Genomic DNA, 71,564 nt, shown 5'->3' with positions numbered 1-71,564 from the left:
GCATAGGCTGATCACAACAAGCAAGCATCCAGATCACACAAAAATAATTAAGAAATCATTGATACAACATTTATTTGTCACTGCTGACATCACAATTTATCCGGGGGCACTCCAAGAAACACACCGAGTATAATATGTCATTTACTGCAGGCCTATCTTACCTACAGTGCAAATGCATCCATCCATTTTCATCCACTTTATCTGGGGCCGGGTTGCAGGGACACTCCTCCTGGGGGACCCCAAGGCATTCCCAGGCCAGATGAGATATGTAAACCCTCCAGTATGTTCTGGGTCTGCCCCGGGCCTCCTACAAGTGGGACGTGCCTGGAACACCTCGAACAGGAGGCGCCCAGGAGGATCCTGATCAGATGCCCGAATCACCTCAGCTGACCCCTTTTAGCACGAAGGAGCAGCGGCTCTACTCCGAGCTCCTTACCCTATCTCATGACCATAGGTGAGGGTTGGGACTTAGATGGACCAGTAAATCAAAAGCTTTGCCTTCAGGCTCAGCTCCCTCTTCACCAAACCACCGATCTGTCTCACCCTCCATTCTACCCTCACTCGTGAAGAAGACCCAGAGATGCTTGAACTCCCTCGCTTGAGGCAGTAACTCTCTCCCAACCCAGAGGCGGCAATCCACCAGTTTCACACTCGGCTACAAACCGCTCCAGTGCATGCTGGAGGTCACGTTGCGATGAAGCCAACAGAACCACATCATCTGCGAAAAGCAGAGATGCAATTCTTAGCTTCCCAAACCGCACCCCTTCCTCCCCCTGGCTGCGCCTCTAGAGTCTGTTCATGAATATGCAAATGTACTATGAAACTATTACAAATATAATACAATAGTAATACAATTGAGTTTATTGCAAAAGTATTCATGGGAAAGTGCAGGAGTGTCAGCTTTGGTTTTGCATATAATGTCCATCCTGTATGTATCATTACAAAGTGGCTCACTCACCTAAACTTTGCTAATTTGGCTAGCAAAGTCAGTGTAAATACACTCACCTTTATATGTGTTCTTAGATTTGTGTTTGCCATCTCTGCAGTACTCTCACCTTGCATAGCTCACAGTAAAAACGTAGGTTCTGTTGGTGGAGTGGAGCAAGTCGGTGTCATGTTGTATTTGCTGAAGTATGGCCATGGTGATTCTTCCTCAGGCTGACATTCAGGAGGTTTATCCATGATGACGCTGTCGCTGTGTGAGCACTGAGTAAAGCCCATCCTTTTGCACATGCACCACACAAAGGTGTTTTGCTTGGGCTTGTTGTCACAGTGGTCAGGGTGAAAGAAGAGGGGATGGGGCTGGTCAAAGGGGGTTCAGTTACAGTGGAGAAGCAATGGTAAAATAAAAACAAAAATCAGGGCTTTCCTTTTATGGCCCAAAATTGATTGTAGTGTCAGTAGTTGAATGCAGTTGAAATACCAACAAGCCACCCCAAAATGTAGTTAAATTACAAATTCACTTACATGTCTCTCACTACTCCCCAACAATGTGTGAACTGTAGCCTCAGTTTCCTGTTGTTAGCTGACAGGAGTGGCACCTGGTGTGGTCTTCTGCTGCTGTAGCCCATCTGCTTCAAGGTTGGACGTGTTGTTGGTTCAGAGATGGTCTTCTGCAGACCTTGGTTGTAACCAGTGGTTATTTGAGTTACTGTTGCCTTTCTATCATCTTGAACCAGTCTCCTCTGACCTCTGGCATCACTGGATATTGTCTCTTTTTGGGACCATCCTCTGTAAACACTAGAGATGGTTGTGTGTGAAAATCCCAGTAGATCACACTCAGCCCATCTGGGACCAACAAACACGCCACATTCAAAGTCACTTAAATCACCTTTCTTCCTCATTCTGATGCTCAGTTTGAACTTCAGCAGGTCGTCGTGACCATGTCTACATGCCTAAATGCATTGAGTTGCTGCCACGTGATTGGCTGAGTGGCTATTTGCATTAACGAGCAGTGGAACAGGTGTATCTAATAAAGTGGAAGAGCGTATATCTTCCTACACTTAACAGAGCCCAGCCCCTCCCTGCTAAGAGGACGTAATTAGGCAAACCTGTTTGCACTATGCTTGATTGAGCTGCTGAGCAGCTGATCTACTCCAACATCCCAGGCAGAATAACAACAAAGAAAAACATCACACACACACACACAACACACACACACTTACAGCAGGGTGAACACCTTTCCACAGATCGTAATCCTATGAACCCATTATACAAACTAAACAAGCTTGTGTCATTTATACAGCTGATTGATAATGCATCAAATAAACTGAAACGTTGGACTGAAATTAATAATTAAGCAGATACAGAAACACTGTTGATGTCAGGGAACAGAGCAGAGTGAAAAAGACAGGAAAACCTTTTGACACCGGCACAAATCCACACTAAAGACACAAAAACAAACAGATAAAGATAACTTTGCCCCACAGTCTCAGTCTAAGTATGCAGTATATAGTTGCAGATCTCCTCAAGGAAAGCATAAACACCTTGTGAAAATATGATGTTTCCAGTTTACAGCAGCAGTTAAACAGGAATTCAGAGATTCATTTATTTGTCTGTAAAAAAAGAGGTAAGAAATCAGGACTTCAGATCACGATGGCTGGCTGCCTTTGCTCCTTGGCTGTATCACTGCGTGCATGATGAATATCCAATCAGCACAGTCAATTTGCTGAGTCATGCTCGGGTTGCTTTCAAATACCCTGCGGGTCCGGGGGAATAATTAAGGAACAGAGTTTCCTGTCCCGTCGAGGGTTTATCCACCTATTTGTTTATTTCTTTGCCTCAGTTAATGGGGGACCTGGCAGTGAAGTACACTACTGTAACTTTTATTTTATTTCAATATATTTCACATCTGCTTTTCATTTGTTTGGAAATGTCTCAAAAAATACATCCCCAAAAGCCTTGTTTGCCGTAATTGAAAGTAATAATTGTCAAATGTGTTTTGTTTAAGAGAAACAGAGGGGGATGTGGTGCGGAAAAAAACTAACACTCAGCCTTGATCATGTGGCTGTATGAAACAAAACTCCCCCACAGAGCTCACCTAATTAAGTAAAACCAAAGATGGATGTTTTAATCTCCAGAAACTACACACTAAGACAATGTTTCGACTTTCTACCGCGCTCCACCTCTACTCTCCTAATGTTATTCACTCTTTTGCATTTCAGTGATACTGCTGTGTTCTCCGAGTTTGCTGATGCATAGAAATAAGTGCACTTTAAAGTTTTCGCGAGTTGAAAAAGCAAGGCGCCACGCCTGTCGGAAATGGTTCAATTACCAGCTCTAATAGTGGAATGGAAAGGGGACAAGAATGCTTGTATTTCTTCTTGGACCCATTTTTATGTAATCTTTTGCCATTTCGCACACACTCTCGCTCTCTCCCTGCATTTCATTGTGCTCTGCAGTTTAGTGCCGTAGCATTAGCAATTCTAATGGAATGGAGCGCTGTTCTTAGTTTGATCGGCTGGGAGTGATACGAGAGGGGGTTTTTTTTACAGAGAGGGAGCAAGTATCAAAGGCACGGGGACAAGATGATAGCAGAACAGGATGATAACACTATCTTATCTGCAACAGGCGACAAGGAATATAGTCGATGTAGATGCAAGGAAAAGTGAATCGCATGAAAAATTCATCGCAGCCAGGTAAAACTGAGTTCAAGTGTTTTGGTCTCTTTCCTGGCGGATGCTTGGAAAGTTTTTAATCTCAGCTCTCGTCTTGCATGATTTGGGGATGATATTAACTGACCCAATATTTAAGGTCCTGTGTGTTAGATTTGATAATTCGGTGCCTGGTAAAAAACCTCCCGAACAATGAACACTGAAGGAATTCTTTCGGGTGTATGTGATCTGCAGAACTCACCGCTCGACGCCACTAAATCCCCTGAAATCTTACCCACTGGACCTTTAAGGCTGCACTTGGAGTGATCTTTTATACTGTATTGTTGCTCCTTTGGCTGGTTTACCACACAAACGACACAAAGCTGGATGTCAGCAGCGTTGCATAATCCAGAGTTCATGAGACACGCAGCCTCTTTCTCTGGTTACAGCTGTTACTAGGATGCCATCTGGGTTATCGCACTGTGAAGGAAGGTGCAGACAGGTGTGTGTGTACATGCTTACATGAATAGCTGCTTGTGTGTCCAGGTCCACTATTGTATCTGTCAGTGCGTGTGTGTGTGTGTGTGAGTGCCTTCTCTGCCTGTCCTGTCCGCTCCGGCCCAGCAGCTGCCACCCCAGGCCAGATAGGATGACATGACCTTCCCTGGTAATGAAAAGGCACTGACAAATCACTGTCTGCTTCTCATAGGGATAGAAGAGGAGGAGGGATGCTGACACCATCTCCTCTCTGCGTTTTTATTACTATTTTTTTCCTCGTGAGCGTGTCTACATTTGCGTCCAAAAACTGTGGCACTCGTCGGGGGTCTGGCATCGCACAAACGCCGCTGTTTATGGCCGAGGAGATGATGAGATCTGCTTCGCCCTCTCTGTCTGCACTGGGCTCCCTGCCTCTTTTTTTCCCAGCCCAAATTGGCCTTGGTTGGGGAGAGGGATTGTCTTGGCAAAGATTTGAAAAGGATATGCCTGGTTGCGCACCACTTGTTTCAGCAATCTATTAAGCACAACGTGGAGAGGAGAGAAAGTGTCCCCCCCTTTTTTTTTTTTACTTGCAGTGTTTTTCTCCAGAACATGAACTGAGCTGCATTTAAAACCTTAAGCTGGAGCCTTATCGTATTTTTCTTTATTTCAGGGAGTAGTGGAAGACTAGGGGACAGAGGTGTGTGTGTATGACTCACCTGTTATGGCTGGTACTGTTGTGGTCTCAGGCTCACACCCACACCAGCCCCTCTGTGCTTCCTCCTGCAAGCTGTTCCCTGAACTCGCACAGGAAAATGCTTTTTCTGTGTTTCTCCTTCTCGTTGTCTTCGTTTTAGTCGACTACTACTTCTCCTCACACACATTTCTTGTTCAACTCTCTGTGGCTCTGACACGCGTTCACACAGCCACTTGACATTGATTGCCAGGCTGACTGGGTCATGTTTTATATTCCACGTCGTAGTGAGTTGGCAGTGCGTCTCCTGGTCTGAGCCTGACTCCCTTTGGTGGCAGCATGACTGGTGCTGCTGGCTACACACACACAGAAAAGACTGTGTGTTTGTGTGTGTGTGTGTGTGTGTGTGTGTGTGTGTTCGCTATACTGTAGTAGGAATGATTTGCACAGCTTAAAATCATATTTGTTAACAAACACTTCCAGCAGAAGAGAAAATTATCTCTTTGTCAATTTTGTCGATGCGGCCCCGGAAGAAGACGGCTTACAGAGAACAAAGTCAAATTTTAATTTGTTAATCAAATTTCAATTAACCTCCGGAGGTAAACTGAGTTGAAACGTATTGACGCGCAGCAGCTCCTCGCAGCCAGCTGTATCAGTCGGCACCATATATGCTATAGGTTAGAGTTGATAACGCTGTTGTGTTAGCTTTTGCACCTCCTGAAATATTAATCACAGGCCACTTCCTCCTTGTTCGGTGCATGATCAGCAGCCTGCCAGCCACTTTATCCTCAACCTACCTCGCCGTGCACATCTCCAAACAGCATCCTAATATATTATTAATGGTCTCACAGTTGCACAGAACGGCCCTCCACCCACAAGTATCCATTACTCCCTCTCAGTGCAGTTAACCAATATGAACTGCAGAACAAATTGGTCCAATTAATTAAAATTAAGGTGGAGAGGGAGAGAGCAGGGGAAAGAGGGGAGACGGCAGACAGTCCAAAAAAGATGAGACAGCGTAGATCACTCTGGAATGAGGTTGTTTATTCGGGGGTGATTTTCCATCACATCTGAGGCTATTGTGCATCTTAGGCATGGATGGATTATTGAACGAGCTGACAGGCCCGGGAGCCCAAAGCGTCACGGGCCTTCACCTGCGAAATGTCACTTAAATTAACACATCGCAACCAGAAAGAGACTCAAAATGATCACAAGAAGATACAAAAGGTGCAAAACAACCACAAAATGACCAGTAAAAGACTCAGAGTTGCCCCAAAAAGACACAAAAAAGAGGCAAAACCACCACAAAGTCTGTGTCTTGCCTCTGTAAGAGATGGTGTGGCCTTTTGCATATCTGTGCCCATTCTCTCATCATCCTCCCATGAACTAAGGCTTTATATTTTTGTATTATCTGAGAACCACCCACGTCAGAAAAGATAATTTTGCATAAATGAAGAATGCCAGGATTATTCTTGTAATCCTCATTTGTATATACAGATTTCAGCATGGACAGTAGCTAAGCAACAGTTGTGCCATAAATATATTGCTGAAGAAAACAGGACATATTGTTTTGACGTAAGGTCCAGTTAAGTGAAGCAGATCCTGCTAAAATTAAGTGCTCCACTGACTCTCCATCCTTTTTTCCCCACACAGGAAGCGGCCTGACAATGACTTTTATCCCTCGAGCACAGACGTTCCCCAGCTTTCTGTCTGATGAGCAGGAGGAGAGCCAGCACCAGGAAGAGGCGCCGTCGCCCTCTAGTGGCTGTGAATCCAGTTGCAGCCTGAGACCCCTTCAATGACAGAGAGTTGCTCCACCAAAACTGGACACTTTACCCACCACTGTAGAGAGGATGTAGAAATATGTATAGTGACATGTGTAATATATCATTTCCTGTCGAAACTATAGTGTCAACTGTAGAGCGAGTGGCGCACGGAAAGGATCCTGAAGAGGAGCTTTTTCTGTGTGAGTTGTGTGACAGCAGCAGTAGCTTCAAAGATCACACCAAAAATCCTGTAAGTGTAGTTTTAAAGTGTTTTATGTTGTCGTTTTACTGTTGAAGCCAGCAGGACCCCCCTCTTTTTTCTTTCTTTTTTTTTTTTTTAAAATCATTGCACTACAAGAAGTTCGAGGTACAAACACACCAAGGCCCACTGTAAAACAATGCTAAAAAAGCTTTTTGTTCTGAAGTTGATGAAATCACACGCGGCTCGTTCCAACATTGTGCAGCCTCAGCAACCATTTCAAGAGAAACGCCACCATTTTTGACACATAACCCTCCCACACTTACTGTACTTCGCTCCCTCTCCAGAATGTGAAATTGATCAATGCCTTACACAGGAGCAGCTTGACTTTGATGGCAGTGATGAATCAGCTAAAGCCTTTAATCGGTTACAACCAGCAAAGGGAAAAAGTCATTCAGAAGTGTAATTCAGTGATACAGGAGTGGACCGTCATGTCAGAAATGATCGAATGCAACCTTCTCACAGCCTCTACTTTAAACTGCCAACCCTACATTACACTAGCAGGGCTATTTGAGTTTAATAGCTCCCCAGCTCCTCTCCAGCCTCACATACAGTATCTGGTTCGTTAGCAAAAAGGAGGGAAGCGAGATGTTGGTGATCTGATGGGGCGACTTATGCAAGATGTAGATAGGCCTTTTTCACAGAGGACATTTTGACTTGTCACAGTGGGAAGTGCAGTGTAATTAATGAAATTAATGATGGCCAGCTGCTTTGATTTCAGGTTCCTGGTGTCCTACATGTTGGCTCACTCACGCTGGAGCACTTGAACACAACAGAGCCAGCGTTAGCATGAATACAGGTCGAACTGTTTGCTGTCACAAAGTCCTATTGTGGCAAAACATCTTGGTAATTTTTGCCGTGCTGGTATGTTATGTTCATATGAGATTTAAATTTACAGAAATTTTAGCATTAATGTTTCACTGAGAAAATCTATGCTCAGTGAAATACACACAAAAAGGCATTAAAAGAATAGTTTGGCATTTTGGGAAATTGCTTTCTTGCCAAGATTGAGATGAGAAAACCAAACCACTCTTATGTTTGTATGTTAAATATGTGGCAACAGATATCAGCTGCTTAGCTTAGCTCAGCTAACTTAGCTTATTATAAAGACTGCTAGCCTGGCTCTGTCTAAAGCTAACAAAGTCCATCCACCTGCACCTGTAAAACCACAACTTGTTTTTACACTTAGGTTTTTGTACGGACAAATGAGATACATGTTAGTGTGCTTAGGAGGTGCTGGTAGGTGGATTTCTGGGCTAGCTGTTTTTGTGCTAAGCTAACTACAGCCCCTTTCCAACCACACAACACTTGCTAACATCTGGCTTTTTTGTTTGATGGTAAAGGTTATAATTGGCAGTTACTCTTGGTCAAATGACTGCAGTAGTCACGGGTACTTGTCAGCCCCAGCCGATCGGCTTTTAGCTTTTCATGCTAAGTTTTGCCCCTTTGCCAGCAATGCAATGATAGGCCGCCACAAAATACCGTCTTTCTCCATTCAAGCAGCGGCCAAACATTGTTCCAAATTTAGTCTGCACCGACATTTTAACTGGCCTCCATGCTGCTTTCTACTGTTTACCCAGTAAACATTAGCTATGTTTCCATCCAAAAGTGATTCGAATCATTGGGAAATGCGCATTAAAAGAAATACGAATCCTGTGTGTTTCCATTAAATGTACGGACTTTGGTGAGAACTACGAACTCATTCGAGTTTTCCGCAGAACCGGAAACAAAACAAGTCTCGCATTCTTCTTCTTCTACGTTTTCTGGCGGTTGGCAACCAGCTTGTAAATGCATTACCGCCTTCCCGACCCGGAGAGTGGATATCACCATGCGCTACGTCAGACTTAATTCGAACATAACTGTTTCCATCCCCCGTTTTGCGAATCAGCATTTTTTTCAATCTTCTCATTTAAGTGTATTTCCCAGTGTCCAAAGAGACCTATCTTATATTGTTTTCCATCCACAAGCAACAGAAACTACAAAGAAATATCCACAACAAACAAAACCCATCAAATATTTTCAGTGAATGCTTTCTGTAGCATGTGCGTGACATTTGTCACTGAGTTCATGACCGCTGTGACGATAATGCTCTCTGCATTGTCCTCCTCAAGTAAGAAGTGCCTTCCGACACAGATCGCAGAGTGTGAGACCTAACCAAAGCGTTGTCTTTGGGCTTTGAGTTTACCATTGTGGGCAGAGTTCAGCTCTGTATCTTCAAAACATTTTGAGAAGTCTTAAGTTCCTCTTAAATACTGTCGACCCAGCTGTGAAATGTCATACCTGAAACATGAGACCTAACCAGAGCTCTTTTAGAAAGCTGAGAATGACACTTGTTGCCTGTTGGTGGCTTTCAGCAGACACGTATTCATCTCTCTAAATGGTTGTGGTCAAAGTGTTTGTGCTTTTTGTTACATGATTTTTTTTTAAAGAAAGGCATGAATCCAGAAATTCCAGCGACAACTCTGAAATTGATTCCAGTGACAATCAGTCTGGGGCAGCAAAGCAGTCCTTTAAAGTCAAACTTAATTACTTTATTTTTTAAGTGTTTTAATTGTTGAAAGAGTCCTGTTGAACTGGAGGTACAAGTACAAACACTTATTTTGTGTTGAAGTTTTGCAGTCAGTCACTTTATTTTGTATGTTGTATTTAAAAGATCTCAGCCTTCACATTAATTTGAGCCTCAAAGTGCCCATCTACAAATGTGTCTGCATCACAGAGCCCATAGTAACAGATAGTTGTCGACATATCTGGCCACATTTCTGCCCTAGTTGTCCTGAGTCTTAGTTCAAGTGTGGTTAATAAATGTATGTATAATAGTTCCACTACATCTGGAGCGTTAGAGCAGTACTAACTGAGACGACTGGACAGAGTTCTAGTTGACTGTGTTTATCATTTGCAAGTTTTGTTGTTTATTGTAGCCATGCACCTATTTGTAGGTTTGACGTGTCGTCATGATTTCTGTTATTGTTACTACAGTATATGATTGTGTTTTTGTCAGCCATGTTTTGTATTCTGTTACTGTCAGGTTATATGTTAATAGCACTTTGAATACATTGAGTGTAGGACTACAGTTTTCACTAAATGTACATATGTAATGTTTTTGATGATAAAAAAGGTAATAAATTGAATGTTCTATCATGTATCGACATATTTTGTTATCCAAACAGGAGTGTTGAATTAAGGTAAGTAACATTCAATTGAAGGATTGTTCGACATTTACATAAGAAGACTGACGCCCGCAGCCAGCTTAGCTTCAGCACAGAGTCTAGAAATGGAGGAGAAATAGCTAGGCTGGCTCTTTTCAAAGGTAATGTAGTCTACCTACCAGCACCAATATAGTAATGTTCCAAAATCATATGTAAAATGACAATCATAGGGTGTATAAAATAAGTAAGGGCTGAAAAGTAAAGCCAATGCATTCTTCCTAATGGCCAGCAGGGGGCGACTCCTATTTCTCTCGATTTCTTTCCTCAATAAACATTTTCCTAATGACTTTAGGGTCCTAAATGCTAGCTTTTAGTCTTCTACAATACAACATGATGTTAATTTTGTAGATTATAGTCCCATTTAGAGTTAACAATAAAGCACAGCATGCCTATGGGAGGCGGCATGGTGGGCAGTGGTTAGCATCGTCACCTCACAGTAAGTGGGTTCCTGTTTCGAGCTCTGGGGTGAGGGAGCCCTTCTGTGTGGAGTTTGCATGTTCTTTCCTTCAGCGTGGGTTTTCTCCAGGTACTCCAGCTTCCTCCCACAGTCCAAAGACATGCAGGTTAATTGATGACTCTAAATTGAGTGTGAATGGTTGTCTGTCTCTATGTGTCAGCCCAGTGATAGTCTGGTGACCTGTCCAGGGTGTACCCCACCTCTCGCCTAATGCCAGCTGGGATAGGCTCCAGCCCCCCCATGACCCCCAACAGGATAAGCAGGTACTGAAAATAAACAAATTAAAAAATGCTTTTGGGCGTGGCTACCTTTTGATCGGAGTTGCAACTACATCAATATAGGCCTATAACCCTGAACTCGTATTTGGGTGCTGTCCGTGTACTTATCTTTGACCAAGAACTTTGACCCTTTCAAGAATGTTTTCAGTTCATAAAAGTTAATTGTAAGGTTTTGGTTGCCTAAAACTTGTGTGCATAGTTTCCATGGCTTTTCAGCTTCAGATCTATAATAATAACTAGATACTGGACCCCAAGATGGCACCTATTAAATCCAGTAGAATTGCTTGCTTGGTGCATACGGCATTCCAGGTTTACATCGGCGGTATGGAGCCCCCTCTGAATATGTGCAGTAGTGTTCCTCCAATTGGCCTCACCCACAAGTTCCTGCTCAGTTTACAGACCTTACTTTGTGTTTACCTGTTGTACATGTTTGAAGTTCAGTGTGTCCTGTCAACAGTTTTACAGTGGTGGTCTATGGAGAAGCGAGACTGAGCTGTGTTTATCAGTCAGATCCTCCATCTCGTACAAATATGGTCACTTGTGGCTCCAAGAAAACAAGATGGCAGCGGCCAAAATGCTAAACTCAAGGCTTCAAAACAGTACTCCACAAACCAATGGATGACGACATGGTGGCTATGTCCACTTCTTTTAGGAAGTCTATGATGACAGTTAGTGGTGTTATGGAGGATTGTTTCTTGGCCTGGCACAGGAACTTCCTGTAGTCCCTACTGTTACCATGGAGACCTCACAGGAGGATTCTAGGAAGTTGCATTTAGTCCATAAAATCTGCCAAACCCTCCATAAAATCACTAATTGACGCTTTTACACTTTGTACAGATTAATCAAACGACTTATAACATGTTAATTAGTGAGCCTCGATGTTGCTGTTGCTCGGACAGAGCTGGCTACCTGTTTCCAGTCTTTGTGCTAAGCTAAGCTAACCGACTGCTAGCAGTAGCTTCATATTTACAGGTGAGTGGTATCAATCTTTCTCGTTTGACTCTCGGCAAGAAAGCAAATTTTCCAAAATGTTGAATTTCTACCTGCACAAACACAAAGGGTCTTCCATCTCACACAAAACACTTTGGTTTCCCAGAAAATAGTTTGTAGTCTTTGGTGCAATGATTCTTTCTCTTTCCATTTATCACACTCCCCCATCACAGGAAATCACTGCGGCAATGGCTATGACATTGTTTTATTTGTATCACAGTGAGTCATTTACAGTCACACACATCAGTTTCAGTATTGCTGGTCGCACACACAGCATCACAAGTACCACAGTCAAATGTACAGTTGCAGCTTCTACTGTTTTGCCAGGAACAGCGAGATGAGAGAATGAAGGCAAAAACGTGTGATTCCAAACTACATTGTCCATTTATGTTCCACATTTCTAGTTTGTCCACATTTGTCTTGTTTTCTAGCAGAATAGCCTGCATATCCATTACTGCCTCAGCCACTGCCTCCATTTCTATGGAGATAAATGAATCACATTAAACATAAACAACACACTGCTTCAGGGTACGACCATAAAACTTAAATATTGACTCACAGACGCATATAGCAAGCAGGCAATCTTAGAAATCATAAAAAAAATAATAAATACAACTTGGAAAACTTGTGACAGCTTATCAAAAAAATGACTTTGTGTTTTTAATTACGTAAAACGCAGGGAAAAAAAAAAAGAACAAACACATTCATCAATAAACAGTGGAATGATAAAGTGTAAGGAGCTATAAACAGCAGCACAGGATTATCTAATTAGAGTTTAGCTTTCATAATAAGAGCGCACTGTAACTAGAATGCAGCCATCCCAGACAGAGAGCCCTTTGGGGAAAGCAACAGTCTCAAGTGATGGTACAGTGCTGAGTGACTGCTTTTCTCTTCCGTTAGATGATTAGACACCATTGTCAAGCTTTGAATGGAAACCAGGAGGGATGAAAGTAAAAGGAGAGCAATTACACAGGCTTTTGTCAATCGTTTTACTCGGGGGTTAGGGAAGTGAAAAGAATGATTATACAGGCTTTTGTCTGCTCTTTCTGCATGACGGTTACTGTCAAATATTGTTTTGCCGAAAAACAAATATTTCCTCAACAGTAATTATGAAGTACATACTACATTTAATTAGTGGGAGCAGGGTTGGACACAAACAAACCCGTCAGCTCTGTGAGACTTACATGAGCACCGGCTTGTTAACTCCTTTCAAACCACAGTGTGAATATTAATCAGTGTCAGTGTGATCCCTGCATCTTATTTGAAAGAAAAAATCAAATAATTATAATCAGTGCTTGTCAATATATGCTTATTTTTGCTCATATATACAAACAGCAGCTTCAGAAAATATTCAGACAATTTTTGCTAATTTATTAAAAATCAAAGACTGAAATCTCTATATCTCTACATTCAGATCGTTTGCAGCAGCACTCCAAATTGGGGTCAGGTGCATCTTGTTTGCTTTAATTATGCTTCAGATGTGTCTAGAACTTGACTGTAGTCCACCTGTGGCAAATTGAATTGATTGGACACACATCATGTGGTTTAGAAAAGAACACACCTCTGTATATAAGGTCTCATAATTTACACTACATGCCAGGACAAAAAGCAAGCCATGAAGTCCAAGGAACTCTCTGTTGACCTCCACGATACAACTGTGGCGAGGCATCAAACAGGGCAAGAGTATCACAACCATTTCTAAAGCTCCAAGTGTTCTCAGGAGCACAGCAGCCTCAATAATTGACGCATCGCTAAGTCCCGCCCTTGGACACAGACTGGCCAATCATAACGTAGCACCGGGCCAGCTCAGCAACACAGCTGTGCTCCATGGACTCTAATGCAATCGTTACAGATTTCCTTCATTTCAGGCTGGTTTGCTTGCTCCGGCAGCTTGTCATACCATCATAAAGGGGCGGGGCTTAGCGAAAGGTTAACTGTAAAATGGAAGATGTTTGGAAGCACTAGGACTCCTAGAGCTGGTCAGCTGGCCAAACTGAGGAGCCCAAGATGAGCTTTGGTCACGGATATGACCATGAGCCCAACAGTTACTCCAATACCCCATTTCCACCAACAGGAGATGGGCTCCATTCCAGTTTGCGCACCTTATTATGAAACGTTGAGAGCATTTTGACTGAAAAATAAACTAGTTTGGAACCTGATAAGTTGGTTCCCAGCTGAAGCCAAAAAATAGCAGGTTTTCCTTGACCTGAAGAGCAAACTTTGACAAAATCAGGGGGCGTGTCACATTCTACAGGTTGGACAGAGAAGATGGAGATGGTAACAATGGAGAAGTCAAGTTAGAAATTGTCTTCTTATCATCAGTAGTTGGTCCAGCAGAGCAAAAGCTTGCATGTAATCAATGTGATCCACTGTCTTGCTACTACTGTTGACTTTCCCTGTGCATTGTGCAACGTCCTCCACTGATGACGCATCCAGAATTATAATGGCTTCACTCAAAACTGGTGGAAACGGGGCTGGTTCTGTAGCTAACAAAAAGGTTCCAGGAACCCTGACATAACCAGTTCAAGAACTAGAGCTGATTTGATGGAGAAGTGGTATTAGAGAGCTTTGGGCGTATTCTGCAGAGATGGAAGAACGTGTTGGAAGGAAGACCATCTCAGTGTCATCTATCAGGCCAGATGGAGGCCAGTCTTGAGTCAAAGGCATATGACGTTGCTTGGAGTTTGCCAAACATCATTTAAAGGACTCTGAGAGCATGAGGAAATGATTCTCTGGTGTGGTGAGACACAAATTAAACTCTCTGGGCAGAACTCCAAGCACTTTGTCTGGCGAACTCCAGACACTGCTCATCACCTGGCTAATACCATCCCTATGATCAAGCATGGTGGTGGTAACATCGTAAAATGGGGGGAAGGATAAATGCATCCAAATACAGAGAGGTCCTTGAAGAAACCCTGCTTCAGAGCGCAGCTAAGGCGACAGTTCACCTTTCAGCATGACAATGACCCCAAGCATTGGGACGAGTCTGCGACTGTCCTTGAGTGGCCCAGCCAATAAACCCCATAGAACATCTGTGGAGAAACCTGAAGAAGGCAGTTCACTCATGCTGTCCATCCAATCTCATGAACCTTAAGAGGAGCTGCCAGGAAGAATGGGATACACTTCCCAAATCGAGGTGTGCAAAGCTCATAGAGACTTCCACAAGGTACTGAATTAAGGGTCTGAATACTTATTTAAATAAGAGATCTCAGTTTTTGTTCTTTAATAATTTACAAAAGTTTCTAAAAACATGATTTCACTTTGTCATTATGGATTGTAGGCGGCCTGAATACTCTCTGACACCACCGTATATGCATCTGCTTTGTCTGTAAAAAAAAAAAAAAAAAAAAAAATCCCCACTGACATTATGCAGTACGTCACATTTTCATATGCTCATTTATCATGACGCTGGCGTTTGGTTTTGTGTGATCGTACAGTCTGTAGGTTGGCATAGACCGGGCAATTTTTTATCTGCCTGGACTTCTTTGCCATCCTGGGACACACAGAGATGTTCTCATAGAGGTTTGGCTGTGAATATGAGGTAGATTTGATTAGTATATGAAGTGTTAGACAAGGACAGTGTGACAGATGATAAAGTAATGACTGAGCTGGGCAGAAAGTGAGAAGATGTCCATCTGAATGGACTGAAATATGCTTTTTATGATGATATAAAATTAGCTCATTACATTAAACAGATTTTATTACATCAAATAAGTGACAAATTCCTTTTAATTTAGTTATATTGAGTAGAACTGAATGTCCTTTTCGGAAATAAGAATATAACGTCACTTTAAAGAAGTGTTGCAATTACAATTTATAGGATACATTATTATATTTTCATTCAATTTAATATGTTTGGCGACATCTTGACAAGCTGTTCTTATACGTTACCAAAAAGCCATCACACTGCCAGTTATTGTAAAGCAGCATTAGTTACGTCAGCAAGCATAAATACAGGGTATCAGGTTATATGATGACAGGATGTGCTGTATCAAATAATATTAATTGTTAGTATTAATAAAGTTGAACAGGTTTATAATTAAGTGCATGTCTAACAAGAAGGTATGGGAGAGCTTTAAAAGTGTCAAGTGCAAACACAAGCGTAGATATGATGACTAATGTGAGGCTCACCTGTCTCTGAGATGGGTGCAGTTTGACTCTGTACTCCTCTCTCCTGCTCTTCTTCCTGTGGTGATTATAGGGACAACAAGTAAGCAAATAACAGTGGAGGTGCAACAAAGGAACATGTCACACTCTCCTGATAATTTCTTAACGGATAACAGGTACTACAAAGCTGGTTATCTAGTTCAGTCAGCTCTGGGTTTTCCTATACAGCCACGAGTGCGTTCATGTGAAAGAGGCGGGGGTGTTAATGGAGAGCGACATCATGAGAACCATGAATGAAGTAGGCTGCTTCATATCGTATGTGATGAAACGATACCAAAAGTGCCCAGGACTGCGAGACAGTAAAATGGCGTGGGATGTAAACGATGCTCTGTAATCTTAAAACGGAAAATCTAGAGACATTGAAAGCACCATCCAAAAACTCACTGTCAGCTTTCTAGTTGGATGATGATGAATATGTCAGGTGTAAAGTAACACCAGACTGTTTCTGCTACTGAAGTAAAGGGTGTTACAGTAGCCTAGTTAATGGCTGATGAGGTCCATCTGACTGAAAAGTTGCATTTATGATAACAGGAGTTGATAAACAGTGTGTGGATTATTTTACCAATAAAATATTATTAGTTTTAGTTTTATCCTTAGTTTTATCCTAGTTCTCATCACACAGGTGTCTCATGTTATTTTGAGCTGCAGTGATGGAATCAGAGTGTAAAAGTCAGCGATCACTGCCAACTGAAATAAACTTTGCGTAAGTTAAAATCCTGCTACAATCATGTGTCTAGTGTTGTAAACGATCTCTCCGTTTGTTAGAAGCTCTGTTTTAAAACCAGTGGAAATAGATCCCTGGAACAACAACATATAGGCTCCTCTCTTTTGTCCATGGATACTTTTTTCTTCAGTGATCTGATTGGTCAGAGGTCGGGATGCTGACAGCCTGTGATCTGATGATGAGGTTAGCTGTTCAGCATTAGTTGCTATGGTGATTTATCCTGGTAAAAGGAGAACCAGCTTAACAGTGCTGAAAACCCAGAGTTAACCCTGAAGTTACCTCACTAACTCAGAATCCTGCTTCGTAATACAGGTCTCAGGTGAGTCACGTTGAGATCAACTATCTCTTTAACAAGGGGAACCTTGGAGGAGTGTTTGCACAGGTTTGTACAGTGATTCAAGGTCCCCAGAGGATGAATCCTAATATCTTTGCTGAGTTTTTTCTCGTGCAGTGTTTCCAAACCCCCACAAGGGATCGCAAGATAAAAAAAAAGATGTGTACAGGACAGAAAAGTAGGGAAAAACTATATTAACACAATCATTTCTGTTATTCAGACATCCCTTTAATTTTGGGTTTTTCTTTTGAAACTGTAATTTTGATCTCTTTTGGCGTATTTAAACTCTTTGAGTAAAACAAGACAAACAAACTTCTCCTTGGTTGCGGGGGTTGAAATCTGTGAACATACTACTGGCTTCATTTTAAGGGGTCACGGTTTTGGAACCACTATCTGGTTCACTTTCTGTTTTGTTAGTGAAATGTCTCAACATCTACTGGATGAATTGCCATCAGACTTGGTACAGATATCGTAATGACTTTGGCAATTCCCCCACTTTTCATCTGGCACCATAACTGGGTCAAAGCTTGACTTCCTTTATAAAGAAATACTTGCAAAACTAATCACATTCCCGTCAGCCTCAGCTGTCCTTTGCATCTGGTGCTAATTAGCACATATTAACATACTCACTTGCTAAACTAAGACGGTGAACATGGTAAACATTAACTGCTTGCTAAACATCAGCATGTTAGCATGCTGACGTTAGCATTTAATTTAAAGCAGAGAGCTAGCATGGCTGTTGACTCTTGTTAAATCACTTAATTAAATGCTATTTGATAATGTCACTTAGCTCTTTGTTTCAAACTGAAAATATCCGAGCACTTTATGTCAATTAGCTCTAGAGTATGTTTGCTAAAGATATAACACACTGTGGGATCTTACCTGTGCTTCATGACTACTATGATAATGACAATGAGCAGAGTAAGTGCAGCAGCTCCAGCCCCGATGTAAATATACATCATGTACAGAGACAGGCTGATTCCACCTGAAAATGAGAGAAGAAGAGCACTCTGAAGGAACAGGTTTTCCATTTAACACAATAACAGGTTAAAAGGTGCAGCTTGATTTGTGGTAAATGACCTCAACATTTCAGAGTTATATGTGCTTATGACTCATAGACACACCACAATAATGCATATACACAGTGTGCAGACACACACACACACACACATCTCCCAGTATCGAGAGACACTTCACAGGATGTTGTGGTTTTAGCAGGTGTGAGTTTGTTTGAGTCTGCTGTGTTGTGTTAGATTAACATTCTTTTAATGTATTCATTATGTTTAATCAACTACTCTTTGAGACGTATTCACATCCATAAATCATTTTAAGTTTAAGATAGTATTTATCATCCAGCTTTCAGGTTGTATAATATTGAATATGTATGTTAACTACTGAGCGTTGCCTGTCTTTGTACCTGGAGGGGGCACAGTAAGCAGCACAGTGGTGGTCTGCACCCCTGCATCTGTGCTGAAGGTACAGCGATAGAAACCACCGTCTTCCGGCACCACACCTGTCAGGTGCAGACTGACATCCAGGCTGTCGGCGCAGCTCACCCTGCCCCTGTCGCTGTAGTCCTCGCCCACCAGGCCCCCTTCCACCTTCTTACACACTCCGATGATGCCCCAGGGCTGGCCGTGCGGCATCTTCTCCAAAATGACCTGGTAGACGGTGCCATTGTGCTCGTGGTTACAGCTGATGGTGAGGTTGTTGTCCTGCTCCGCTGACAGCTCTGTGTCCGTCTTGATTACCTCTGGAGTGGGGGCTTCTGTGCTGTTGTCTTCTTCTGGGGGCTCGTCTGTGAACACAGGAAGATGGAGGGCTTACAGGAAATAGCTCATCACAGAGAGAATGAAAATTAAATGTGTGATGGAAGTGACACAATCTATAAAAAGTTCCAACATAATTTTTTTTTAGTCATTCAGCGGGGGCGTTGTAATTTAATATAACTCAAAATTTCCACCTCAGTATTTTCTGCCATGTCATTTACCTAAATCTTCCACCTGAATGTTCCTTGTCCAGGGGCCCTGTGGGAAGGTCTGCACAGAACAGTGGTAAACCCCGATATCCTGGTGAGTGACGTTCCTCATGGAAATACTTCCATCCATAGGCGTGGTCCTCAGGAACTCTATCCTCTCACGGTAATGGTGAGAAAAGGCCACTCCGTACTCTGGATGGAAAACAGCTACCGGATCCTTGTCTGGTACTTTGGTCCAGGACACCATGCTGAGGTTGCCGTCCCAGGGGCACAAGCAGTCGAGGATCATCCCTTCCTCCAGACGGACTGTGGCAGCCTCCATCTCCTGGACAGCAACTGGATAAAGCACATTTCTCTGCTCATTAAATTTATCAGTCTTGACAGAATCTAGAAATCATGACGTCTATATAGATGCATAAATGAAACCAGTAATCCAACTGCACGGGAATAACCAGTTCGTAGGGCATGTACTTTAGATGTATCAGTTCAGAGTCATAAACTTCTAAGAAATGTTGCTTACATCTCTGCAACACAGCAAAAAAAGGCCATGTTTCCCCCCCTAAATCTCCTCTAGTTGAAGATTAACACAGCCATTCACAGCTTGGAGGCCATCCCTCAGTTAATGGTAATTAGGCTAATTTGAGCCAGTACACATAAACACAACTGACAATAGTTGGTGATCAAGCTTCCAAGTTTTCAAAGCCTCTTATCCGAGCTGAATGACAACTGATTTCAAGTCCAGTGATGCCCCTGAGAGAGCTCTGGAAGGTTTAGAATAATAATGTCTCGCCAAACTTACAATAACAAGCTTTTCCACCATCTCCCCGGCCAGTTTAAAGCAAAAGAAATTGTGGGATAAAGCACTGATTAGATTACACACAGATGAAACTACATTAAAAATATCTACACTGAGTTGTTTAGAATACTCTGAGACAACAGTGAATGACACTTTGAACAGTCAAAAAAAAGTGTTGTCATGTGAAATATTGCCATTGATAAAAACAATCTACTGTAAAATATAAAAAGATATACAAACTCCATACCTTTAAGAAAAGGAAGAAAGATGAGTACCACGAAGTACCAGTGGTCCTTTTGTACAGCTTCCATCTTGCCCCACCGAGGGAGAATGAAAGCTGCATTGATGAGACGAGTGGAGAGGCACCCGAGCTGCACTTCCTGCTAGCTCTCTGGCTACAGAGAAACACTTGAGCTAACAGTGGGCTACCATGAAGTGTGCCCCAGAAGCTCATTCCACACAGAGGGGCACTTTATCCCTCGGGCTGGGAATGGGAGGCAAGCTTATGGCATAATGTGGCACAGTGAGATCCATCCTCAAGTTTTCTAAATTGTACCAACTTTGCCCTCGGATATCTGGAAGTCGGAAAACTATACATGGTTTTTTACTTTCACTCTCTATACAACAGCAACAACTTAAATTAGGACTCTTTAAAGGAATACTTCACCCACAAAATGATCATTTGTAGATCAATTACTCATCCTATGTTATCTTGAATTCATGAGGGAAACTTTGGTTTTCTCACATTCCTCCGTGTTAAACGCAGAATCAAACAAAGACAAATATTCTTAATGAACTGAACTAAATGGGGTCCACATTTAACAACAGCAAAACTATATCAAAACATCTGTTTACAAACTCTCACACAACTTGTGCAGTATAATCAGCATCCTAAACATCCCCAACACACACAACTTGTGCAGTATAATCAGCATCCTAAACATCCCCAACACATGTATTGTCTATAAAACTTTTTAAAACTTCTCCACGAGTGAATCAAGCACGTTTTTTAACTCTGCTCGTGCCATCCATTGAACACAGTTCAAACTCACGTGCTCGCCCAGGTGTGCTACTCATCCATGCCTAAGAATGTTTATGTTAAAGTGTTTTACATAGTATGGTTTCAGCAACACCAAAAAAAGTGCACGTGATGTGGGATGTGTGGGAAGTGCTGATCATACTACTGGATAAATGAGACATGGATTATATTGCAGGAGTTGTGTGAGTTTGAAAACAGATGTTGCTGTTGTTGAATGCGGCCCCACAACTTCATTTTATCAAGAATTTCTTCAGTTTTTGGATTCTTGGTTCACCGTTTTTACAAAGTCAAAGTAACACATGATCAGTGGACGTAACTGATGTACAGAAATGTACATTTTAGGCATTTCAAGACATAAGTTGATGATGAAAGGATGTACATTTTGAATTGAAATAAAATTTGGTTTGTGAGAAGGTTTTTGAGGATTTCTAAAGATGGCAATGTCGTAAAATTCTTCACACCCATTTCATGGATTGCACTGAATTTTTGTAGAGACATTCATGGTTCCCAGAAGATGAATCCTACTGACTGATTCCCTGACTTTTCCTCTAGCGTTACCATGATGTTCACATTTGTGGTATTTATTGAAATCTCATGTTATAGATTGCCAGTAAATTTGGTAGACTTTCATGGTCCACAGATGATAATTTACAAAAAAATTCTGTGAACTCTCAGGTAGCATCATCGGGACAATAATTCTGTTTATCCATTGTCACAAACTGGCTCAGTGTATGTGACAAGTAGGGAGTCAACACAAAAGATTTACTTAAAACGAGGAGAATTTATTAAGCTAAAATTAACTTAAATAACCGATGTAGGTAGACATAGTAAACGTTACACCTGCTGAACATCGACATACTAGAATTTGTTGGCGATGAGTTTAAAGCAGAGCTGCTGACACGGCTGTAGACTCAGAGTCTTGCTGTTTCCCGTAAACACATGGTTTTCAGTGTCTGTGGAAAAACTGTGTCAGAGTTCTGTTGGTTATCACCGACTAAACCAAGGTGGTATGATGTGAACAACAGCAGAACACCACCACGACCGCAATAACTGTGTTTAAAGCCACAGCTGGAATACTTCCTGAAGACATCACCTTGTATGTTTGTATACCAGTGTGAACACTTTGTCACAGTGAAATCAGACGAGTCACTCAAATCTGCCACTCGACACTTTAATATCAAAATTATTAATATTTGATAGAACATGATACAAAACAATATAAATACAATCAGTTATTTAGCAGCTGGGAGAGGTTTTCAAGGCACTTCAACAGATAGGCATTCACAGGATCCTGCTTGTTCTCCGCATCTGTGGTCGAAAGAAAAAAGTAGTCGTAAACAACAGGACACGTGAAACCTTGTGTCCACATTCAGCATCACAGCAGGTACTGATACATCATCAAAGTGAATAAATGCATACCCTTCTTAGAGATGGTGCGTGCCTCCTCGATTCTCAATCGAACAGAGGGACACTTCAAAGTGGTCTTAGCCTTTGAGGGGAAATTAGAGAGACAGATTAGGATGAGTTGATGAGGCTGAAACCGAGAGAGTTCTTTTTTTCGGTTTGTAATCAGGAGATTAAAAAGAAAAGGCTGGTCATTTCTTCTACATGTGAGAGGACAATGAAGACTAGACAGAGTGAAGCGACCTCAGGATTTAATTTGACATATATCACCAATAAACTCTAATACTAACAAGTAAAATAAAGTTTAAGTGCTTGGATGTATGTGTGTGTTTGTGGATGTGTACCCTCTGATTGTTATGGAGCAACGCCCAAAGTGCAGACGCTCCCATAGAGCGGGTTTCCATCACTTTACTGTTCAAGCAGCACAGCAGCACCTTCATGGCTTTGTCTGGAACAAAGGTGTGCAGATAATCATGACCATTAATCGGCTGGGGATTTTTTTTAAAAGGACTCTAGCTAACAAAACACAGATCTGAGCATACAGAGATCTGTTGACCTGGAAAACAACATACTGATATTTTAAGGAGCAAATAGCTGATGAACTAAACACGAGTCACCACACTGATATTATCTGGGTCATTTCCTGATGCCGCACAGCTTCACTAGTGTCGCATTTTTACTTATTCACATGGAAATCTAACAATGGCAGTGTGGTCATATAAATCATTTCCTGTAAGATGATCGATTGATTGAGATCATACTGCACGCACACATAGGCAGGAAATGCAATCTTTCCACAGGAAACAAAAATCATGTTACACAACAGGTTCCACCCACCTGGTCCTGCAGCTCCCACCTACAGCTTGCACTGCAAGTGGGGGGGATACGTTCGTCTTATAGTCTTCTCTCTGACTTCCTCCTACTCTCCTAAATTTAAATAAATGCTTAACTATTCATTTAATATCAAATGCTATGATCTTTTAGGTTGAGCAATCAGAATAATCAAGATGATAAAAGTAACATTTAGTATATGATAAGACTGCCTACCAAGAAAATGAGAGACAATTTGTCTGGACTAGCAGAAATACGGCCTCACACTTGCTGCATCTTAACTCCCACTGTGGTCTGTCGTTCTCACAGAAGCAAAATGAAAGGCGAGATTCATCTTCAGAGTTTTACCACACTTAATGACTTAAATTGTGGATGGATGAATGGTTGATTTATCCAAAACAAACAAATCTGCTTTTTGTACTTTGCAGTTTACACTTTGATATCCCTGCGTGAGATAAATATATTCATCCCCTGCTTTCCTTTCATACCGTTGGCAATGATGTGTGGCTTGTTGGCAGGGCAGAAGCAGAGGTTGTGAAGGGTGAGGAGTGCGTGGCGCCGATGCAGTGCCAGGTCTGCCAGCAGCTCCAGGACTCCGGTCACCCTAAGGATACTCTGCTGGCCGTCCTCCGTGGATGAGAGGCTAACCAGCAGCCTCAGCCACAGGCCCAGTAGGCTCCCGACACCTCCACAGCCTGCGGACGTGGCCTTAACACCACCCGCCTTGGGTATTGGCACTGACAGGAAGGCTTGTAGGAAATTATTCTGAAAAGCAAGCGGAGTTTTAATGTCATGTGAGCAGATCATTAAGAGCTGCTCCCTAGTTTATAACATATTTCCCCAGCCAGCATCATGGAAGTGTGAGGGCGAGATTTTAGACAGGCTAAGTGTGAGAGAAGCGCATGTTTATTTATAGCAAGCGCCAAGCTTTTTTTTTTATATTCTGTAACACTGCATATCAAGTTAAAATTAAATTTATTCAAATTTGTTTTTCACAGCAAGTTACAATGAACTAAAGATAACTGTTGAACTCATCAATAAGTTATGCTCCATTTAGGGAAAAACTGGTGCTCTTCATTCTTTGATTCTCACTCTTACAAAACAAATCAAGTTTTTGACTTTGTTATCAGAAACTGTACCTTTTGTAGGAGGCCTCTGCAGTCACGGGACATGGCGAGGTTAGCCAACAGACAGAAGGCTAGCTTCTGAACAGGGCTGTTATCTGGGGCAACCCCCGAGGCCAGCTTCATGACAGAGTGCATCAGAGAGCTACCAGGGGTGGCTTTAGATCCTGGTGTGACAGCGGGGCCACCGCCACAAACACAACTGCACGCTGAAAGAAGAAAACAACCACAAGTACTTCTGTGATTAATCTTTTTTTAATGAGATCAAAATTTAAGATAAAGATTGTGAATACTGTGGGCATCACTTCTCTCATATACAGGTCATGCCATGCACTGTAAAGCGTGTGTAGGCAGGAGCAGATTATTTACAGTGGTTAAAAGCACAGCAGATCGAGGCTGGAGGTCATTTTAAAGGAATAATTTACCATTTTCCAATGGGCACTCTGTGTCTTTAATGGTAAGAGCAGCAATCAATGCATGAAGGCCACTAGCATGCCCTCTGTCCCTGAGGCAGCCTGTGAGGAGTGCTGCTGATTGACATGGCTGTGCTGACATAAAAAACAACTATTCAATCCTCCTCGACTGAGGGCAGCGGTCACATCCAGTGCGGTGGATTGTGTTGTAGCAAACATGACTTCCAACCTTGTAATTTAACATTTAAATGTTTATATGGGGGCAAATGCTTCTTAGTGAAAAATGTGCAAACACAATATTGCATTAAGCCACTTTTATGACCCAGAAAAATCTGATACAAACACTGTAACACTCAGCAAAATGCTCTCTCCCTCTTCTTCTTGGCACTGGCTGCTTCTTACTGTTTATCTTGCAGCCAGCTAGCTAAAATAAAGACTGACCTGTCAGGCTGCACGGCTGTCTGCTCACCGTACCAAAACATCTCTGCATGGCTGCATGCACAGCTTGTTTGCTGTAAAAGCTGTCTAAGCAAATGACAAAAATGATGAAGACGAGTGGAACTCTTGTACACAGAGAATTAACTTCACCTTAGTGGGAACAATACAGATGCTCAGAGAGAGCAGTCGCAGCCAACAGACACTACGTCATCGTAAAACAGCGTTTGGAATAGAATTCTGAAGCAATTAAGTGTCACATGGAGAATTAGATGGATTTAGCCATGAATGTTTTATATCTTTAAACTGACTTTTAATCTTCATTCACCATGAAAGCACTCTGACTGATGATAAAAAAGCATGCCCCTACTCTGGGAGGAAAGGAAATAATTTAGCCTGCGGCTATGGCCACAATTTATTTACAATTTAGGCCATTCAGAAATGTAAACACAAATATATATCACACAAATAAGTGAAGCAAATAAAAATATCTGTCTTTCCGCACCACATTCGCATCAGTATAACTGACATGGCTAATTGCTGCAGCTGTAGATCACATACAGAAATTAACAAGCTTAAGACAGAGAGCACTGACAAGGCATCGTGTGACACTGATTGATGTTGCTTAATGAAGGACATGACAGCTTGTTGGTTATGCTAATCCTGCAATGAAAACATACAGCAACAGGCGTATGCTGATGTTAGCCCGAGGTTATCTCGATACCTGTCAAGAAAGCTCGTCTATCACAGAATTGACGAGGGAGGTCTTCTTTATAATGGATCTACTCCACTGATGTGAGTCAAAGGCGTTCCCACAGCTGCTACAAATCTCCATTTTTTTATGATCATTCCATAGAAGTGTTGTTTTTTTTTAGTTTCTGTCTGTGGGAGTTTTGGGGCTGCTACAAAAATATCTGTGAAAATATGTGTGGCACAGATGAAAACAACAATCTGACTTGAACTAGCAGTGCAAACAAAGCCTTGGATGAAGGAGGTAGACTGGAGATGAAACATTCAGTAGAAATGTGGCAGTCTCAGGAGAAGAAATGGTAGCCTGAGGGTGGATGGTGTAATACTAAGCCTGGCTGCATGCAGCCTGAACACAACCTGCTGTTCAGTTAACCTTTAGGGAAATACTGTGCCTGACTTCACTGATTTGTGGTGCTTCACAGCTTGAGCTTATGAGGGGTCTAAAGCGAGTGAGTTTAGATCAGAGCACATGCACCCACTGAGGAACCGGTGCCAATCAAACAAAGACACAGACACACACACACACACACACACAGAAACGTTCATAAGCGCTGCACATGAAACTTCCTTTCCTCCACTGATGAAACTGATTTCCACTGCACAACTACATCACACACACAAACAGATCAAAGGGACCACGAGCCGTTTATCAAAGTAAAATTTCCTCACTGTTTCCTCCCCATGAATCTTGCCTTTCCTCTGCTCAAAAAGCCTTTTTCTACACGCCTTTCTGATTTCCACATACACAGCCCTTACATTTGCATGATGGAATACCAATATCGCAGGCAACACAGAGACGCTCTGTGCTTCCCCACATCATCTCCAACTGGTCTGAAACCCGCTGCCATACATACAGTGAGACAACCATGCAGCCTGATCCCCAGATCCTGACACTGTGCCCATTGTGACTGGCAGGCGAGCAGGCGCTGGTCTTATACAGTGAGACACAATGTTGTTCAGCGGTCACTGGAGAGGACAATGGAACTCTTAGTGTGAAGTGTGTGTGACTCAGTCAGATTGCTAACCACAGACAGAGGCGATGGGCAGGCACGGGCCAGGCACAGTGCCTACACAAACACATAAGACATGCAGACAGACAAAACACACACACACGCAAACAGACCTGTGGTGCAGTTGGCCGTATAGACACACAGGAGCTCCAGAACCGCCTCCATAGTGTGGTCGTCCAATAAGAACCAAGGCCAAAGAGCATAGAGTGCCAGTGTGAGGCGAGCATCTGTGGCTACAACCTACACACAGAAATACAAATGGATTACACACACACATGCACTTGCATTTATAAAAGCCCACATACAGGCATGTGCATGATTACAGATGCACACAACATACATTAGAGAAACCCTGATTTATACAACAGCACAAACACAGATGGCAGTAATCAACATAAAATGCTTCAATGTTGTGGTAAGTGTGCAGCAGGAACACGTGGAGAGGAGAATAATGGCGGGGTAAACACTGCAGCAGAGCCTCCCTGGCTATTTAGTCCAAGGTAACCACCAGTGACTGAAAGGCCACTTAGAAAATGAAAAACCAGCTAATATGCTCCATAAGTAATGCCATTACAGGGTTTAAGAAGCTAAACTTGCCGGGATGTTAGCAGGGCCGTGCACATTTAGGTGAATCTCATTTACAGGCACAGCATTGGTACTCTGAGGTTCCATTAAAAACCAATTAGCAGCGGGGAATTAAAAAGCAGACACAGAGGCTCACTTTGCATTCATCGTTGCGGTAAAGAGCACTCCGCAGGATATCCACCGTCAGCTTGACTTCCTTTAAATGGCCTTCTTCCTGATAATATAGAAAAACAAAACAAAGATATGTTTAAATGTTCACGTTGAAAACACTGCCCCATAACAGCACGGGGACTGACTGCTGAGAACTACCTGAGATATTCATAATATTTATCCAAAAACTCATTCGTGTTGGATTCAGACTGTTTTTATATCCAGTGGAAAAAAAACACAGACGGCACAGAAACACCATGACTGGAAATTTCCAGCTGGTCTCTGCTCACCTTTTTGCGGTGGGAGGCTTTGCCGGGCCGGACGGACTCCAGGTGGAGCTGGGAGTGAGTCTGCTTCATTTGCTCCACACAGCTGTCAATTAGACCAGCTGGGGAAAAAACAGATAGAGTTCAGAGTGGAGCATATTGTTAACATCACATTAAATCCAGAGTTATAATATCACATCGACCATAACTGACAAAATATAGCTCTCAATGATGTCTAAAAAAAAGTCTAATTGAAATCCAAATCTCCTCTTCAAGAGTGCCTTGGCCAAGATGGCAGCATAACCAGGGTTACAACAATAAATACAAACAGACAATTACAGCTTACACACACTACAAATGAGTGAACACAATATTCAGTTAATTTGCAATTACGATGTGCAAAAATTTTAATTTAGAAGCAATCACGATGACTATGAGTACTCTTTTTTCAATCCTTTAAAATCGACTCACAGGTCCAGTGTGTAGGATTTAGTGGCATCTAGTGGTGAGGTTGCAGATTGCACCCCACTGGCACTGCTCCTATGTGCTAAGTGTGTAGGACATTGGTAGACGCAAGAATGCGAATGGCCCTATCTAGAGCCAGTGTTTGGTTTATCAATTCTGGGCTACTGAAGGAACAAAATGGCGGACTCCATTGGAGATGACCCGCTCTGTATGTAGACATAAACGGCTCATTCTAAGGCAACAAAAACAATGATTATCATTTTCAGGTGATTATAAACTAATGAAAACATAGTTATGAATACTATGTACCAATTCTGCCAAACTTATTTTAGTTCATGGGCCACATAAAGACCTTCTCAATTGAGCCAGACCAGTAAAACCATTGTATAATAACTTACAAATATCACCACCTACAAAATGTTCCCCTTCTTTTGTTGTAAAGAAGCACAAGTACATTCTGAACATATCCATTTACAACCAGATGTCTTGAGAAAAATAAGTGCAATTTTAACGACATGTCTGAGTTAGTCAGTCCCCTACATGTGCATTTTTACATATATTTCCACCCGTGTGTAGAAATGCTGGCTTCAACACACTAAACTAAAGGGGAAGCTACGAACGCTGCTGATTGACTACAATGTTCACCATCTCTGAATATGACCACAATAAGTATTTATTGTTTTTTCAGAGAGCTGTATTCTGGTCAGGGTGGAGAAGCCTCTGAAGCTGCAAATTACATGAAGGCTACTAACTGTTTATCTTGCTCCTGAAACCTGGCACCTCTTAGCCTTCACAAGTGCATCAATATTAGGAATGCAGAGTCATCCACTAGGCCAGACTGGACCTTTTGGCGGGCCATATGTTTGACACCCCTACCCAAATCCTAGACACTAGACATTTAAAACCTTTTTTGGCTAGATCCATTCTTATCCTGTGGACCAACATCTGTAGAGCATAGTGAGAGCAAGGGCAATACATAAAGAGGCGTACGCTACTTCCCACCGAAGTTGTGATCTATAAAAACAGACTTGATGGGAGAAGCTTTGACCCATGCTTACCAACATTTAGAGATGGGAAATTGGCGACGCAGATGGTGAGGTAGAAGCCTGATAGCCTGTAGAAACTGTTGAATATTTTTTAGGGATGCACCGATACAATATCTGGATCGAATATTGGCCCCGATATCATCAAAATAGATGAATCGGGTATCGGAAAAATGCAACCTATACCTGAGGCGATCCTTTCCCTTTAAATCTATTGCGACGCGAGCTACGTCATTGAGAGAAGAAGAGAATCTGCTGTGTGTATTTCACACTATTTAAACTGCTGTTATTTTTGGTAAAAATAAATAGTTCATCATTGGATTAATCTGTTTCATCTTGTTTCATTTTATCTTAGGAAAGAACTGTGTAGTCATCAATGCCTGATGCCTCTAGTCTTTTCTGTTCTACATGTAAAGGTATATAGCTTTTTTAGGTCAACCATGGTATCGGATCGGTCTCGGGTATCGGCTGATATTCAAAGCCACAGCATTGGGATCAGTAAAAACTGAAAAAGCTGTATCAGTGCATCTCTATTTTTTTGGGCAAATGTTTGGCCTTTGCCCATACGTATATTTCTAGTATGGATCCTATGCATTGTTTTATAAATGAGACCCATGATCACTGTTATTGAAGTAACAGTAGTTGTTTTACAAAATACATACAGAGTGATGAAGCCACATGTGTCTTATGGGGACCAGCAGACAAAAAGCTAGTGACCCATTTTATATTTTCAAAACAGTAACTAACAGGTGGCAGCCCTGCTCTAGCCTGAGGTTTGGGGAATTACCTTTGGCTGCGTGGCTTTGAGCTGTGGGACTGCAGGCTAGCAGTGTCATCAGAGCTCTGGCTGTCAGCTTCCTCAAAGGGTCCTGAAGGGTCCTCTTATCAAAACTCTGCCATCGACAGTCAAAGAGGGACACAGTGATCGCTCCATTCAAACTTTTTGAGTTCTTTAAGCTTTGCCGTGAGCACATACATTACAGTATATAAAAAGTAATCAAGTTCAGTCGATTCTAATTCCCACTGTGCACCAGGGTCTAGACAGACAACTAGCCCCCATCACCTCCACGTACCTGCAGCAACAGCTCACACAGCTGGCCGGCTGAGGGACCGTTCACAATGTCAGACAAAGCAGCAGCATATTTAGAGCTGGAGGTTGTGACCTCTGCACCCAGACACTTTGCCTCCTCTGTGAAAACTGTACTGAGGAACTGCAGAGCCACTGTGTGGAGACGAGGGTCTGCGAACTTCTCGTCCACACACACTGATAATGTTCCTGCGGGGGGAAATAAAAAGCGTGAGCTGGCCTTTTAATGAATGACACAGCAAAACATACTGAATCACGGCGAGAGACAAAATGGCAAACCCATTGTTTAAATCCCCTGACAGATATTTGTCCATGACTGAGGCAGTACGCACTGATGGAGAACACACTAATCATCTGAATGTGTATGCCTACACCCAGATACCATAAACAAGTACACAAAGACATAAATACAAGCACAAAGGCTCAGCGTTCATCTTTTACTGGACTCATCACATTCCCCTGCTGCACCATTAATCACAAAGGAAGATGAGTAGGAGGAGTAGAGGTGCTATAAGGACAGGATGCAATTATCTCATCCCAGCATCTGCTCAGGGAAGTTAATACTCACAGTAATGATGCAATGAATGTGTTAATATGATAGAATTTCTCTCCTTTTTTTGGGTACCAGAAAGAAAGCTGCACAATTATACCTAAAATGATAATCCTGGTTATTTAGTGAGTTACTGCAATCAGCATAATTACCCTAATGATGATTATCAGTCTTTGTGATTTGAGGAGAAAAATTATTTTACAGCCTGATTTCATCATGTATCAAGATCTTGAGTCTTAAACCACAGTGGGCTGCTCAAATTAAATGAAAAGTGTTTCCAAAAATGACAACAATCTGTTCTTATAATTTGTGAGAAACGATCCACAATAGATGATTATAATTGAATTCTGGAACCTAAACCAGAATAATTAATTTTGTCTCCTTCACTCACTCAGTGTAACACACACACACACACACACACAGAGCGGAGAATCTGTGTACCTGCAAATGTCCGCCAGCGTCTCCCCAGCGCAGCAGAGACAGATGGGTACGCTGCTGAGCTGTCCCTTCTCACCAGAGTAGCCAGGAGCATAAACACGTCTGCCCAGCACACACAAACCGCGTCCCGGGTACCTGCATCTGAAGAGGGAAAGAGTGAGTCACAGATTTAATGACACAGGACAGCCACAAAGCCACACACGGATCACACTGTAGAACATACTGCAGGGAGAGGTGGATATATGTATGAATAGGAGCTGCATTTGTTTTTTTAGATCCATAATGGTGACATACACACAGTGGATCATGGAAAACATTTTGAGAAGTGTTTGGACAACTACATTCGGAAATCAAGACTTCAGTTTGGATTGAGCATGAGATGCTGACCTAATTCTCTGATGTCCAACATGAGTACTGCCACCAGAGCACTCAACAGCTGTTTCAGGAAGTCCATCTGCCCAATCAGCTCCTGGCTCACCGTGACGCATGACTGCAGCAGTTTGCAAAAGCTGGACAGGAACCGAAGCAGGGTGACAAACTAGAGACACGCGCACACACACAGGAAGACGTTTTAACCAATTAACCACACGTGCATGCAAACACACTGCACACATTTATTGAGCAGCTAAGCTTAGAGAAAATATGATAATGCACGTAGTTATTCTATTTTAAAAGCTAATTTTCCAAGCTGCAAAAACAACGGCATGCTTTGAGTCAAAGCTTGTTGAGTATTCCACCCACATCGAAATCTGCAGGTGCCCTCAGACAACCTAGCGCTGCACTGAAACAGTGTACTGTACCAACCCACGTTTCTTTCTGGTAAATCATAATAACAAAAAAGTTGAAAAACTCTTCAGAACTGTCTATCACAGTGTTCCTCACCTGGATCTTGATGTCTTCTCTCTCTCCTGGTAGGACGTTGGGTGTCTTCAGCTCAGTCAGACATTTCTCAATGGGCCCAATATCCACCAGACTGAGGAGGAAGAGAAAGATGATGGAAGATGTGTGTGTTTGTAAGGAACTAGCTGGAGGGTATTAGGGCTAGACTTAACATTAAGTCTCTACTGGATAAAATACACACATATTTATTTATATTATCTTTAATCATTATGAAAAATGACAAAAATATGTTACCAGAGCTGAAAGTGTTTATTTTATTCTATTTTTATTATTTTTTTTATTTTTTAATAACTGCAAAACTCATGCTGAGATCACAACAACACCATTTTGATGTATTCATGATTAACACATTGGAGGGGAGTGTGTGTTCGTGCGGTCCGAGCATGTGGCCTCTTACCTGGCCAGTGCCTGGAGGAGCTGGTTGTGTCGGATGGCAGTGAGGGTGAAGTCTGGCAGGATGGCCAGCAGGTTAGTCAGCAGGCCACAGTGGGCCGTCATGAGGTCGGGAGTTACCATGACGACAGGCTCCGCGGCAGAGGGCTCGCCCTGTCGGGAGTCTTGGGAGGTCACCGAGTCGCTGGTGTCCGTGTCACTCTGGCCTGTGGGACACAGCAACAGACAGCTAATAGAGACGCGTCCCCCCAGTAGAGTTCACACACTGTGTCTGTGACTGGAGATACTGTGACCACATAATCAAAGCAGTGTTCTACTTTTTAATTGTATTTATAAGACAGAAATATAAATACACAAATGTGGGGTTTTTGTTTATATTCATCACTGACCACAATGAGGTTCACTGCTTCTGAAGGAAAACAATGAGGAGGATTACATGGTGTGAAGAACCGTGATGTTTTTCTGTTACTGTGAATGCACGTGTGCACACAGACACACACTCTGTTCCTCTCTGCTGTACCTTGAGCCGTCAGTCTGCTGGCAGGGGTATCATCTGTGATGTTCAGCAGGGAGGGACTCTTAGGGGTGTGTGGCCCTGAACCTCTCACCTGTAATGGACAACATGAAGAAGATGTGAGGACTTTATCCCGCAAATGACCATGTAAATGTTTGTTTAGAAACTCTTACACAACTCGTGCAGTATAATCCGAGTCTCATTTATCCAGTCGTATGCTCAGTATTTCCAAAACAGACAGTTTCCAACAGCTAACTGAACTTAGAGTAAAACGTATCCATGCTCCATTGACAAAAACAGTAATTTTACCGTGCTGAAGATGACAGCTGTTGGTCTACTGCTGCCTCTATCAATTAGTTGTTTGCGTTATTGTGTGACTTTGCTGTTTGTTCAGATTCACCAAAGTCCCACAATGACACAAACATACGATCATCAAGGCACTGGGAGACCAGCAGCTCCCGTGTTCAGCCAGGTAAAATTACCACTTTTCTTAATGGAGTCTGGCTCTGAAGAGAGCACAGAGAAGTTTTACTTTATAGTCAGTTCCTTGTCATAAAGGGCTGTCTGTTTGAGAAGTACTGAGCATACAACTGGATAAATGAAACTTGAACGAGTTGTGTAAGAGTTTGCAAATGGATGTTTTAATACAAGTTTGCGGCTGTTAAACGTGGACCCCTATGACTTCAATTCATCAGGAATTTTCTCTGGTTTTCTCGCATGCCTCTACGGTGAACGAAGAATCCAAAAACACATTTTACTCATGAATTCAATGTCACCCAGGGTGAGTAATTTATATATAAATGGTTACTGGAAGGTGAAGTATTTCTTTAATGTTAGTGTAAGTGCATGTTTGAAGGTACGAGGGCATTGCTGACCATGGTGCTAGACGTTGAGAGGGAGCTGGAAGGTCTGCTGGAGTCGACAGTGGGCGCTGGTGGGTCGCATCTCCAAAACCACAGAGAATTCTCAGAATCTAGACGAACATACAAACATAATGACCTATCAGCCTTTACTGGAAAAACAATTGATAAATGATGACCCTGAAAATAAAACCTACCCAGTGAACTGCTTTCCTGAGGACTGGGCCCACTGGTAGCAGCAAGACGAGGCTGCAGGTGGAAAGTGTACCTGCCTTGGTAACATTTGGAGGCAGAGAGAGCCACGTGTTGGAAGTACTGACAGTGGTAAAGCAGAGCCTGGAGCGCTGGGAGACCCACCAAAGACACACCGGACACCTCATCGTGGACACACGGGTGCTGGAAGACGCAGAGAAAGAAATGAGGGCACCTCAAACTATTATATAACTTTCAGTGACAAGTTACTGATGAGATCAGGGTGAAAGGAACAGAGGTGAGACAAAGAGCTAAATACAGAGAGGATGAAATCCAGCTGGGCTTAACTTTGTCTGAGCCTTTGTCACCAGACCTATATTTTCACCATTCAATTTAAAACTGAAATGTACTTTGGTGACTTCAGATGTGACAGTGATTTTCTAAAAGCCCCTGCATGAACACTGCCAAGTCTTTAAGTTTGTACATTTTGAAGACTTGTGCAATGCCTATTCAAAACATACCTGTTCAGAATGAGCTGGGTTATAAGAGCTAAGACGAACATTTTATGGGCTTGATGAAGTCAAAGTCCGGCAATTTCTGGGAACAAAAACACTCATTTCCAAAGTTACATCGCTGATGCTTTAAATATTTGAATTTGTCTCTTCTTCCTCATCTGTTTTTGAATGTACTGTAAGAGCGACGGAAAGTGAGCTGTACCCTGCATGCTACGCAGAAATGTAACAGTTAATACGGGTCCCCTCTCATCACACTTCCCAGCGTGTAGTGTAGTGTCCGGGAGTAGTAATGCACCACTTATAAATATGTCCCGCTCATCTCAAGAGCTCGCATTCGACACTGGACGTCCTTGGGTCCTCAGCAATACACCCACCAAGTGAAGTCCATCGGATAAACACTTGACGTCTTGATAAACTTCTTTCTGGTGATTACAACTAAATCACACTGAGTAAACAACAAGCCTCGCTTTTAAAAGATAAGAATAAATATTCATCTTTTTTCTCCTCTGACATACAGCTTCCTTCTCATGTAATAACATGCCAGATTAAGATGTTGTTAATGTTTTGGCAGAACTTCGTTATTATGGATGTGAATGCTGGAGGCCTGCACTCCAGCAGAGCTTCAATCCTAGCAACACCCCTGGTCTGAACCCTGCAGGGCTCAACAAGAGGGGAGGGAGGAACAGAGAGGGGACAGAAACAGAGAGAAACTGAAAGAGAAGGGAGAGGAAAAAAACAGTTCACGGTTTATAAAAGCTTTTTAACTGGTTGGCAGAGCTGCTGACCTGCCAGTGGGAGTCCTTGGCCTCCTCTGCGTTGGCAGGCATGGGCATCACCAGCAAGTTATGCAGGATAAACGCAGCCTGGACACAGAAAAAAAAAAAAAAAGAGAGGGACGTGCACACACTGGGTCAAGTTAGACTGCATCAGCAACAGTGCCATCTGCCTGTGTTTGGCTGGTAATACATAAAGGTCCAGTCACATTTTCTGACCATAGATAAAATACAGTGAATTTTGCTTTTCTCTTATTAGTTCTGATAGGTGTGTTGAAATTATGGCACACAGCAACAACAGTAGGTTTGTGTCAATCATGTCTGTAAATATTTACACACTCTGCTGTTCTATATTTTGGCCCAGGACTCCTCAGAGGAAGTTATTTATTTCCTCCGTGTAGCAACAGGGAGAAAACATTTCTGGGTTGCACAGGCAGTAGAGCAGAGTCGCAGCTCTAACGTCGTACCTCTCTGCGGACCATGCTGCTCTCCTGCTGATCCAGGAGGATGTTGAGCAACGTGCCCCACAGACCTCCGCTGATGTTCTGACAGCTGGCACACAGAGCCTGGCACCCGCTGGGCACCGAGGACAGAGCTGCGCCTAAACCCAAACTGGCAAACCTCACCTGACATGAGAGGGGGGAGACACAAATTTGAATGGATGTGTGAGGAAAGAAAGAGGCCTAGGGAAAGAAAGAGGGTGTACAAACCTCCACAGAATAACAGTAATGAATCTCCAAAAAACGTAAATGGTGTTCATGTTAGGAGAAATGTGAATTTGGCCGTGCTGGTTATTCATAACACTAGACTGGCATTTAAATTGATGATGGCAAAGACAGAATCTACCTTGTCAAGGGAGCGTCTTAGACTGACTTGTGTGAGAACTTATTTTTGGAGACAGACAGAGAATTTGGTATGACTAGCTGTCATGTGCTTCTTTTTGTCTGCGAGTTCTTGTGCAACTCTTATGGGTTTCATTTGTCCCAAAAGTCAAGCATCATGAAACTTCATTTTTCTGACAGAAAGAGTTTATGAAGTTGAGCTGAAGAATGAATAGTGAACAGCTGAATATTAAAACTGGAGTGGCACATACTGTATATAGTTTACACATATTAAAGTGCAATCATGACTTGCGGAGAAACTGTTCGTACCTCTTGATCGCGGTCGACCCACAGCGGGATGAGCCAGGCCAAACCGAGCTGAGAGGCACTCGCCTCCTCAGCAGCTGCCTCGTTGCCCAAAGACCACTGGGATATGAAGTCCTGACGCAGGCAAAATAGAAAGGAAAACATTGTTCCGGTTACGTTACAAAATGTTTTAGTACTTTGTAGTCTGTTGTCTGGCTGGAGAAAGGTCTGGAAACACCAATTATCTTTCTGCTATAGGGGAAAAATGCTCCTGCTTGTTTTTGTTTCTTTAATCTGATCATAGTCATCTTGAGCGACACTTGGCCCAGGATGCAGCGACAGTGCTCTTGCAAAGTAGTGTCAGAGGTGAACTTGTTTTGGTTGAACATTTGCACATGGGGAGGGGAGCAAAGTCACTAAAATCGCCTCGCAAACATCACAAAAAACATTCCTATGTTACTGTGTGATTCAACTTAAGTGATGGGAAAGAGAAACGTAATTTGATAATCAGTGTCCTGCAGGTGATGCGTGACTATTGTTGACACTTGCCTTGTCCTTGTTCTCAACCATCATCTCATGGGACAGGTGAAGCAAGCAGATGACAGCATTCTTGGTCACACCTTTCCCCATGAAAGACATGGAGTTTCCTCCCCACTCTACATAAAACGAGGAGATCACCTGTGGAGAGGACACAGATCATGAGGGGATTCTAATCTTGCAAAGACGTAGCTTCCATACAGAACTGCACATTATTTGGGTTTGGTACAGTCAGTGGCGTTATTGCACATCGCTCCCTGTTTCTGGGAATCTGGGAAAGGAGACCTAACAAAGAGCACTTGTTTCTGAGGAAGCGATTACTGTATGCTTGTCATGCAACCTGCTGCATCCAAAGGAAAGCTAAATACAGCTGAGACTAATTATTTTGCTTTGATGTGCCATCAGGATGTGGGACTGCTCTGAAGAGCAGACGAAGACAGAGAAGCCCAAGGCCTGCTGAGCTTTAGGGCCCGACAGTGCCAGGAGTATCAGGTGAGAGGTGGGTCAGAGGGTTGAGCAGACAGGGGTGAAATGGTCAGGTATCTGATTGTTATCATTGAGATGAAGGCAGCCACCAGAGATCTTGACTGAAAAGGATATTAACCTTCAATCTTTATGCAATCTTAATTCACACCCATTAAAACAATCCAAATGAACAAGGATATGTATTGTGTAAACAGGATGGTCTATTCCACCGAGGTCTTTATTCCCAATCAAAAATAAAAGTCTGGACACCTCTGTGCTGAGGACTGCTGTGCAAGCTGGTCTACATCATGTTACGCTATTGTTTTATGGACTGTTGAACAACCGAACAGATGGAAAAGGCAAGGTTGATTAATCTCATCAGCATCTTCACAGTGTGGCATATCTAATCAATGAGATTTTTTACCTATTGCAAGTCATGTCCCGTAACCACATTTTGCTTAATTTTAATTAATTCCTCAGAAAGTACTATGCTTTTCCTTTTATTCATTTCTGTAGGCAGTCTCAGCTCTGATGAGAGGGTGGGAGGTTTGCATATGCCCGTGTAACACGTGAACATATGCACACATACTATGAAGACACATGTCAAACACACACACACTCACACACACACACCTCTAATAGCCCACTGAGATACTTGGAGCAGAGCAAGATGGGCTCCAGGTCAGAGCAGTGGGAGCTCCAGCCAGGCTGGGCAGTCAGGCTGACCATGCCCTGCAGTGTCCTCTCCAGGCTGGGAAGGCCATAGAAACGCGGGGCGTCAGACACCCGCAGGCTCTGAAGCAAACGGACTGCCAGCTGGCTCTTGAAGGGGCCCGCTAATGCCAAACATAGCCTGCACAGACAGGGAAGGGCAGAGTGAGAGAGAGTGAGACACGAGCAAACCCCACAGACAGGAGGGGAGACAAGAGGCAGAGAAAAGAGGAAGAAAGACAAGATAACGCTGACAATTAGCATTCCAATTCTTTTTCATAAGCCTCTGGCTTTTTATGTGTTTGGCATTCATTTTCATGTTCTAAATGACTAAGCTAGCCGGATTTCCATCACAAATGAACTGAAATAAGCACTTCCCCTACAGTGGAAGAACACTTCACTATCTTCTTTCCTCCTGATGATATTAATCAATTTTCTAACCCCACAGGAAGGCTGAATAACATAACACGAGAGTGCATTCACCTTTTCCATACACTAAGAGAGGAATAATTATAGCTCTTTCATTTCTTTTACGAAGAAATGTAGAAAATATTGTGGCATATAAAGCAGGAAAACACTTGGAAGGTCAGCTGTGTCTCTTTGGCCCTGAGCTCTACTTGTTAATACAGAATTTAGTACTTGAGTGTGTGTCTGTTGAGCAAATAAAAAGACATTCCTTAACATTTTAGTATTTAAGTGTAAGAAATTAAATCATACTTGTAAATTAAATGTTACAACTAATATACTACAAATATATAAATATTTAAGGACTGTATTGTGCCCGTTTTGTGACTTCCCAGTGTGTCACTGGTGATATCGTCCTACCTGTCGGTGGTGTGTGCGAGTCGGAGGAGTAAGATGTTAAAGAAGCTGGTGAGCTCTCTCTGTAGTCTCTGGCTGACGTGGTTCTTCAGCTCCTCTGGCTCCCCCTGGCTCTGAGTTGAGGTCTGGGTCTCCACACCAAGCAGCAAATTAAGAAGGGATGCGGCCTCCTGAATGATGGATGAGTGGATGAACTGACATCAACATTTGGAAAAACACGTATTTTTGATTTTAGAGGGAACTGTCCCTTTAACAGTAAAACAAACTTCATCTGCCGAACTTTCTAAATTTAAAAAAAAAAAAGAACAAATAAGGGAAAACGTACTCGAGCAAGCACCTCCTTCATAGCCCCTCCCATCTTTTCCTGAAAAATTCAGATCTACGAGCACCAAACATGCAGAATTTCTTGAAGCGCACATGCAGTAGATAGTTAAATATGTGTAGAGAGTGACAGATGTTCCTGAAACAGCTCAGTAATTACAGAAAAGTCTGAGCAGTGCAGAGCTGCTCACCCCTACTAGGCATTCAATCTGAGTCTGCTTTAGCTGCCAGGGGAGGGCTTATTGTTTACACACACATTAATGAGAAAGCCAAGGTGAGACTGATTAAATCCTAAAAGTAGCTCTCCCCACTAAAACAGTGTGGTGGTGATTCTTCTCCTCGGGTGAAAATATGAATCCAACTTTGTTTTAAGAGCTCAGGAAATAATCTGTGCCGCGGGTCTGAGGTGGTACACTGTGATACTATTTTCCTGTCGTTATGAGAGAGTAATATGTTTGGCTTGTCTGACGGCGTGTGATTTATTCAAGCTTTGATTACAGGTATATAACCCTCTGTGTTGGAGAGGAGAGAGTCTAACCAGATTACTAGCTAACAGAGATACACACACACATACTTCGCAAGCACGAGTACTCACATCAAAGGCAAGCTATGGTACAGTGGTACACATTATAAGATTATTATCTATACCACAACGCCATACTGTAACTTACACCAATGTGTGTTTAAAAGACAACTTTCCCTTTAAGCCAAAAGATAAAAAAGAAATACAGGACTATTGTTGTGAGGTTTTACTTTCCTGCACGACCAGAAAGTGTGAATTATTTGTACCTGGTTGAGAAGCAGCTCCAGTATCCAGCGCAGGTCCTTATCCTCTGGGTCAGATTCAGACTCAGTGTGCATCTGTTTGAAGTAGGCATTCAAAAATGCAACAATACCCACGAGCAACCTCTCATCCTCGACACAGGCTGGACACACCTGGAGAAACCTGCAGGGAAGAAGAGTCAGAGACCGTCACAACACGAGGAAGAGAGCATGGTAGAAAGGAAAATACTCAGTAATAACTTAATATTCAATATTTGTCTAGTATGCTGATTACTAAAGAAGCTAAACTTCTACCTACTCCTCTTTTCATCTCTAACTGTCAAAAAACATCACTGCACAGAGGCGATTTTGACAAGTATTAGACATACGCTACAACACTAGATGAAGAAACCAGAGATTTTGTCAGAGGGGTGGTGATAAACTGATGGAATCAACTGAAATAATTGACCTACTTGAATATGCTTTGTTGGAGGCTTTCTCTCATTTTCTTCATCATTACCGCTCCATCACAATTTAATCATTCTCTTTTTTTAAGTTAAGCTTTGGAGTAGTTAGAGGAAGAACTTCAAATAAAACAAATTAAAACTAATGTATATCATGCAGGATTCTCCTAAAGTGTGTGGCGATGTAATTTTCTGCAGAGATTCTGCCCTCTGCTTTTATTTTCTTAACTTCCTCTTATTTTCTATTCTCAGGACGTTTATGGGCGTTTACTCCCACTGTGCTCAGGTGAGGTCGGGGCTTTACAAAAAACAATCAGGTGCCAGACTGTAAGCAGCCAGCATCCAAGACATACAGCGGCTAAAAATGCAAATACAGTAAGGCAAAACACCAAAAGAAACTGAATCTTTGGTTGGCTTTGACTTTCACTTCGTTGGCGAGCATGGTTACAAACAGTAACCCACAATCCTGCACAGTATACCTTTAAGAATAAATATATTTGTCCTCCAATGAGAGGGTGGAAGTATTTTTAAAATAATCACAAAAATTAGTCAAACTTCCAGTGAAAAAAACAATTAACTTAGCGATGATGCCAGGCAAAAAAAAAACCCAAAAGTTATGTACAGACTCATCAAGGATCTAAAATTAAATTTGCTTTAACTTTCTTCAAAGATATTCAAAGTTTGTTACACTTCCTTACGGAATCTTTAAAGGAGCTGTATGTGACATCTAGAGCATATCTCTGATTCAAAGTCTAAAGCGGAATAGTCTCATCATGGTTCTCAACATGGAGGTGGCTGAGCCAGTGGTCAGCAGCTAACGGTGCTAACTCAATAAACAGGGCTAACAATGGTTAACAAAGTGCTGACCGAGCAAAAACGTTAACCAAGAAGAAAGCAGACGGTAAGCGCTACTCTTACGCAAGGACGCAAACACGATGTTAGCGTAACCACCGTAAGAGTGCAGTGCGGCACAGTGGCAGTTAGCTAGCCAGTGGGACACACTCACAGGGACGGACCGTCTACCACAATAGACAGAGAAGCTCGCATTACAACAAACACAGAGGGAGCGTGACTTCATTCTCTGCTCACTGCGCCATTACTCAACTCTTTACATAGCAAATAGTGGTAAGAAAGAAAGAACAGACGAAAGAAACGACAAAAGAAAGGATGGACGAAAGAACAGACGGACGAAATGACGAAAGAAAGGACGGACAAACGGATGGACGAAAGAAAGGACGGACGAAAGGACAGACGGACGAAATGAAGAAAGAAAGGTCGGACGGACGGACAAAAGGACGGACGAACGAAAGGACGAAAGAAAGGACGGACAAAAGGATGGACAAACGGATGGACGAAAGAAAGAACGGACAAAAGAAAGGACGGACGAAAGAACAGACGGACGAAATGACGAAAGAAAGGACGGACGGACAAAAGGACGAACGAAAGGACGAACGAAAGGACGGACAAAAGGATGGACGAAAGGATGGACGGATGAAAGACAGAAAGAAAGAAAGAAAGAAAGAAAGAAAGAAAGAAAGACATCAAATGTTATTAATTCATGTCATTTCTTCAAAATAAGATAAAAAGACAGAGCCAAACTGAGCTCACTCAGCCATGGAAAAACATTTGGTTCACAGCAAGTCCTGCTTTGTTCACCAGCAGCAGTAATAATAATAATGCATACTGTTGTCGCATAAAATCCTCCCATCATTTGCTTAATTCATAAACCTTAACAAGACATATTAACTGAACGTTAGCATGTAAAGCTAAAGTGTATGAATCTTTAATTGAATTTGTATGCAGGGTACCTGGTTACTGCTGCCTGCCAGCTGAGCGAGTGAAGGGTGCCTCTGCAGGTGTGGGTGGGGATGTGAGGGAGGGCCAGTCGGTCAATCAGTAAATAGAGGCTGAGCCTGGAGAGGGCAGAGGTCACAGAGCCGTGTCCTGCTGCTGTGATGATGGCCTTGATGCAGTCCTGCAGCGCAGTAGGAAGGCGCACTGCCTGCAGCGACAGAACCTGTGCTTCTGACAGCTTTAAGTCAGGATGAAATCTGTGGGGAACAGAATGTACATGTATATATGCTCCAAATCGGACTACATGACTATTGATGTGCTGACAAGTGTGTTGCATAAGTAGCACCCTCAGAGGCATACTGATGACTGCATTAAACATATTTGATCACCAATCTGGAGGGATGGGACATTTATGACTCATCCAAAGAGAGATGTTTTCCTGAGAATTACTTGTAACTGAATCAAGAAGAGACACGCATCACACCGGCAACAATCAACTGTCAAAATAATGTCAAAACAATATGAGAAACTTTGTGATAAGACACAACAGAGATAAGGACCTGTGCACGGAGTTGCACTTCACACAAAACAGAAAGACGCCTCTAAAGTTTCAATGACTAATCCATCTTCAACACGTACTCTTCTCCCAGTCATAACATCGTATGAAACTTGGTAGATTGATAAATTCTCGGTGTGCTTTCAACTTCTTTGCCGCAATCAAGCTGGTTAAAACTGTTGGAGAGACATTCTCATCTTTTTGAATTAGGTCAAATTAGAAGTAAATGAAGACAGATGAAACACAAGATGCCGAGCGTCTAAAACTAATTCTTGATGACAATTCTCCAAGAGAGAGAAAGTTATGTGAGAGTGATGTGTGGCAGTCCCTTTCTCTGATTAAAATATCCTGCTTTGAATTGTTGTCTTCAGTTTTTCCAACATATATTTAACCCATTTCCGTCCCCAGTAAAAGACAACTCTCTCGATACAGAACAATGTATCCCCTATAATTGTGCAGGGATAGTGGACTGCCAGGGAACTGGACCCCTGCTGGGGGTAAAAAAAAAAAAAGTCCAATAAAAAAATATCCATTCATTCGCAAATCAATGGTTTGCGTTTGTGAGGGCCTTTGTGTGGTGCTGTTCTGAAATGTAATTAATGTGCACTTGTGTCAGTTCAGCTCAATGTGAGTGTCTTTACTGTGTTTTGGTGTCATTTACGGACTCCTCTGTGCAGCTCACCAAGGTTGAAGCTTTCTCCCCTCTTCACACACAGAGTGGAGCAGAGGAGAGGAAAGACAGCTAAAGTGAACATATGGACCACCCAAACATCTATAAATCAAGCTAAAATATCTGTGTTTTTTTTAATGCAGGGCCCAAACTGAATCTGGCAACAGTGGCGATGATGCTAGCAGCTCTGCTCCTAGTGGGAGGGAAGCTTGTCCTGGACAGAGCACTAGTAGCTCTCCTGCTGATACAACTGCACCCCCGACACGCTCAGAAAGACAAGTTTTGACCCATCTTGGCTGTTAGAGAGGAAAAACTCCTCCTGGCTGTAGGAGACCGAAATCAGTGAGGTAAGGCGTAAAATATAAGTGAATAAAAATGTGTAAATGTATAAATGTTCTTATTGTTACGCCATGTTTCATGTGTGTTAGTGGAGTCAACTTAATTGATAATAATAATATCTTGATGAAACCTTTGAATTACCTCCCACACATGGCCCATCAGCCACCCCACAACAGTCAACCTAAGGGAAACACTGCAGAAACAATAGTCAAGCTTGGTCTCCAACCTTTTTCTACCATATTCTTTCCACAAGAACAAATCATAATAATCTGAGACCACGCTAACACCGTACTGCATGAATAAGAGTACGAAACATTAAGGCTCTTACTCAGCATCATCAGTAGAGACGCCATGCAGCTCTTGAAGGAGGCCGTCCATCCCAGAGTGCCAAGCAGTGTTCCAGGCCACCTGCAGGGCTTGGCGGGCGGGTGCTAAGGTCAGCAGGTCAGAGGAAGGGGGCAGGACGCAGCAGTATGGGCTGACAGCGTGATGAGTCGCTGCCTGAAATGGGATGTTGTACCTGGGAGAAAATTTGGGAGAAGAGAAAACTGTTTTTATATTGCTTGTGAAGTGCTGTTGATGAAAAGAAGAGACCTTGGCAGCTTTACAGCTCAGTTTACCTGCGGATTACTGACAGTGGCAGGGAGAACGGCGTGAGGGTCACATCGGGGTTGGAGTTGTCCGACCTAATATGACACAAAAAAATCAAGGAGTACACCAAAATGTTGAATGAATGCATATTGATTTTAAAGGCATGGAAAACCCATGGAGAGGAAAGATAAACTCACCATATTTCAATGCTGGCAATCTCATCAAACAGCAGTAAACTCATCAGGACAGCTACCTCACTGCCATTGCCTTTGTTCTCCTTCAATATCAAGGATGCTATAATGAAGACACAATACAGTTTACGTAACACCCTAATATTTATCACTAAATCTCATGGATAAACAACAGTTAGAAGTTTGGAAACCTGGTTTTGTTATGACATTATAATAACTGGAAGTTGGCCTCTGAGCTCTTAATGCAACAAGTGAGTGCTTTAACCTTTTCCACTCCACTAGGACGACAGTGTCCTCCGCCGACATTACTGTCGTTTAGAGGGCGGCTGAGTTTCAAAGCTAGAGTTAGATATTGGTATCATGTAAAACAAAAAGACCTAGAGAATCCATTGGTACCAACTGTGTCACACCAGCTTGTCCCTTGACCTCTGAGCTCAAGATATCTGAATGAAAATGGGTTCTATGGGTACCCACGAGTCTCCCTTTCACAGACGTGTCCATTTCATGTCAGTCCCATACAGTCCTGGGCAAAAACCATGTGTTTTGGAATTGCATAAAATGGGTATGACTACAGAGGTGAGACTTGAAACGTGACCTCTAGGATAATCACAGCCTCATGAAACTTTATAGCCACAAACTAGAGACTTCAGGCATTCAGAGGATGTATGGCTGTCACAGGTGTATTGACAATCAGGAGGTTTCTCTGCAGTTCCTGGAACAGAAGTGTGTGCCATCAAGGTGCTAAAAATGACAGCATGGTTTCTGTGGTGTTCCTCAAGATGTTGGTGTCCTAATGTAATATTTTGGAGGGATTTTTGACCATTTTTTTTATCAATCTTTAGTGTTAAAAATTCTAAAATTTAGCTCCAAATCTGTGTAACAAATGGTATAAACCCAAACATTGCTGTAACAACATCATTGAGCATGGGAACTGCCACCGTATACTTCCATTCTTCATGTTCTAAGACCTTATACACCCTAAACTTCAAATGTCAAAAGGCACATAACCAAAGCACAATGTTTATTACATATTTATGACTAGGAAAACTTGACACAGTGCTAAGCTGCATCTCAAATGAATCTTCAGTCTCCCAGCTTTCATATGATGTACACCACTATTATGGGGCATGCACTGTTGACATGCTATCTACCGCTTAAAATTCCCTCCTCCCCCAGAAAAACACAATGTTCTGTATACAAATGTAAAAAACTGTCACATATTTTTGCATAAACCCTCTTTTTTAGTCTAAAACAGCCTACGAATATGCAGGTACTCACAATCAAGATGTTAGGATTTAAATGAATGCCTCCTAATTCAAAATAAGTGACTGATAATTTAGCTACGAATTATGCTGAGATGAGCTCCATGGCAACAAGTTGCATCACACTATGCCACTTACTGCAGTGTGACAACATGGTTAAAAGCTATGCATCAATGGATGACTTGTCATCGTTTTTTTTTTTTAGAATGTGCCCCCGAGCTACACAACACGCCGTGTAGAGCTGTTACTTAATGAGTTGTCTTGTGAATGTACCCCTGAGCAGTGTGAGGAGCAGGAGGTTGCGATGTGCCAGACTGTGCCTCAGAGATGGATCAGCATACACCAGCTTCCTCAGGATACATACACAAGGCTCCAGCAGGCAATCTAAGCTCTGGGGAGGACAGCAACATACGCATGCAGTGTTTAATTGCAGGGAAAACACAAACAAACACACATATTCTCTTTCTGTCTCCTCCTGCTCTGTGTCTCTCCCATACAAATGCACAGGGTCTCTTTACTGTCTCTTTACATAAGCTGAACCCAAATTCTGTGATTGCGCAGGTTGCAGGCCGTGGAGGGTTGGGACGAATACAACCTGCAGGCATCCCTGTTATACACACTTGTTAGCCGAGACAAGTCATTCTCTGTGGCCCTGTCCCTTCACCTCCGTGTAGCCGGACATGCTGGACGATTACCCCTGTTAGCGGCTTCTGATTCAAGGCCTAGAAATGATCAGCAGACTGCAGTAACTAGAGGGCAAACATCACTGCTGACCAGGGCCTGTCTGACACTATTAATACAGGCCATTTCATCCTTCTATCATGCACGCCTCGCTGGGTCTCCTCCACATCCGCTGGCAACTCATGTACTCACATGAGAACACATAAACGAGGACATGTACACAAATGGGAGCGCATGGAACGGCATTTATGAGATTCAGGGTTTTGTTTAATTTGGCTTCAACAGCAATTCGTTCGGTACACATCCATTTATCACTTTGCCAAAGCAGGTTTGTTTTTACCTTGTTGCCGTTTACACTCCCCATAATGAAAGAAATGACTTTGTCTGCTATTCCAAGATTCTTCAGCACTGGGTGCATTGTTGTGTCTGCGGGGAAGTAAGAGAACAATTCAATGTACCGACGATAAACATTTGCATAATCATAAACTATTTGCTTTTCCCGCTTGTCTAAAACATATGGTAGTGGGAGGGCACACACTCGGCTGTACTCATTGCAAATTGTAGTTTTCACAAGGAAAGAGCTCTCACGTATCACACAAACTTTTAAAGTTGTTTTTTCTATTTTGTCAAGTCCATAAAATTGCGTCTAGAATCCTGTTCAGGCCTTTAAAACCTCTTTTTATGTGGTTGAGAATTCAGGCACTATACTTCACTATGGAATATCAATCTCAATATCATATCAGCTGTTAGGAGGATGTGAATTGTTAGCGACTACATCCTGCTTGTACACTCTGCAGTGATACCATCCCATTTGCAAGGTTGCAAGTACTTGTGGGGTACAGAATTGGCCCGAAGTATAACAAGTCAGTGTTTTTTCCATTAAAATATGCCTCTACATGAGCACTCTGATGTGAGAGGATCCAGCTATTACAGAGAAATGCACAGAGGTAGACTCTAAGGGTGGTTTAAAGGTATTATCCTGCCAGAGCCAAGATTCAGCGTGGAAATGTACTAAAATAATATAGCAGATGAGTTTATAAGATATACTGTAGATTTAAGTTACCTTGTAGCACTACAGACAGCTGCTCTGCGGCCGATCTTCTCAGGGAGATATCGACGGTGTCTGAGTTCAGGATACAAAACAGCTTCTCCACCGACTCCACCTAGCCACCATTAATCACATTAAGAGGGCACTTAAATCTTCCTGTGAAGACGTGTGTCTAAGTGTGCTGTTCCTTCTGTGCGTGTTCATTTGTACCTTGAGGACAGACTTGCTGCTGGTGTCCAGTGTGATGTCTAAAGGGTGTCTGAGGCAGAAGAGATTGGGAAGCGAGGAGATCACTGGTTGATCCAGGTCTGGTCTGGCTGTGTTAGCATCATCATCGCCAGTTAAGTGGGGCAGGATTTGTTGCACTGCTGCTATTCTCACACTGTCAATGATGAGAAGAATTTATGTAAAACTTGGGAGTTAAATCATTTAAAATCACACTGTTTTAAACACAAATTAAAAACAACATAAAACAGGTCTATTCAAAGCAAGGCACACCTTCTGTCTGCGATAAAATACAGGGTTGAAAATGTTTGGTTTTGTTTTTTTTTCCCCCAACACAGCATCCAAATGGTGATTAGTTGTTAAAAAAAATGGCTGGCAGGGCAGACAGATCTATTAGCTGTTGCCAGAATTTACCAGGGCTCGTCTCCTGCCCAGTGCCTGGTGTTAATTTCTATCTCTATCAATATTCATAGGCTGGGACTGGATAGCTGTTTTACACAGGCCTCACAGAGCACTCGGATGACTTGATGAGAACATCAGCTGACAGCGACAGACAGTGGTAATATGTCCATCACATTACACGTTGTAAGGCAGAATATTTAGACTCTCAGGAGTTTGTCTGGTTCAGAAAAAAAAAAACCCCAAGACCCAACATCAAACTAATCAAACAGCAGCACACACAAAGACACAGAAGAAACATGACAAACACACATCTCTGATATGCACACACATCCAGGCGGGCACATAACACCCAAACAAACAGAGTGACACAAATACAAACATTGACAAAAGAAAGACACAGAGACCAAACTCACGTGGGTTGTTTGGTGAAAAGGAGTCGGAGCGCCGCTTTCAGCTTGGCTGTGCTTGGAAACACGTTCTCTCTCGCCGTGTCCGACATGTCACTTACCAGCAGGACACAGTTTCCAAGTGACTCTTCAGTGCCGGCGTAACCCTGCAACACACACGCACACAATTCTCAGACTGCCTTGGCAGACAATGGAGCAGACAATGGGGAATTCCAGCTAAGCAGCACAACAGTAAATAAAATATGCATCGCTTTGATTATGGGTGGTTTCATTTCGTCTCTTGTTGACATGGAGGGGCCCATCTCTGAATGGCCTCCTTGAATTAAATCACACTTGACAGCCTAGTCAAAACCTCATGTATATTCATGAAGAATTTCCAGGCTTTCTGTTGCCTGAAACTGAACAATTAATAAAAGCTTGTTTCCCCCCCAAAAAAGGAAACAATATAACACAGAATATGTAAATGAGCAAATAACTAAATTTCCCTCACTGGCAGCTCAATGTGAAGTCTTTGTGGTCCAAGAGCGCTAAAATCTAACTTTTGATCATAGTTGTTTTTGATTGTGAAGAACATACAGTACAGCACTCCCCCCCTCGCTCCATGAATGTGATGTGTGAGCTTCCAAACATGATGCCGCTTTATGAGCGTCGCAGCACAAATAGAACACAGCCTCTGTAGAGAGCACAACACCTGTAATATGGGCATGACCGGGTAAAGTGCCTCATTGAATCTGTCCCAGGTTGACGCTGTCATCATCAATCGTCCTTTGAGCAGGAATAGCAGGATATCCTTGGCAGCAATGTTCACCTATAGATCACAGGTAAACTGCTGAATTCACAAAGGCGCTGCTGACAAAATATTTCCGTGCCAGTACTGTAAGTGACACATTTTTAAACACTGGAATTACATTACATCAATGAACATGACCTCTTAAAAAAGAACACAGAAATCCCTGTACTTTAGACACCTTAGAGAAATAGTTAAAATGACCTCGCTCCAAAGGTGTAAGAAATACTTTACTGTTCCCCAGGGTGAAATTAGGATATGCTACAGTCGCTTATATATAAAAGCATAGAGACTCATGAGAAAATAGAAAATAAGAGCTATTTAAATATTAAAAAATAACTGCATTATGGTACAATTTATAACACAATAAACAATTAAAATGGATCCTATAAAAATACAGGACGTATACACATGCCTCTGCCTACCTTCTCTGAAGAATCCTGAAGTCCAAAAGCACTTATTTCATAGAGCACCCTGTGGTGGATAAGAAAGTTGACTGCACCGCAGGCTGCTGCTTCCTGTCGTGACACATTCTGGATGCCAAGGCAGCCCTGGAGGTGTATGTAATCACACCAAAGCACATCATAAATTATCGCTATCCCCCCACTCGCATACAGGAGTTACCAATTCACTTTAAATGTAGCCATGTACTCTAGACGACGGTTAGTAAAATGAAAAGGAAGTCTGATTTCAAATGTCAAGTGGGTTCTTTATAGCACGGCGTCAAAGATCTGTCATTCATCCCTCTCCGTCCTACTTATTTACATATGGATGCCGCACCAAACAGACCCACATTATGGCTTTAGGAGCCATAATTTTAGCCATGAACCCGCGTAGTCTCATTTAAACACTGACTGTCTGTATTGGATGGCTTGCTCTGACCTTGACCAGGTTTAAAGTGCTTTCGTATGTTTCCGTCTTGACAGGTGGTAAGGGATGGGACAGCAGCTTGAGGAGAAGTTTCTGGCTCTCTGTCTGGAGGAGGGGGCTGGGCTGGTCAAACTTCCACCTGGTGATGGACAACCAAAGATTTTAGCATAAAAATATCAAATATATAAATGCAGCAGAACAAGTGACTGACTTGAAAGATTTGTAACATACAGGTAGGAGCAGATGTGCACACATTCCTTGATGATTGGTAAGTGCTGGTGAAATGGAAGGCCGTCTATGGCTTGCTCTGCCAGCTCCAGTAACTCCAACCAATTCTTTTCTCCCTTGATGCAGAAAAAAAACAGTGAAGTGAACACAAAAATGAAGACATGAGTGACAGATATTGCTGTAACCTGAGGGGCCACAGCTAGTTACAGTTCTGTCAGAGTGGTTTTAAATTAAAAAACTGTAGGTTATATGTATGTAAAAGATGGCTGTAGAGTTACTTGTATTGACTGTAATTATATGACATGCAGCTCATACCTCAGCTTGCACTTCCTTGAGGAAGTTGCAAGTAGACTCCATCCAGAGGGCGGCTCGTGTCACCCTCCTGTAGAGGTCGTGGCTGTCTGAGTTCACCTGCTCCAAGTAGGCCACTGCTGTTTCTTGCATGCTGGGTAATAAACTTCCAAACGAAGTGTCCAAGCACAGGTGGAAAATAGCTGTTGCTGTGTTTTCTGGGAGATTGTCACTAGCCTGTGTGAGGTTAAGAAACTTTATTTTCTTCTGTTCTTTGGAGTTCAAGTGAAATAATCACAGAAAACCATGAGGAAAGTTTTGTGATTTGGTCACTGGAGCACAAACACACACCTTTTCAGGAGGGAGGATAGTCTGTAGGAGTTTAACGGTGAATATAGCAGTGCCAGTGTAGGCCATTCTGTGATGAAGCTGACAGCTGTGGGGAATGTCTGCTGGAAAGCTCTGATGGTAGCTCAGGATGTCCCCCAACAGTTCCATGCAGCCTCGCAGCTTTTCCTTCTAAAAAAAAACACACACAGACAGAAATGTAGACAAAAGCAAACATGCCGCACAAACACAGCGACACACACGTGCGTGCACTCGCGTCACGTGCATGTTCGCAGACACAGACACACACCGACGCTCTGTGTGGCTTGGCTGGGGGCCAGGAGAAAAATTGCTCGTTCCAGGGGTTAGGAATTGAATGTAATCAGATTTCAGGGTTATTTTGGGACGAGATACAGATCCACCCTATCTCAGTATGAATAAATTGGAACAATCTATTCTCAGCCACTTTGTTCTAGGGGAGGAGAAACTGAACAATAGAAGAATTGAACCAGCAGGGGGCAGTAGATGCCCTGTGCATTGCTGTAGCTGGCATGAACAGTTCGGCCCATTCCCATAGGAAAAACCTAGAGGTCTGGCACACAAAAGCTGCTCTCCACATAAAGATGACAAAACAGTTCTCAGGCTGCACAGCTCAGGGCATGTATTAAACAGCAGAGGGCCAGAGGGGCCTGGGCTTGACAAGTGTATAAGTCCCTCTGCATAGGAACATACTCTTTAAACAGTCAGGGAGGATAACAAATGACTCTGCATGGTAAGAAAAAACACACCATTTCATTGTATAGACTTTATACAAATAGCAAATAGAGACATTTACAGACCCAACAATGCTGTACTTGGATAAACCCAGGGGTACACACAGGAGGTGTGCATGTATGTGTGAGAAGCTCTTTGTAACCAGCGGTAAGCCTTTGTAACCGTATATAATTCATTCAGCTCAATCACATGCCTACAGTTCTCCTTGACAGCCGAGCACCGTATGCCTGTGTGTCTGTGGCAAATTGTCTGGTGGCCAACCCAGTTCCCCCTTTCAGTGAAGTGTATCCATTCATCTACATAAGAGGCTGTCATGAGTTGTGTTTTGACTTGCCAGCTCCATCCCCACCAGGCTGCGATCGTCCCAGACCAGCTCACAAACACTGTCCTCGAGCAGGGGGACGGTATCGCACAGCAGCTCCAGAACACGGTGGAACACATGCAAACCCTCTGAGAAAGAAGAGAGGAGAGAAACTGAGCAAGAGCAGGGGAGATTTTTTTTTTTGACAGGATCAAAATAATGATAGAATATAGTCAATGTAGGGGAACAGGTGAGGGGATATGTGCAGTATCTGATCTTTACTCGAGCAAAAAGAACAGATTGTGCCAACTGATTTATATAATTTACAAAATCTTTTCCCCCCCTTTACATAAAAGATTGCAACGACTCCTACCTGTTTTAAGCAGAGGTATGGCATGCTCCATGGTGGCCACTGTGAACTGAGCCAAAGTGAGCTGCTGTAACTGCAGCTCCAGGACATCTTCTACACCCAGGTCAGGAAGCTCCAAGTGGGCCACATCTGCGGGTGACTGGGGCGTCTGCCCAGGGGCCTGGACTGCTGCTCCACCTCTGTGCGAGCTGCCACTGGATGAATCAGAGACAAGCAGAGGAAGACCACTGTAAATTCATGATCCGAATTCAGACCACTCAAATACAAGGAGTGACGTATGAGCTGTATAGGGATGGATCTTAAAAACTGCCATCACGGGAATCAGAACTGATTTTTAAACACTGTAGACCGGCCGCTAGAGGGCTCCTGGTGTTTTTTTATTTCTAAAAAAGAATAATAAAATCCTCCACAGTCTTTCACACATTGTTTTATCTTTGTGTGCGGGTTGCTGGTGTCACTGGCAATTTTGTCATTATCAAAGCCACAAAAAATCCCACTGTGCACAAATTCCTAAAAAGTATAAGGCTCTCTTGTTAAGTGTGAGGTCTGATGAACAGAATTGACAACACTGCTGAATCGTATCAAAAAGTTATTTCTACAAGCAAGGGAGGCAGACGAACATAATACCACTTGTGCCTCAGAAGTGTGACAGAAGCCAGACTGAATGAATCTCTGCTCTCACTGCCAACATGATGACTCAAAACATGCAAAGAAAAAATACCTTAGACAGCGAGAACAGCAAGAAGCAATGTACCAGAAGTAGTGCAGCGTCTTCTATAATCTCCTTCAGACTTTGTTGAAAATGCACAGCTACACATACATACCTGGTGGAAGCTGCATCTCCATCTTGGCCGTCTCCTCTGGCTCTCTGGCCTCTGCGTCCCACCACAGAGGGCCGAGGGGAGCACTCAGCCCCTGGAGATGAGGCCTGGGAACGCTGGGTCCCCCGCACCTCTTGGGAGTGGGAGAAAGACGAGTTCTGGGACACTGGATCTACACAGCCGCAAAAAAGAAAAAAGAGGAAATCCTTGCACATTTGATTAAGCCAAGAAAATATTATAGTGGTGGTGTTTACAAACTCCTTATTGTAAGAAATTAATCAGCAGGATTAGATAGTTATAGCTGTTACATCTACTTTAATTAAATGTAAAACAGTGTAGGTCTTGTGTGGTGTGCTTTAGAAATTGGTCATTTGAAGTATAGGATTTAAAATCGAGCGCCACATTGCAACCAAATACATAATTTTGTTAAAAATGTACTTTAGTAAAAGCAAACGTGTAAACTAACCAGATAAGCATCCAAAAATTCACGAGCTGCAATTCATAAGGCATGCTACCTTGCTTTGTAGAGTAGAAGCTTGGATCTTGATGAAAGCGGAGTCTTCTCCTTAGGCCCACACAAAGCTGCCGCAGGCACGAGAGAGCCTGCAAGTGGAGGTAGCTTGCCTCACCTTTACCCGAACCCAGCCTCAACAGGGAGAGGAGGTTCTGGAAACACAAGGGGACATCAGAATAGTTTTATTACTATGAAGGTGAGTTATGGAGAGGTTTTCTGATTACATCTTTAACAACCAGTAACATCCAATGCGGATATTTGATTGTGGCTCTGTTTACAAACACAAAAACCAGAGCCTGAGCCGAGGCAAACAATGCACAACAACAGGGGGCCTAAATTAGGACAGTGATAGAAAAGTTGTAATAAAGTTCGCCAAATAAAAAGGGCAAGCTCAATTGAATTATTGAAGCAACAATTTGTTCCAAGTTCAGATTCCCTGCCCTCTGCAGCTAATGATGTCATGTCTCTAAATCCAAGTCTTTTAATTTAGCTTAATAGCTCTAGTAACTCAAAGGAGGGCCAAGTAAAGCCACAAGAAGAAGAGCACTTTCCCCATAATGATTTCTTTTGGATGATGAGACTGCTGGGTGACAGTATGCTAATACTGCCTTGAGACCGATGTAACATAATGCACCACTTTATTAACAAAATAGTAATGCTCACAGTGGCTCATTGGGGCAAAATGATGTCTCCTCCAACACTCCGTCTATGCCAATGAAATGAAGAGCTCTCATAACAGATGCACTTTGTTGCTGACATGATACGGGCGGATACATAAAAATGTGCAGGCCATTTTTTTACAGAGATGGGAAGAGAGAGCATATCTCTTGAATATAAAAAAAGATGGAGTTCACTGTAGATTTACATCAGTCGGCCCCATATGAATTCAGCTACAGTACAAACTAACTTGACACAAGCACATCGACTTTTTTATTTGCAACACAGGACAGTTTAGATTCCTCCATAGCCAACAGTGCCTGCAGACAACTTGGACCACATTTACAGAATCTCTGCTATCCAAGGAGGCCAGTAGAGGAAAGAGGCAACACATTTTATCAAGGACTTTCAAACCCTTCAAGAGGTACATCATGACCAAGCTATATCCTCACAGCAATCTAGTGCCTGCTCAAGCAAAGTAAGCCTCCAGGGGCCTCCACAACCTCCTCCAAGATCAGGGACACAGAATTATAAATTGGTGTTTTGTTCAAGGACGCCATTTGACAGGTTATTATTTTGACAGTAGCTTGAGTGACCATCCCACAAATTCCATTATGGGATGGTCGCGCCAGCCACTCAAAATAACACACGTTGTTTTGATGTGAATAAACAACAATACTAAACATGAAGAACAGCTGATCCCAGAACCAGCAGAAAATAAACAAACGCTTGAATACTTTTAGTAACATCTTGAATTTTGTCTCCATGGAGACGCATGTTAAATCAAGCATTGAGAAATTTTAGGGTCAGAGACAAGCCACCATTTTTAGTCAAACCAGTAAAGGCTTATGTCTTCCATAAGCACTGAGAGTGACAAAAAATTCATACATCATGTTAAGTTAAAATGATGGGGCTGATGGTCATTCTAATGTCCTGCTCCAGAGTGCTGAAACTATTAAAAACTCAACTTAATGAAAGATTTGTTTTTAATGACATACTTAACTTGAACTCAGTACACCCTTAAATAAGTACTTAACTGCCGGAAAGATGGACTTTTCATAAAACTGGTCTGTCTATGCAGTAGAATTAAGCAAATAACTCTGAAATGGGTGCTACACGACCAAAGAAAACAGAGGATAAGGGCTGCTGCGTTCGCTTTTGCTCAAGAGGTAGATAACCTACAACTACAAAGAATGTACAGCACTGCTCCAGATCAATAAACGCTCCAGCTGGTGGGTGACATAACCGGTGTGGCAGTTTTGACCCAGGAAACACTACGACAGCCAGGTGTTAACAAACAAAACAAACAAGAGCTAAAATATGTTTCTGGAAGCATTTTAGGCGAGTCATAAGCAAAACTGTAACAGAATCTTGGTTTATATTTGATGAGCACTGCTAAGTTTTACCATTTGATCTCAGTTGAGTCAACATTTGAGAGAGGGGAGGATCCGCATTTATGCTCTTTATATCCTGGGTGGCGGGCATATGAAATTGCAGAAGTACAACCCATTCAATCAACAACCCTAGAGCGCGGATTTGAGCTGAGAGATGAGCAGAGAGATCTGGGCACTGGTATTTACACATACTACCCACAGTTAAAGTACAAAGCTGGCTGCTTATCAGCAATTCATCCCTTTAATGTTGACACTGAAACATGCAGAAGAAACCGATTGGTTCTAAAAAATAATACAAAATGGCGGACATTCTAACATTACTGTTACAGTGTGAGCCCAAACCTACGACCGTAAATAATGGGAACTGCAACCACTTACTCACACTCTGTGTTTGTGGTATAATTTTAGGTTTGATCTTTCCGCTCATATTTTTAAAATATTTCAGTATAGCTATGCATAAACATATGCACATTAACAATACTACTGTTGCTGATAGAACATTTATGATACCTTTATAATACTGGGCCTTTGCAGGAAGATCTCAGCAGGAAAATCTTGCATAATGACATCACACAGAAGTTCACATGTGGTCCGCACCAAGTTGGGGTTGCTGCTCCTTAGAGAACTGTTTCAAAAGAATTAAAGAAGATACGTTTACTTACCATTTAATATTCAGTAATTTAACATCACTGCATGCTACTGAAGTTGAAAAAACACTGTGAAAAGAAAACAACTAAATTAAATCTATCATGCATCTTTTTCAAGCTCAAAAACTGTCAAGATCCAAAAGCTGGCACAGACTGCTTCTTCGTCTGGTTATCTTGTTCTCTGATAAATTGTTTTCTGTGTTGAATCATCATTTTGTTAATTAGCGATGCATTTAGCTGGGCATAAATTATTTGTAAGATACATGTTTTGTCTCTCACCTCTCATTGGATGAAAGTATGTGTCTGTCTGTGTTTGTCAAAGTCAGCCATGGAAACACAGAAAACTTGAGGCATCTCACAGACTCGTGCACTGCACAACACAGAGGGATAACAAATGTCAAATGAATCATTTATTAAAAAAATGTACTGTGTGCATTGGACAAAAGTATGAGTGAAATTCAAGATGAAACCCAGCACACTAAGAGATCAATGGGTGAGTATTTAAAGTACCAGTACCTGCTATTTTCTGAGGTGGTACATCTGTGTGGCTTGGTATGCTTTTGTGGAAAAAGCCCATTTTAGGAAATTGCTCTTCAGGTGGAACAACTGCAGGTGCTGAAGCAGAGACACAAGATTTAACAAAATGTTTGTTCATATACTGCTACTATTTCATAACAATGCACACCGCCCTCTCTCACCTCTCTCTGACTCTTACACGAGATTATAAACATTTAGTACTTTGAGGAAGACAGAATCAAAACAAACATTCATTTGGCTTCAACTTGCAACACCTGTTGGAGCTGTAGTACGCTGTCCATGCGAGTAGACCATTATATGACTAGGGAGTAGCTCAGGTAGCTGGAACAGCTGGTCCAGGGTTCCATCGATGACAGCTCGCAGTCTGGGCTCCACATTAGGAGACAGTTGAGTGAGGAAGTCCACCGCCCCAACGTCTCTCAGCATCTGGGCTGCACTAGGATGCTTTGGAAGACAAAATGCCAAAATACAGAAGCATGAAATGAAAAATTTATGCTTCAGTGTAATGTTTGGTGTAGAAGTGTTAAAGCACTTAGCATGAGTGTTGCTACAAAGTGTCACTGGACAAATCTCACTGCATTTATGCCCCTGCTAATATTTAAAGGTCCAGTGTGTGAGATTTAGCAGGCTTTAGTGGCATCTAGTGGTGGGCACTGCAAACTGCAACCAGCTGACACTTCTCCTGTTTAGAATTCCCTTAGTTTTCATTGTTCAGGAGGTTTTTACCAGGAGCCAAATTATTGTCAGAGGTCTCTTCCTCTCCAAAACAAACAAACCAGGTGATTAAAAAACGGTAAGAACACTGAATAAAGCAGTTTCACATTACAAGTCGGTGTTTTTCCTACGCTGTTCGGCTCATTGCAGATTGGCCACTAGCCCACATCTGCTAATGTGTGCTCCCCATTTTTCTCTGATAACTTAAGAGTTTCAGAGAAAAAAGGAGATTTTTAGCGAGAGCGGAATTATCTGCAGAGGTCTCTTCCTCTCCAAAACAAACGTATCTGAGGTCTCATTAATTTACTTTATATCCATACTAAAAATATGCATATGGATAAAAGCCAAAAATGGCGTGTGCCAAAAAATATCTACAATCAGGCTTCCACCTCACCATCTGCATCGCCAATTTCCTGTCTCCAAAATGTTTGTATGTGTGGGTCAAAGTTTCTCCCATCAAGTCTGTTTTGATAAATCACAACTTTTGCATGGGAAGTACGAAATGTGTATAAATGAGACCCCAGGTGATTTAAACCCACTGAATAAATCAGCTTCATGTAAAAAAAAAAATCTGTGTTTTCCCGACACTGCTCGGCACTACAGTGGCTGACATGAAAATGCGAATTGCCCTATCTAGAGCCAGCGTTTGGTTTGTCTGTTCTTGGCTACTGTAGGAACATGGGGGTGCAATATGGCTATCTCTGTGGATAAGGACCCACTCCCTATGTTGATATAAACAGCTCATTCTAAGGTAACAAAAACACTACTAGTCTCATTTTCAGGTGATTATACGATAAAGAAAACACACTTATTATATTCCATTTCAGGCAATGTATCCTCCTTTCTCCTACACACTAGACCTTTAAGTACAATGTATATGTGTGAGGTGCCACAAAAAGGGATCACATTATATATTATTCAAAGGCAAATATTGACACTACTTAAACTGACTGGTTCAGGTATGCTTAGCCATGTTAAAGAAAGGCTGAAGCCAAAGCCAAAATTACATTTAAAGTTTATCAGTAGTTACATATAGACAGTATTCATCTCTCTACCCCTGTCCACCAGAGGACTCACCCAGTATTATTATCTACCATCTGATCAGAAATGTACCTACCTTTGACAAAGTTGAGAGCAACCCAAGAACTTCCTCCTGCATTGGCACCTCAGGGAAATTGAACCATTCAAGCAGATACACAAACAGCATCTTCTCTTGGACGATGTCAGAGACGGAGATCAGTGAATGGTCCAGCTTGCATATGATGCTCTTCAATGCTCGGACTCTTATCTCCGCCAAAGAGTGGCCTGGAGTTTACAGAAAACAACGTATTAAAACGAGTATAGACATTATATATAGACAGAGTTAGCAACGATGCGTTTTTAGCTAGTTAACAGCTAGCTAACTTTGGGTGGACGTTCAGAAAAGTTTTAGACTTAAGTTACGAAGCTAACGTTAGCGTTAACAATAATTACAACTCTTCATACAAAAGTTATAGTTACAGATAAAAGAAGTACACATAGAGAGGGTTTCTATTGTTAGCTAACGTTAGCAAGCAAGACCATCACTTCAGGTAGAGTCAGCCCCCTAAGCTAAGTTTGCTTAGCTAATAAGTTAGCCTAACGTTACCTATTTTCTTTATAAGTTGCGATAACTCCATGTTCAGTATATTGCGTCCCCCTGTGTAAAAACCACGTATAAAAGCTTCATCAATATCCGAGGCTTGTCAGTTATAGTTTACTCTGCGGTTGTTCGCAGGTGTCATGTCAACAACGTCTGTTTTCAACAAACGCGCCAGCGTCAGTCCACTTCCTGTAGAGGACCAGGGTGCGTTCAAGAGGTTCAACTTGTGTAGGACAAACAAAAATCTAAGTATTGAAGTCCGGCTGTGAAGTGAACATAGAGAAGTTTTGTGTTTGGGAAGTATTGAGCATACGACTGGATAAATAAGACTTAGATTATACTGCACGAGAAGTGTGAAAGTTTGTAAACGGATGTTATGATATAGATTTGCTGTTATTCTACGTGGTCCCCAGTTAGTCATCAAATCTATATAATTCCTGTTTTCCCTGAAGGCATGTGAAGTACTCCCACTAAACAAGTAGTCCATTAGCCCAAGTTTTTATTTCTTTCTTTTACAGTTTCAAAATAACAAAAAAGGGCCTGAAGGAAAAGTGTGGGCACCCTGCATGGTCAGTACTTAGTAGCACCCCCCCTTGTCAAGTATCACAGCTTCTGAACACTTTTTGTATGCAGGTATGAGTCTGCCCGTCCTTGTTTGGGGGATTTTCACTCATTCTTCCTGCAAAAAGCTTCTAGTTCTGTGAGATTCTTGGGCCGTCTTGTATGCACTGCTATCCTAGCAGATTTAAGATGATGTTTAGGTTGTAGGACTGTGAGGGCCGTGGCAAAACCTTCAGCTTGCTTTTCTTGAGGTAGTCCATTGTGGATTTCAAGGTGTGTTTAGGATCATTGTCCTGTTGTAGAAGCCATCCTCTCTTCATTTTCAGCATTTTTTTTTATACAAATGGTGTGGTGTTTGCTTCCAGAATTATCAGGAATCGCTGGAATTGTTTCCCGTGCCACTGGCTGCAACACAACCCCAAGGCATGATCAATCCACCCCTGTGTTAAACAGATGGACAGGTTTTCACTTCATGAACTTGTGCACCCCTTTTTCTCCAAACATACCTTTGCTCATTGGATCCGAAATGTTTGATTTTAACTTCATCAGTCCACAGGACTTGTTTAGATGTTACTTTGCAAACGCCTGATGCTGAATTTTTTGGCGAGAACACAGGAAAGGTTCTCTTCTGATGACTCTTCCATGAAGGTCATTTGCACAGTAGAACAGTGCACCACCACTCCAGAGTCTGGTAAATCTTCCTGCAGGTCTTTTGCAATCGAGCGATGGTTTTGATTTGCCTTTCTTAGAATCCTATGAGCAGCTCTCTAAAAAAGTATTCTTGGTCTTCCAGATGTGAACTTGTTGGGACAAGGTTGCAGGAGTCAGAGTATTTATAAAGCTTTGAAATTTGAATCACCTGGCCTTTCCTAATTAAGGTGTGAGACCCTGTTAAAAGATGTCTGAGAGCTCAAATATCTTGGGGTGCCCAAACTTTACATGGTGCTGCTTTCATTTTTTCACTGTAATATTATACAAAACAAACAAAAAAAATACACTGATCTTTAACTTCATGCCATTTGCAGATCAGTCCATCTTCTACTTACTTAACAACTCACAAATTTGACTGTTGATTGCGTCTACCATCTTTACCCCATCAACAATGACACTAACAGTCCAACGACTTAATATCTCTTTGGCGAGAACTCTTTACCATGAGCAGTAACTCACAACTGATCAGATAATGTCCCATGATCAGTGTTTGTGACATGGCATGCCTGATGAGCCAATATGTGGCACGTCTCTCTCATCTCATCTTTTGAAATGTTATGCAAACACGCTGAAGCAATTTTTCTTGCCAGGATCACAAGTGTTTCAAGGCGTGTTTCGAAATCATTGACGGCTTCTTGCATTGCTTTAAATATTGAAAGAAGTTCTGACAGCAGCCACATTATCCTGTCATTAAATTAATCTTCTCAATCACTGATGTTCTCAGAAATCAAAGTTGGTGTGCATCGCCTCTCAACACGAGTGCAGGCGTAAATTCTTTTCATACTCTGTGTGTAAGTTAATCCAATTGCACAAGATCTCAGACTCAAGATGTGATGTGGATATGATCAGCCGACAGGGTGATAATTAACAAACTTAGCAAATGATAATTTGCTATGATAATAATATAATGGCACAGCTTTTGAGAATTCCGGAGGGATTTAAGCCTGTAATTAATTTGGCTGCGTACTGTATATTCCACTGTCACCTAGAGGAGTTTGAGGGGAGAGAAGGAAAATGATAATTTGTGCTTTCATAATTCATGACTGTTCTAATTCAGCGATAATAGGTATATTTTACAGATAATATAATATTCTCCTTTAGATACCTCATATACTGTACATCATGTGTTGCTCTAGAGCATTGACTGCACACTGAGCCAGATATTCAAATCCAAGCTGCCTGGATGAATGAAAAATTATTGCACATCCTTTTAATTTTGTGTGAAATATTTAACATATTTGGAAACCTTTGCCCCTTGACCAGAATTCAAAACAAACTTTTGTGGGTTGCAACAGAGCTTGTCCACACAGCATGAGTCATATTGATGGACCTGCCAAAGGGTCCATTGACCTGAAAGTTAAAATATGTATTCCAGTTCGCTTGAGCTCTGATACAGTATATAAGACTGAGTTTTTATGAGTGTTTTTGACATTCCGCAGTTGTACAATGAGAATACAGAGTGAGAGTTCTGACACCCAAACAGCTGAGGAGGTCTTCTTTGCCTGGTGGAAAAATACATCGCCCTAGGTCAGACTAGGAGGTCTCAATAGCTGTGGAGTCTGCTTCAAACGGTACATCACATCATGTCTGTTTGACAAGCACTGTGTGTTTTGGATCATTTGTTAAGCACAGGCTGCAGACAGGAAACAAAACTTCACTTTAAATAAATGAAAACATGGCGCACTACGTCTCTCATGCCCTTTATTTTTGACCATCAAACATAAAGTATGCTTTTCCCTTAAGTCCTAAAAACTGCAACTATCTCTTCATTCATACACCTCGTACATTTGTGGTTCTCTAAATTATATAAGTATAAACATAGTATAGCTTCTGCTTTTCAAAAGCAACTTAAGGATCCATATCATTGTAAATCATTTGCAAAATCTGTCAATTATTTTACATCAGGCTGAATTACTCATATGCCAAAAAGCACCTCAGGCTCTCGACGAATGTAAGCCTGATCTGTGAGTGGAAACCATGCCAATTTAAATACTTTGAAGCCAGATTTACTCTTGAAGCATCACAGTCTCTGGAGTCTCACCATGGTTAAAGCTGATCATGAGTCATCATGTGCCTGACCACTTTGGCCAACCTGGACAGAAGTTATAAAGCTGAAGTAGTTTCATTTCATTGGAGATACACGGTAGTGACTGCATACTGTGTACAGCTGGAAAAGTAGTATAAATGTATAAAACATGGAGCAAAATGAAAAATACTGGGGTGAGGAGGAGAGGTTGAATCTTATATTTCACAAACCTCTGCATTATTAATATATCTTTTGTACCCTTCCCTTGACAATATCTCAAAAATATAGTCCGTTGTTATAACTTGTTTCACTATTAAAGGTCTAGTGTGTGGGATTTAGCGGCATCTAGTGGTGAGGTTGCAGATGGCAGCCAACTAAAACTATTGTGGCCCACGCAGAATCGTCCTGTCCTGTCCTGTCAGGAGCCAGTGTTTGGTTTAGCCATTCTGGGCAACTGTAGAAGTAGATATGAACAGATCTAAGGTAACAAAAACGCAGCAATTCTTAGTTTCAGTTAATTATACACAATTAAAATATAGTTACGCATATTAAATTCAATTTCTTTTCCAATATGTCCCCCTAAAGCCCAGACACTGGACCTTTAAAAACTAGAAAAAAAACAAAGTATAAACAATTTATGATGGTGTAATGTCATTTAAATCTCAATACACTAATGGACAGCTAAGTTTTACAATGCGTACATAAGAAGTGAAATTAGCTCATTTGAAATTTATGGCAAACGCAACAAAATTATGTATATTTCAGAATGAAGAGACGCTAAATTAAAGGCTATTCTTGATTTATAATATTAGAATATTGGCCAACTTTCTGACACACTTCACATTTTAAAACTTGCAGACTAATGTAAAGGAAGGGACAACTAATGGGAGGAATAACATAATATTCATAAAAAATAGGCCATGCATTCCGTGCTTCTCATAATTGACCTATCTGCCCTATTAGCTGGCTGACTGCGGAGGGAAAAGCCATCAAACAGTAAATGAATTTTTGCTCTCTCACAAACTCTCCTGTCTTCCTCTAAAAAAAAGAAAAAACACACAACTCTCCCACTTTTCTGACACCCCTAATAATTTTCACACAGTCCCTTTTAGCACATTCAGGGACTTAAAAAGTGGCTGAAATAAATTTAAATGTGAGGAAGCTGAAGTAAACTAAGCCATGTACAGTAAATGTTTCACCAAGTGCTTCACACGGGCTGCTGGGCACAAGGATCGGTTGCTGCCCTTTTCAGCATTTCATGCATAAAACAAGGTCAAATCACCTTATTAATCATATCATTATTGTAGATGTCCAAAATTCAGCACCCCATATGGCGACGCAATACAAGGAGCTACTTCCAGAATTAGTAATGTGAAATCAAGGGTGATGTTATAACAGACCCAGAGAGCATAAGCAAGCACAGGCATTGTTTTAACCAGGCGCCATTTGGACCGAGCTCAAGTCTCAATAGCTGAGTCATTACATTACATGTGGATGCAGCTGGTGTAACAGTAATTAATGCACTCTATCTGAAGACCTCTTTTACCTGAGGCAAAAAGTGATATGATGGACTGATTCAGCCAGGGGGCACTCATTGATTTTTGAATATTGCTGCAACAAAATGAGGAAAATTAATAAATGAATCCGCTGAAATGAATCTACTGAGACACCCAAAACAATGAGATACTGCGGACATCACCCCCACCATAAATGCTCAGACTGTATTTTTTAAGCAAACCCTTTCTATGTTATTCCACAGTCATCCCGAAACAGAACCCAAATGGTCCCACTGGCCCTGTCATTGTTTGACATGCCTGCTGTACCCGTCTTCCGCTCCACTGCAAGTGTTGAGGATATGAGCGTGGGCACCTAGGGGCCCCCCGACAATCTCCCACCGGCAAAGGAGTCAAGTCAAAGGACTGAGTCGAAACAGAGGCAGGCGCAGACATATTGTGCAAATAATTTATGGCTGATACAGCGTTCATTTGAAATTAAGATGAAATGCGAGGAGCTTCCCCGCATGTGGAGGTATCTCATTAAACAGCGTGGCCTACTCCATGTCTACAATGTTCTGTCTTGGCTTCAGATTCAGTACTTTGAGTCATGCTTATGCATAAATTCAAATTCTCTTAGAAATATCGATCTTGAGAGAGAGAGGCCCCGTGTGCTCTGCAGTATTTGACAACATCATGCAGATATTCAGCTCCTATCAAACTATTAAGATTTAATTCATGTAAAATCTAAACAGCCTGCTATTAGCAACTATTTGATCTGTTTATCCCGTCTCGACAAAACAGTCTTGGGTTATGCCCACAGCTGAATACTTGTTTTTTCCTGTCTGGCAACAAATATCAACCAGACTAAAGTTTGTTTGTCAGGTCTAATTTAGCTCGTAGAAACATCGCATCCTTGCCTCCCTGTGTCCTTGGTGCTATATCTAAAAGCTGCCAGCCCTCCTTTCCTCCCCCTACGCCAGCCCTCCCCTCCTGTGCCAACACATCAAGTGAAGGCAGCCTGATCAACCCTAATAGGGCCTGGTAATTAGAGTCTTTGCATAGAGCCTGTCTGCACACAGCTAGCCTAAGCAGGTTGGGGAAGGACTGCCATACACTTGACAGTGTGGAAAAACAATGTAATGTTCAGTATATGGACCAAATTAGCCTGGCAGTGGTAAACACAATCTACTTTAGAACAATACTGACACTAATTAGGCAACCAATGTATCATTTCAGAGTTCAAGTTTTAGTTGCTGTATCAAACACTTGAAAAATACTTGGAGAGCCAACTTGATGTTTCTGGAATACAAATTAGAGAGACCTTCCTGCATAAAGGCTACGCACAGCCGGCTTCAGGGGGAGAAGTGTAGCGGTTGATATTTCTACAGTTATCTGATATGGTGGAGAATAAAAATCCTGATTACTGCACTGGGAGGAAGTTTAATCCTGTGTTCAAACTGTGGGGTGTAAATAGCAAGCAAACAAGCAGGAAACAAATACAAATAAATAATGTTTCAGTCATTAACTCAATCATAACGTACTTTTGAGCATTTTTATAAGTAGCTGCTATACACACACACATTGCCACTGCAAGATAATAGACTGCGATACATAAGTTGATTGAAATCTATTAATTCAGTGTCATGTTTCTCTACAAAAAAAAATACATGATGTGACACTTTAGATGGAAAATGAGTGATTTAGGACAAGTAAAACTAAATGCATTAGGCATGCTACCCATGTAAGACTAAACCTAAACTCCAAATAACTTCATGCATTTTAAAAGCACTGTCTGTGGGAGTGCAGCAGCACCTTAATAATAATAATCTTAGGTCATCAAATTAAGTTATCAGTACAGTTCACTGTACATCTCTACTAGCATGAGTTAACTGCAACTTTCTGCAGCAACTACTCCCTGTTCCAAGTTTAGCTTTTTCTCTTCTTCACTCTTTTTTTCTTATCTCTGTGGTGCAACACATTAATTTCCATAAAAGCGGGTTCCCCACAAATCCTCCAGCTGCATCAGGTGCCTCTTTGCTCAAGCACAAAGGACTTCCAAGGGAAAAGAAAGGACCATGCTGCTAATTTGCATCCTTTAATTGTGCAAACATGTGTCAACACCACTACTTTCAATTTCTGAATTTCCCTTTGGCATGACTGTGTGAATTTTTATGCAGTGGTATTCAGTACATCTTTACATCCTCTGGAGAAAGACAATTACTGTAATAGTGTCTTATTTATTTCTTGAGTCAGTATCTTTTATATGGTTCACAGAACATGCATGGCTTCTGCAACACCTTGCTCCATGCCTGGGAGCTGCCCTGCATAACCTCTTCCTTCTGCTTTGGGAAACTGAGCAACCACATTGTTTTAAAATAGCATTAAGTGGTGGGTTATTTAGAGAAGTGTGAGTGTCGCTTCAAAGCCCCAAAATATTGTGCTTTAGATGATTTGATTGCAATTCTTTTAATTTATTAAGCAAAAACATAAAGTTGCATGAGAAAGCAATGCACATATTAGGTGTGTTGTTTAGTTATAATACCCATGTTTCTTTTTTTTTTAGGGAACAGATGAAACTCCATTTATTTGTCTGTTGTGTTGCATGTGAAATAATGTGCACATTAGGTCAGTTGTTTTTAAATGCTGGTTTTAATTATATGTTGCATTTTTTTTCTTAATTTTTTTATTTAAAATATGCACATGATGTCCAAGTGTCTGCCTGTGCCTCTGGGATGTGAAAACTTGCTGTGGCTGCTGTGTGCGTCTCATCCGCTGCATCTGAATCTGCTCCCACAATTCAACAGGCAACAAAGGAAGAAAGGAAGAGGCCGTGAGCTACAAAGTGTTAGCCAACCTACACAGAGAGATGTCACCTTATTGTGTCATTCCGGTCGGAAATATAAACCCGCACGTTTAGGGAACAACCAAACTTAGCCACATAAACGCGTTGTAGTTTCGTTTGGGAGCGGAGGCTGACTGGAGGGAAGGTAACGGTGGTGTTTTCGGCAGCAAACGTTAACAAAGCTAGCTGTTTGACTTAGGGAGCAAGCTAACATTAGCTAAGCTAACATTAGCCAACAGTCGTGAAGGAGCAGCGTGTTGGACAAGACAACACCTTTGGGTTATTTTACAAAATAGGACACGCAGAAGTGACCGGGTAAGAGACAATTTAATGTGTATATTCTTTTAACTATACACAGCTGACTTATTTAGTTAAAAGTAGACATGCTAACAAACTAGTTCACTGATTGTTAGCTATTTGATGCTAGCATAGCCGATATCTGTGAAATTGGCAAGCTAGCTCGGCTAACCTGATTTTGTTTCTTGGTTTTAATATTTTAAATGTATTATTAAATGGTAATTGTAGCAGATAGTTACAGAATATTCACTTTAAAGTCGCAAACTAACCAGCGTAGCTAAGCTAAAGGCATGTGTTGTGTCCGTAGGCCCTGCCAGGTCAGGACAACCCTTGCTAACGCAGACTTTATTTATACGCACCGCTTGTGTCAAGTGATTGTGTAGTTATGTGTTTTCTGTTATATCCTGGCAAAGTCAAGTGTTAATCATCATATACAACTTTTCAAATGACCTGGCTTTGTTTTTCACAGCATCAAATGAAAGGTGGTGGAAGTGGAACTTGACCCATCCAACTGAGTCACCATTTTCCTGCACATAATGGTGAGTAATCAGATTGCAGCTGCCTTGATTATCAAGCAGCTTTATTTAGGTGCTCTCAGTGGCACATGTCTCTAGATAGGGGTTTAATCTTGCTTTGCCAGGGCTGTCATGGCTTCTTCTTTTTGTTTTGGACAGATAGCAAGGCAATGATCTTAATCCATTTCAGTAAATCAGTATCATAAACCAGTGTGATCAGTGAGTATGTGGACAGAGAGGTGCATTTTCTATTGTTTGGCACAACAGCCTGAAAATGAAATACCGACTGTGAGGTGTAAATACTTGCTTGGCTGTTTGTAGGTGTTCACATCTATATTGTAGGAGCAGTGTAGGAACTCAAGCCCTTATGGTATGGTCCTTAGTAAACAGTGCTGCAGGGCAATGATCCTAAACACCCAGACAACACAACCAAGACATTTTAAGGGCAAAATCGTGGCAGGAGCACGAACCCAGCAGAGCATGACTTGGGAAAATATCAGGCATCTTTTAATGTCTGTGAATCATAGACTTTAAGCAGACAATGAAACAAAGGATTTGCATCCAGGTATTAAAATAATTTAGTTTATATGTCTGTGATTTGACTGATTTAATTTAGCCCCATTAAAGTGGCAAACGACATATAGAAGGGCCTCAATTTGTACACAGCTCACCCAGTGTGGATGTAAATACACATTACGTCAAACTTATACGTCAGCTTGTAGTATAGTAGTCATTATTGTATTTCTAATCCATTGTACTGGGAGAACAGAGTGTACAGCTGAAGCAATAACTAGGTCAACAGAAAAATAATGAAGTTTAGTAATTGAGAAATCACTTTCGTCATTTCTCAAGCAAAAGTAAACATTTTCAGGTTCCTGTTTCTCAGCTGGAAGGATCTGCTGCTTCATTTTGTCTTATTTGATGATGAAATGAATGTCTCAGTTTTTGACTGTTGGTCAGAGAAACAAGACATTTGATAACATTACACTGTGCTGCAGGAAATCTTAAGTTGCTCTTTTTTTGTACTGTTGTTAAATGAAGTCCTTTCAGTGTGCTGTGATACTCTGAATTTTGCACAATGTTCTAAGTGGGCATAAGTCAGTAATATGAACATAATGTACACTTGTCTGGATGTATTTTTAGGACTAAACATAGTTCTAATATAATATCTATAATCTTGTGTGTTTTTCTGTCTGCAGGGTTTGATGGCTCCACTGTATGCATGACTTGTTTCGTGCAGCCTGATGGGAGGACACTGTGGATAGTACTTTCATCAGGATACCAGGAGAGCCAACCCATGCCCCCACTTTGGAGGGCCTGTCAGAATGAAGAAGATAAGCCTTAAGACCATCCGCAAGTCCCTCAGCATAAAGGGCAAAGAGGAGGGTGACTTTGTCATGCTCCAGCAGCCCTCGGTGACTACAGAGTTTTCCAAGGAAGAGTCACTTTTTGGGGGCTGCTACACCAAAGAGCTTTCTGGCTGTGACCTTGGTGGTGAAGAGGACAAAGGAGGCCAGAATAAGGGCCGCTCAAAGAGTGAGAGCCTGATGGGATCGCTAAAGAGGAGACTGTCTGCCAAGCAGAAGGCGAAAGTGAAAGGCAGCTCCTCCGCCATAGGCTCAGTGGATGATGACGACACCTTCTCATCCTCTTCTGTGCCCATCAGCTTCAATGAGGTGAAAGCCCAGAGACCCCTTAGATCTGCGTCTCTGCGGAGCCACCATTATAGCCCCTCGCCATGGCCTCTGCGGTCAGTAAACTCCGATGAGGCGTGTATCAAGATGGAGGTAAAAGTAAAGGCCATGGTTCACTCTCCCAGCCCAAGTCCCAACTTAAACGGTGTCCGTAAAGAATTTCATGATTTTCAAATGGAAGGGCTCTTTCAGGACCAAGCAGAATCCTTAAAGAATCTCCAGCAGCCACAAAACGGGGAGCTGCATCTAAATATTGATGACAATGACGTGCCTGTGGTGCTGGGGTTGACTCCCCAGGACTACATCCAGTACACAATGCCTTTAGATGAGGGAATGTATCCAGAAGGGTCCCACTCATTCTGCCTGGACAGCTCCTCTCCTATGGAGGTGGTGACTGAGGCAGACAGTCGGTCCCTCCACACAGACCAGGGTCAGGAGGAACATGAACTGGTTAGTGGGATGCCTCCGGATCTCTTTATGGAAACCTCAGTTAATAGTCTTCTCATCGGTTCCGCTGGTGTGATGCTCCAAAGCTCTAGAGTAGAGGTTCAGCCTCCCCTCTCTCCACTCCTGCCGCCCATGATAAGTAACGGACATATTCCAAGGACTTTTTCAGGGTTCAGCTCGTCAGACAGCCAGGTAGCCGAGAGGGTAAGACACCACCTCAACTTTGACCCGAATTCAGCTCCGGGGGTCAGTCGGGTGTATGACTCAGTCCAGAGCAGTGGGCCCATGGTCGTCACCAGTCTGACAGAGGAGCTGAAGAAGCTGGCGAGGCAGGGCTGGTACTGGGGCCCCATCACACGCTGGGAGGCAGAGGAAAAGCTGGTCAACTTGGCTGACGGTTCATTCCTGGTCAGAGACAGCTCGGACGACAGGTACCTGCTCAGCCTGAGTTTCAGGTCACAGGGCAAAACCCTCCACACCCGCATCGAGCACTCCAATGGACGCTTCAGCTTCTATGAGCAGCCCGATGTGGAGGGACACACGTCCATCGTCGACTTAATCGAACACTCTATCAAAGACTCAGAGAACGGAGCTTTTTGCTATTCCAGGTCTCGCTTACCAGGGTCTGCAACCTACCCTGTCAGACTAACCAACCCAGTATCTCGGTTTATGCAAGTGCGCTCCCTGCAGTATCTTTGTCGCTTTGTCATTAGACAATACACGAGGATAGACCTTATCCAGAAACTGCCCTTACCTAACAAGATGAAAGATTATCTGCAGGAGAAGCACTACTGAGGACACAGAGATAGGACAGTGGTAGCAATTTGCACTTTTGTGTTCAGTTAAGAGATTTAAACAAGGTTTACAGACAACCACAGTTTTGAGATGATTGCTTCTGGTGGCTCTTGATTTGTGTCCAGGTGACTTCGTCACCGTTCAGTCCTCCATTCCACTGTTCTGGGTTTTTCTGCTCGTTTTAGGAGGCTCTTCTTCCAGAAACATAGTCCAGCACATAATCTATTGCAAAAATGTAGAAGAGGTATACAGCCAGGTTGTCTTATTTGCATGCATTAAGTGCAGACGTTAGACGTGCATTGGGATGTACTGTATGGTTAAGTGTAACATCCAGCTGTTCAAGTAGGTCAGATTCTTAAAACTTTGCCGTGTGTGTTGAAGTTGGGCCTGTAGGAATGAAGAAATTCCACTTTGAATTTGAAAAGAAAAAAAAAAAAAAGAATTATCCACTAAATTGTACATTTTGAAGATGTAAAAGTATTGCTACAATGAAGTT

At 42.2% G+C, this 71,564-nt stretch overlaps 4 protein-coding genes across 5 annotated transcripts in view; 2 read left to right on the top strand and 2 right to left on the bottom strand.

The window, feature by feature from the left end:
* The window catches only part of dok6 (docking protein 6), a 70,505-nt gene extending 60,584 nt beyond the window's left edge, over positions 1-9,921 (top strand). Inside the window, exon 8 of the mRNA XM_050057348.1 lies at positions 6,418-9,921. Within this exon, the coding sequence (XP_049913305.1) occupies positions 6,418-6,566 (149 nt within the window). The 3' untranslated portion in view covers positions 6,567-9,921. The remainder of the gene's footprint in view (positions 1-6,417) is intronic.
* A 2,016-nt stretch (positions 9,922-11,937) lies between these two features.
* On the bottom strand, positions 11,938-20,035 carry cd226 (CD226 molecule). Of its 2 annotated transcripts, none has more exons than XM_050056892.1 (6): positions 19,967-20,035; positions 18,936-19,259; positions 18,363-18,743; positions 17,828-17,930; positions 15,852-15,906; positions 11,938-12,198 (listed from the first exon to the last, which is right to left on the bottom strand). In XM_050056892.1, the coding sequence occupies exons 1-6, from the start codon at positions 20,028-20,030 to the stop codon at positions 12,172-12,174; spliced, it is 954 nt and encodes a 317-aa protein (XP_049912849.1). In that variant the 5' UTR covers positions 20,031-20,035; the 3' UTR covers positions 11,938-12,171. The 2 variants fall into 2 exon arrangements, with proteins under 2 accessions (XP_049912849.1, XP_049912848.1); XM_050056891.1 differs by lacking the exon at positions 11,938-12,198 and adding an exon at positions 15,075-15,248.
* A 1,874-nt stretch (positions 20,036-21,909) lies between these two features.
* Positions 21,910-59,849, bottom strand: rttn (rotatin). The gene is made up of 49 exons (XM_050057183.1): positions 59,691-59,849; positions 59,181-59,368; positions 57,604-57,793; positions 57,329-57,427; positions 57,092-57,182; positions 56,676-56,790; positions 54,116-54,266; positions 53,604-53,772; positions 52,783-52,973; positions 52,443-52,558; positions 51,359-51,526; positions 51,032-51,244; positions 50,720-50,832; positions 50,501-50,627; positions 50,044-50,169; positions 49,523-49,639; positions 48,838-48,977; positions 48,008-48,179; positions 47,813-47,912; positions 47,090-47,175; positions 46,342-46,459; positions 44,813-44,909; positions 44,645-44,710; positions 44,353-44,544; positions 42,474-42,716; positions 40,229-40,385; positions 39,122-39,288; positions 38,219-38,438; positions 37,133-37,261; positions 36,608-36,718; positions 35,924-36,082; positions 35,469-35,546; positions 34,174-34,372; positions 33,992-34,089; positions 33,123-33,210; positions 32,607-32,808; positions 32,192-32,282; positions 31,697-31,847; positions 31,313-31,450; positions 30,308-30,510; positions 30,022-30,127; positions 27,751-27,848; positions 27,447-27,524; positions 26,839-26,965; positions 24,133-24,326; positions 23,482-23,758; positions 22,507-22,610; positions 22,178-22,247; positions 21,910-22,066 (listed from the first exon to the last, which is right to left on the bottom strand). The coding sequence occupies exons 1-49, from the start codon at positions 59,719-59,721 to the stop codon at positions 21,987-21,989; spliced, it is 6,744 nt and encodes a 2,247-aa protein (XP_049913140.1). The 5' UTR covers positions 59,722-59,849; the 3' UTR covers positions 21,910-21,986.
* Positions 59,850-67,246: 7,397 nt separating this feature from the next.
* The window catches only part of LOC126397630 (suppressor of cytokine signaling 6), an 8,874-nt gene continuing 4,556 nt past the window's right edge, over positions 67,247-71,564 (top strand). The window contains exons 1-3 of the mRNA XM_050056537.1: positions 67,247-67,635; positions 68,087-68,156; positions 69,332-71,564. The exon at positions 69,332-71,564 is cut by the window's right edge and continues 4,556 nt beyond it. Of these exons, the coding sequence (XP_049912494.1) occupies positions 69,458-71,068 (1,611 nt within the window). The 5' untranslated portion in view covers positions 67,247-67,635; positions 68,087-68,156; positions 69,332-69,457 and the 3' untranslated portion in view covers positions 71,069-71,564. The remainder of the gene's footprint in view (positions 67,636-68,086; positions 68,157-69,331) is intronic.

Source organism: Epinephelus moara, chromosome 11 (assembly GCF_006386435.1).
Source record: "Epinephelus moara isolate mb chromosome 11, YSFRI_EMoa_1.0, whole genome shotgun sequence".
Lineage (NCBI taxonomy): Eukaryota > Metazoa > Chordata > Actinopteri > Perciformes > Serranidae > Epinephelus > Epinephelus moara.
The sequence above is the reverse complement of the archived record's forward strand: the minus strand, read 5'-3'. Positions and strand labels throughout refer to the sequence as shown.

What these genes read in the sequence shown, in the direction of transcription:
- cd226 (XM_050056891.1), bottom strand. Translation starts at nt 20,030, where the DNA reads ATGGAAGCTGTACAAAAGGACCACTGGTACTTCGTGGTACTCATCTTT. An exon ending in CATTCAGGTGGAAGATTTAG is followed by an intron (nt 18,744 to 18,935) that starts GTAAATGACATG and finishes CTGTGTTCACAG; the next exon opens with ACGAGCCCCCAGAAGAAGAC. An exon ending in GCTTACTGTGCCCCCTCCAG is followed by an intron (nt 17,931 to 18,362) that starts GTACAAAGACAG and finishes TCTCATTTTCAG; the next exon opens with GTGGAATCAGCCTGTCTCTG.
- rttn (XM_050057183.1), bottom strand. Translation starts at nt 59,721, where the DNA reads ATGGAGTTATCGCAACTTATAAAGAAAATAG. An exon ending in CTCCTCCAGGCACTGGCCAG is followed by an intron (nt 32,283 to 32,606) that starts GTAAGAGGCCAC and finishes CTTCCTCCTCAG; the next exon opens with TCTGGTGGATATTGGGCCCA. An exon ending in GCAGAGGCCTCCTACAAAAG is followed by an intron (nt 23,759 to 24,132) that starts GTACAGTTTCTG and finishes CTTGCTTTTCAG; the next exon opens with AATAATTTCCTACAAGCCTT.